General features: G+C 38.7%; 1 protein-coding gene and 3 pseudogenes across 1 annotated transcript; 2 read left to right on the forward strand and 2 right to left on the reverse strand.

Moving 5' to 3' along the window:
- The first annotated feature begins 6,318 nt into the window (after positions 1 to 6,318).
- Positions 6,319 to 41,963, forward strand: LOC128574194 (rho GTPase-activating protein 15-like). Its single transcript, XM_053574845.1, has 3 exons — positions 6,319 to 6,447; positions 17,483 to 17,570; positions 41,811 to 41,963. The coding sequence occupies exons 1-3, from the start codon at positions 6,386 to 6,388 to the stop codon at positions 41,961 to 41,963; spliced, it is 303 nt and encodes a 100-aa protein (XP_053430820.1). The 5' UTR covers positions 6,319 to 6,385.
- On the reverse strand, positions 14,452 to 14,557 carry LOC128574359 (uncharacterized; annotated as a pseudogene).
- LOC128573872 (methionine aminopeptidase 2-like) lies at positions 35,803 to 37,355 on the reverse strand (annotated as a pseudogene).
- A 15,003-nt stretch (positions 41,964 to 56,966) lies between the features above and the next one.
- Positions 56,967 to 72,089, forward strand: part of LOC128574195 (bifunctional methylenetetrahydrofolate dehydrogenase/cyclohydrolase, mitochondrial-like) — a 30,234-nt pseudogene continuing 15,111 nt past the window's right edge.

Raw genomic sequence — 72,089 nt, forward strand, 5'->3', positions numbered from 1 at the left:
AATTATTAATGTTTTACTATACATATTGTATTCTCTCAGAACTGAGGGGAAGGGGAAGGCCCCACTCAAGTGAGGTAACAAACTTGCCATCAAAATTTAAATATAACTGACAATGTTATGGTTAGTCCAAAATTCCTGAGAATTTGAACATAATTTCGTTTCTGTGAACTTAAAAACAAATGCTTATAATTTTTAAAATAATATGTTTGAAAAGAAATTCAACATATCAACATGAATATGTTAGCAAGGCAAACCATCATCCAACTGGTATGTCTGAAAATGTCTGTTTTCTACATTATGTGCATAGTGATTTATCTAGTATTCATGGATGGTGTTTATTTTTGCAGTATGTATTTCTGCAATGTTACCCTTTTCATTTCTGATTCATCTTATTATAAACCATTCTCCCTAGAATTAGGTAATAATCTCCCTGTGGTTTTTATTTGCAACTACCTGATGATTAGAGACAATGAGCCTTTTTTCATGTGTTTCTTGACCATTAACCTATCTTCAATTGAAATCTTTCTGCTCAAGTCTTTTGCCCTTTTTTTTGATGGAGTTGTTTGATTTCTCCCTTGCTTATTTGCTTGAGTTCTTTGTAGATTCTGGTCATCTGCTCTGTATCGGATGAACAGCATGTGCATATTTTTCCTCTTTTGGTAGGTTGTCTATTTATTCCTTGGCTGTGGAGCAATCATTTAATTTGATCTCTATATATCTCAATTTATGCGTCAACTTGAATTTCATGTAACAACAAAACCCATTCTGTATAGAATTAGCAGTTTGTAGTCTTCAAACATCACAGCTTTGAGAACACTCCATTGCTTGATTTATGTTTGTTTTGGTCTTACTGGTATGCAGTTACCACTGCAGAAAAGTATTCATAACTTATTTTGTATAAATAGAAGTCATTTCCTTTGAGTACATACCTACAAGTGGGAATAGTGGATCAAAAAGTAGGTCTAAAATGCTTATGTAGAGGTCTAAAGTATATATAGTATTTCAGCAATCTGAGTCCATTCTGCAAATGATTGGGTTTTATATTCCTATAAAGATATGAACATATACTTAATTACATTAAGTGTTCTGCATAACTTCATAATTTCTATATTCCTTCCCTTCAGGTTTTGTTTTTTCAACAAACAAAGTTTTCATGCTTTCTTAATGCATTTCTTTTTAGTAGGTATGCAGTTGTATTAGGTTAAATGAAAAAGTATTTGGCAGTTCTAGACTGACAGTCACATATTGAAAATGCCTATTACGTAGTATATTATGAAGGTTATGTAGACTTATTATAACAGGAAATGTCCTTATTCTCTCCATTTGCTGCTGTTTAAGTTGACAGCTTCTCATCACGATACAAATTTTATTATACTTCTTCAAAAAAAGAAAGAGATAAGTTAATAAAAGTCCATCACATAACAAGTTAATGAACAGTTATATAATCCTATTGGTTGATGCAGAAAAAAAGCATAAAGAAAATTAAACACTCTTTCACATTAAAGATACCCAGGAAATGGGGGAACATTTCAATTTAATAATGAGAAACAATAAAACACCTACAGCTACCATCATTCTTGTTTGGGGAAAACTGAACACTTTTCCCTTGAGATTGAAGAGTAGACAAGGATACTCACTTTTACCGCTTTTATTCCATGTTGTATGGAGGTGTTAGCTACTGTAGTAATGCTCACAGGTGAGAAAGGGAGAAATAAAAAAATCAAAATAATATAGAAAAACTTCTATAATTAAAAAATGAATTCAGCTAGATTTCAAGATACACGGTCAACTCATAAAAATTCATCACATTTCCATATACTAGCAATAAACATTGGAAACTGAAATTAAAAACATAGTACTATTTACAACCTCTCTAAAGATAAGAAAATTCTTAGGTACACTATTAAACAAAATGTGCAGGGTGTGTGTGCTGACTATTACAAAATGTTGATTAAAAAGGCTCAAGGAATGTGTTTATCCAAACGGAGAGACATATTGTGTTCATGCTTGGGAAGACTCAACATGGAGATGATGTCAGTTCTCCCCATATTTGGAAACAGATTTAGTTGCAATAACTATCTGAATCCCAAGTTTTATTATAATGTAAGCATGGATAGGCTTTTTCTAAAATGTGTATGAAAAAGTATAGGTCCTAGAATAAGTAAAATCATTCTGACAAAATTGAAAGTGGGAGGGATTATTTTACTCGATATTTAGGCTTACAGTATTACAGTCAGTGCTGTATGAGAGGGGGATTGAGGCATAGATCAAAGGAATAGAAGAGAGAACTTAGAAATAGCCCCAAACCATATGGCCAACAGATTTTTGACATCAGTACAAAGCAAATCAGTGAAGGATAGAGAAACTTTAATACAAATGCAGTCAAAGTAATTGGACATCCATAGGCAGCATAATAAAGCCCCACCCAAGTGTCACACTCTATGCAAGAGTTAAATGATAAAATGCTATGGAAGGGGTCATATATTGACACTTCCATTTAAAACACAAAATATAAACCCTTTAAGAGGTTTATAAAAGAAACACTAAGAGAAAATCTTTAGGATCTAGGTCCAATCAAAGAGTTTTTAGTCTGGACAACAAAAGCACAATGAATCAAAAGAAACTTTTTATAAATCAGACCTCATTAAAATTGAAACCTTTTGCTCTATAAAAGTCCTGATATAGATGTGGATATAGGAAGAAACAAACTACCGATATAGGGAGAAAATATTTGCAAACACATACCTAAAAGACTAGTATCCAAAACAGGTAAAGAATCCCTAAGCCTCAACATTAAAACACAAGGACAAAAGCCATAAACAATCCAGTTAAAAATGAAAACATCAAAAGAGTTTTCACTGAAGAGGATATACAGATAGCAAATAAGAATGTAAAAATACAGCCCACGCTATTAGCCTTTAGAAAAATCCAAATTAAAACCAAATGAGATATCACTACATACCCATCCCACCTATCAGAATGGCTAAAATAAAAAAAAAGTGACAACACAAAATGTTGCCAAGAATGCAGAGAAGCAGGGCCACTCCCATATTGTTGGTAAGAATGCAGAATGGTATAGCCGTTCTGTAACAGAAGACAGTTTGTCAGTTTCTTGTACACCAAACATGTAGCCACAGAATGTAACAATTCTCCTCTTGGCATTTATCTTAGAAAAATGAAAACGTATATTTACAAGGAAACCTGGATATTCATAGCAGTTTCCTTTATAATAACCTCAGAGTAAAAGCTTCAGATATCCTCTGTGTGACTGGTTAAAAAGTGTGCGGTATGTGCTAGTTACCAAAGCTTAGCAGTGAGAAGAGAAGAAGTGTTGACACAAATAACTATTTGGATGCTTCTCTCAGGAATTATGCTTAATGAAAAAGGTTAAACCCAAAGGTTGCAAGGTTATACCATATGTGATTTTATCTATATAATATTTTTGGAATGGAAAAAAAGTTTAGAATAAATAACAAGTGAGTGATTCAGGGGTTAGAAATGAGGGAAAGATCAGGAAGGAGGGTGGTGTGGTTGGTTATAAATGAGCAACATGTGGTAGCATCGTGTTTAATGTACTGACTTTGGAGTGGATAGGACACATCTGTACACCTGATAGGAGAAATCAAAGATTGGTGCACTGCATCAAATTCAATAGGCTGAGACATTGCACTATAATCGTGCAAAGTTATCATCATTGAGGGGGACCAGGTGTGACAAGCCGAAAAATGGTCCCCCCAAGTGCCATGTTCTAATCCCTGGAACCTGTGAATATGTTCCCTGGGATGGCAAAAGGGACTTGGCAGATGTGATTAAGTTAAGGATCTTTCAATGGGGAGATTATCCTGCATCATTCAGGTGGGTCCAGTGTAAGCACAAGGTTTTTATAAGGGAAAGAAAGGAGGTAGAAAAGTAAGAGAAATGGATGTGAGGATGAAGTAGAGGCTGGAGTGATCCAGTGACTGGCAGAAACCACAATCCCAGGAATGCGGGTGGCCTTCAAAGCCAGAAAGAGTAAGGACACGGATTTTCCCCTAAAGTCCACAGAAAGAAGGCAATCACACCATCCCTTTAATTTTAGTCTAGCAAAACCCACCTTAGATCAATGTTCTCTGGAAATTTCAGATAATAAATTTCTGATGATTTAAGCCACCAAGTACGTGGTCGTGTATATCAGCAGCAACAGGAGACTAAAATAACCTGTGGCATCTCCCTATATTAGTCCTTACAGTTTCATGTAAATGGATAATTATCTGAGTAATATTTTCAATTAAAAACATTAGGAATCTGATCTCCAGTATGAAGAATGCCAATTCAAGTTGCCGTGAAGCATGAAAGCTAAAGAACAGGGAGGTAAAAAATAAGAAATTTCTCCTGTTCGATAACACTTACAGTAACATCTAATAAACAGAATGATTTACTGCCGGTACTTGTACAGCTTTCTCCAACTTTTCTTACTTCCCTCCTTCTAGTACAGTGCAATGGTGAAATGTTGGCCCTCACATCAAAGTGCTTTGATCCATATTCCAGCATTACTCCTAGGGGCTCTGAAACATTGGATGGTTGTTCCAGAATTGGAAATAATAACAGTAATATTTTCCAAGGGCAGATATAAACAATTATTTAGGGGAATGTGTTTGTAGTATGTTGGTACCTAGATTGTAGTATTTCCCTAAATTCTCCACCCAGACCCCTTAACCAGTCTTCATGCTCTGGGCCTTCATCCTCCAGAATTCACTTTTCCCTGCATTAGACAGCCTTTAACAGTTCCCAGTGATCCCTGCAGTGGACAGCCTTTATGGTTCTCAGTGATCCCTGCAGTCGACAGCCTTTAACAGTTCCCAGTGATCCCTGCAGGAGACAGCTTTAGTGGGTCCCAGTGATCCCTGCAGTGGACAGCCTTTATGGTTCCCAGTGATCCCTGCAGGAGACAGCCTTTAACAGTTCCCAGTGATCCCTGCAGTGGACAGCCTTTATGGTTCTCAGTGATCCCTGCAGTCGACAGCCTTTAACAGTTCCCAGTGATCCCTGCAGGAGACAGCTTTAGTGGGTCCCAGTGATCCCTGCAGTGGACAGCCTTTATGGTTCCCAGTGATCCCTGCAGGAGACAGCCTTTATGGTTGCCAGTGATCCCTGCAGTGGACAGCCTTTGTGGTTCCCAGTGATCCCTGGCTTATTGTACCCTCAATGAATCCCCAACAATAAAAAAATAATAATAATTAAAAAAAAAAGAAAGTTTCATTTGGTGTAGTACATAATATAATCCTTTTTATCTCAATGAAACATGAAGATATACATATGTGTGCGCGTGCATGCGCACACACACACACATATATATAGAGAGAGAGAGCTGGTGTGCGCATAAAGAGTTTACAAAAGGGGGAAAGTAATTGAACACCTAGTTTAGACTTTGCTGGGAATCAACACATTACAATTTGCATCATGTATTTATTTTATTCAGAATGCCACAAACCCCTCTGTGAATTTATAATGAATTATTGAATTTCCGCTAAGAAAGTCGCACTTGTGGCTCAGCACCCATAGCTCACATACACCAAGGCTGGCGGGTTCAAGCCAGGCTCCAACCTGCTAAACAACAATGACAACTGCAACCAAAAAATAGCCGGGTGTGGTGGCGGGCACCTGTAGGCCCTACTCGGAAGGTCGAGGCAAGAGAATCGCTTAAGTCCAAGAGTTAGAGGTTGCTATGAGCTGTGACACCACAGCACTGTACTGAGGGCGACACAGTGAGACTCTGTCTCAAAAAAAAGAAAGAAAGAAAGTTGCAATTGTATTAGCATTGAAAGCCAGTATATTACATACAAATAGGAAAAAGAAGTAATCCCACATCATGGAAGAAGGCAGTTAGGCAGTGCTGCAACAGTGTCTTGAAAACTGCTTGTGACACGTGAATTGTTGTGTTTTAAATGCCCTTCCATGACTCAACTGGCCAAGTTATATGGTCCCATTGAATTTGACCCACACCCGTACACTCAGCCTCAGCAGGTATATGGGGATGTTAAAAAAGGAAGAACTTTTCCAAGAACAATAAGTAAAATTAAGAAGGCATTACATTTGTCTTCGTGTTACCATTTTCAGTCTATTTTTTAACCTACAGCCTTCGATGCCCAGAAAGAAAAGTGAGTAAAGGTGTATTGCTGTCCAACAAATCCTTCACGTTCTTCTTCACAATATGTCTTTGTCTCTTCAATGGCTTGTAATGATTATGATCTTGCAGGCACTTCCCATAAGCTATCTGTGCATTATTAATGAAGTTCTATGACGGGAAACGTCCATCACTGCAATGATTCTTGAAAAGCATAGATTCATTCAAACTAACAATGCATATGAGTTTGTCACAGTTTTAACATATGCATTCTTCTTGCAGATGGTTGAAAAAGAAGGTTATCTTCAAAAAGCTAAAATTGCAGATGGAGGAAAGAAACTAAGGTAATAAAAAGTTCTTTGACTCACTTTTATATAACTATGCTAGTTCCTGTATCCTTAACTTGTATCACTGCTATTGTTTGGGAAGCAAGGCCCTATGGTAACAGACTGGTCCCTTTTGCTACCACTATGATCAACATTATTTTTAATATAATTGTAGTTTTTGAAGAAAGGCACAACAGTACATGTTATTACACAGAGCATACAGATATGAAATGCTTCTTGTCCTTTTAAAGTATAAGTTCTTTAAAAAAAATTAAAGGAAGTAAGGCAATGGATCTTGATTTCTGGGATTAACAGATTTTGGAGTAAAAGGACTTATTTGCATTACATAAAAATTTCCTGGAGGGTGCAGTGAGTGTCTCATGCCTGTAATTCTAGCACTTAAGGATTCAAGGCAGAAGGATTCCTTGAGCTCAGGAGTTTGAGAGCAGCCTGAACAAGAGTGAGACCCTGTATCTACAAAAAAAGAAAAATTAGCTAGTGGTGGTGGTATATGCCTGTAGTGCAAACTACTCTGGAGGCTAAATCAGGACAGTCTCTTGAGCCCAGGAGTTTAAGTCTATAGTGAACTATAATTGGGCCACTAGACTTCAGCTTCAGACTGGGCAGCAGAGCAAGACTCTGTCTAAAAAAGAAAAAAACAAAAAAAAAAATCCCTACAGTAAATTAGGGGAGCAATTGTTTAAAGGATGAAGTAGTTGAACTATATTTTTAGATAAGTAAATCAGGACCCTTTCTTACCTCACCAACAGCATGGATAAAAAAATCCTCATGGTTTAATCTCATTTCCCACGTCAACCCTTCACTGGGGCTTGATGGGAGAAAGGAGGTAACATCATTGGTCAATCCTACTCTCCAGCCTCATGCAAAGAAGATGGGGGGTGGGGGGGTGGGGGGGAGGGATATTACAAGAAACCAAGATGATGCCCTACCATGGGGGTTATGTAAAGTATCCTTGCCGATCCATAGCAAACTTTGTAACATCTCCGAGAAGGCAGGGCCAGGAGGAAGCAAAGGACCAGAATAGGGCCCTTCCCCTAACCCACTCACATGAATATGATTTTTGGTAGTTGTGATCATTGTATACTATTGTGTACTTGCTTTATTTGCTTTTACTTTAATATGTTGTTGTACAATTTGCATGCTGCAGTTTAATTTCATATAAACATTTGCAGGCAGTTTCATTATTTCAATCTATTTGTAAACTATTATGCATTCTTTCAGCTTTTCTCACTTAAAGTTATACAAATTTTAGTTTTTCCTTTTTTTTTTTTCCTTGTGTTATCATTACTCTGGGAATGATGTCTAACTGGTTTTATTTTATTTTTTGTTTCTAATCCTCACTTCCATCCCCTTTAGACCTCCAATTTAATGCATTTAATGTGTGTTCATCAAATCCACTTTCATATATATATGTATGTATCAGAATATCTGTGTCACCTTAAAAGTAGTGTGTAGTTGTGTGTATGTGAATGTGTTGTATTGCATAAGCATTTTTGTGTAGTAAATTACATGGTTCTTACTACTTTCATTCAACGTTAGTGTTTGGACATCTTTCTATGGTGCTAGACAGACCTGTGTTTCTTAACCATGGGGAAAATAAGTCATTAGGTGATTTTGTCATTGTGCAAACTTCATAGAGTGTATTTACACAAACATACATGGTATGGCCTATTACACACCTAGGCTGTCGCTCACTCCCAGGCTACACATTTACCATGTTACTACACTGAGCACTGTAGACAATCTTAACATAATTTGTGTGCGTGTGTATCTAAACGTATCTAAACATGGAAAAGGTAAAACATTGTACAATGATGTTACAATGAACAGGATGTCACTAGATGACGGGGATTTTTCAGCTCCATTGTTGGAATATATAGACCAACATCTATATATGGTCTGTGTTTGACTGAGGCATTGTCATACAGTATATGCATGTATTCAAAGCTAGGTCATTTTTCCCAATTACTGCCCTTTGCACCCTGTGCAAAGACACTGTGGTTAATGATGACCTGCATATATGACGGTGATCTCATAAGATTATAATATTGATTTTTACTGTTCCTTGTCTATGTTTGGGTACAGATCTAAACACACTTACCATTGTCTTACAGTTGTCTACAATATTCAGACTGTACAGGTTTGTAACCCAGAAGCCATAGGCTATAGCACAGCCTAGGTGTGTAGTGGGCTATACCATCTAGGTTTGTATAAGGACAGTCAATGGTTTTCATACAATGATAAAAGTACCTAAGCTTAGACACATTTCTCCAAATGTCATTAAGTGACACATGACTATATACTAAATTTTACTTACCCAGTCCCTCAGGTACAAACCCTAAACTTCCTCTAACTCATTCCATCCAAGACAACATTTCAATGAATCACACATATGTGTCCTTTTAACCCGTTAGGAACTCTCAGGGTAATATAGCCAGGAGCACAGATCACTTGGTGTTAAGTTATGTACATTTGTAAATCCACTGAATACCACTGCCAGACTTTCTCCTGAATGAGTGCCCCTGTTCACATAACTGCTCTGCAGTGCAGAAGGGATCTCATTTCCCATAATCTCATCAGCATACGGCATTATCTTACTCTCTTACTTCACTAAATTGGTGGCCATAGAATGTTACCTCAATGTCACTTTTATTTGTATTCTGCTGACTGGTATTGCAGTTGAACAACTTTGTCTGTTTAGAGTCATTCAGATTCTGCATTCTAAGAATTGCCTATTTATAAACTTTGATTATTTTCTATTGAGGTTTTTCCTTTTTTTTATAAATTGAGGAAACTCTTAATATATTTCTGATAACATTTTGACAAATTTTGATATTGGAAATATCTCCTACAAGTTTATGGTGGTTTTTGTTTGTTTGTTTTTATTGTAAATACTTCACATATTGAATATTGTATGTATAATCAACAAGATAATAACATATGCTATCCTACCGTGTTGATGGTCTATAATATACCGAATCATTTCTACTGTCCTTTAAAATTTGATTTTTAAGTTGAGTTCAGTTTTATGCTAATACTTATAATTACAGTGAACCCTCCTACTGCTTATCAATTATTATTTTATATTTTCTAGAGATCAATGCTAAACTTGGACTACTTGATCAAATTACATGACCGTTTTTTTATGACTCGTATTTTGTATTCCCATACTGCTTTACACTTTCATCACTAACACCAAAAATGTTGTTTACTTATAACTTTAAAAATCATGTTTTGATCACATGATTTAATCTTGTTTTAATCACATTTATAATTTAGCAACTAATAATATACCATACTTGGTATAATTTGTATTTTTATGTAAAATTTCCTTTGATAGGCTTTGTAACATTTCTCAACAATCTTTATATCTTTTTATAAATTTTAATGAGTTAATAGGCAATATTAATAGATGCTTACTCTGTCAAGAACTTGGCTAAATGTTTTACAAGTTTTAAGTAACAATTATTAATACAATGTAAACTCTATTATTACTTAGTATTGTACAAATGGAGAGTCTTGGTCACCTGTATTAACCTCTCCTTTCTCCTATTTTATGCAGACTTAGTATGACAGAATTTAGTCCTGCCTTCTGATTGAAATATGTTTGTTTTTTATCTTTTGCTTTCATCTGTTTGAAGTCAAGGACTAAAAATTATCTTTTTATTTCAGGACATCAACTGACTTCAATTTTCACTTAATAAATATCATTTTATTAATTTCTACAACGTTTTCTGCTCATAAATCCATTCTAGATTATCTGTACTTTGTGCTGTTTTCTTATCTTCCATTTTCCTCCTTCTCGTTTTCTCTTTTATTCGTATTTAATTATTTCTATTTCTATCTAAGGAAATTTTGACTGATCCCTAAGTATGAACAGGAGAGGCTCCAAGGAAGATGAATTCTTTGGCTATATCTTACATTCAAAAAAGATCATACATTTAGGCTTATTTTGGAATGAGGTTGTACACATTTCCTTGGTGACACACTGGTAGATTTAAAAGCAGGATATATTCAAGATTCGGCTCTGCACCCATAGCACAGTGGTTACAATGCCAGTCACATACACCAAGGCTGGCAGGTTCGAACCCAGCCCAGGCCAGCTAAACAACCTTGACAACTGCAACAAAAAATAGCCGGATGCTGTGGTGGGCACCTGTAGTCCCAGTTACTTGGGAGTCTGAGGTAAGAGAATCACTTAAGCCCAAGAGTGTGAGGTCGCTGTGAGCTGTGATGCCACAGCACTCTACCAAGGATGACATAGTGAGACTCTATCTCAAAAAAAAAAAAAAAGGAATATATTCAGAATTCAACTTCAATTTTAATTTTGAACATCAAAAATCTACGTCAGTTTTTCTGATTAAGTTTAGGAATTTATTTAAAGATGTCCATCCCCCAAACTGTGAGTAACCCTGTCCTCTCTAAAATTCTACAAGCCCCTAGTAAAGTTAATTTCAATGCACTATTTCAACATGCTCTGCTAGCCTCTCCCTATGCACCCAGTCAGTCCTTCTCCTTAGCCGGCTCCTTTGTATGTCATACTTCTTATTACATGTAGATTCTTCCTCTGTTCTCTTGCTCAGAGAGAAATACTTGGGAGTGAAGACATGGACATAAATATGGGTATTAAAAAAAATGCAGAACAGGGCAGTGCAGTGGTTATGTCTGCTAGTGCCTGCTTTCATCCTAAACTTTGTTTGCTTGAACAATTGTTATTTAGAATGGACTTCCTGTGATACTAAGGTGCCTGCCTAATGCAAACATATCTTTTCTTTAGTATTTTCTGCTCAGGATCATAATAAATGCTTCATGGCTATATCTGTCTTTCTCTATTTCTTGCAACACTGACAGAAATGTGTGTCCTTTATACTTCACTGTCTCTTTAACACAACTTTTAGCAGTCATAAATCATAAGAAGCTTCGAATGTGAGAGAGAAAATACATTTCTAGACCTACCAGTTTGAGAACAAGTCTGAACATTTAACAGTGTCAGAGTGATTTTGCAGTAAATCAGTCAGAGACACTAGAGTAAATCACTTTCACTTCCATCACTGGTGCAGAATCAAATCAAATCCAGCATGACCAAGTCAGGTAAAAAAGGCAGATGGCCCAAATAGGGGAGGCTAAAATTTGCAAAGTAATCACATGTGTGTTTTCCTCTGGCTTTTTTGGTTTGTCAATGTGTTGTTACCTCAAGAAGGCATAAGAGAAGTGAGTGTAGAATATAAAGCTTTGGTGTTTAGAGCAAGCAAATGTGTTAAACCTAGAGCTGAAGCTAACAGATTCTTAGAATGGCAATGAAAAATTTAAGGGCGGTTTTCCATCAAGCTTTCTTCCAGACGAGCAGTGACAAAGTTGCTGTTATTATGTGCTGCCATCCGGTGTTCATTGTGTAGAATGTCAAGCTGATGTCCACACTGAGTTTTTGGTTATTGTTTTATAGGTGCTTTTTGTGTTTGTTTTCAGTTTAGTTTGGTTTTCTTTTTGGCATTTTGCAACTTCACAACTCAAGATCTGTTTTTAGGAAAGTTTTGTGAAGGGTTTCACTTGGATAAATGCCCCACTGATTGCATAAATTATATATAATTGCCCTAATACAAATTTAGTTCTCCCCCCTTCCTAATTGTAGTCAGTACCTTTCTCCCCTCTGAGATGCGATTTTTTTCTGTGTGTCAAAATATTAATAAAATAAACACCTGAATTTCTTGTCCTGGTATCTGTTTCCTGCCCCGAGTCACTAGGATTAATCCTTTACCTGATTTCCTATAAATCTGTCTGGAGACCGGGGACTGCCTCGCTTATTCATGGGACTTTGGATTTACTAAAATTAGATATTTTTTGAACCGTATGTCTTATTTACCCCTTACATCTATCTCACAGCTTGATTTTTATCTCTTCCTGTGAAAAAATAGAAAAGAATGCTCTCCAAGTTGTGATGAAATGTGTGGACCTGACTGGGTATGGAATGGATGGCAGGCGGGGATAAAGGGTTTGCAGGGCAACACCAGGGGACAATCCAGGTCAAGCTAAGAGTGACTTTGCTCCAAGGGAGAAAGAAGGTCTGGCAATTCTTTGGAAACAGTTCTGTGACTCCCTCTCTTAGCTCCTACGTTGAGGCCCCACACAGGCAAGCTGAGCACAACTGAAGGGTGGCTGCATGCCACCTTCTCTGGGGAGGCTGGAATGAGCAGGGGCCTCAGGGTCTAGGAGGCTTGGTGGTTGAACCCCATCTTTATGACTTATTTGCCCTTGGTGAGAATGCAACATCCCTATGCTTCAGTTTTCTCATCCATAATATGAGGTTAAGCCCACCTACTGAAATTATTTGGAGGATTATTTCTTTCCATGATTATTTCCCATCTTTCTATAGTTAGAGGTAAAGTTTTTTATGTATCTCTTATTTTCCTTAATATTTTAAGCCCTGAGAATTGTGTTTAGCATGTTGTAAATGTTTAGCAGGTACTTATGACTGGTTTAGTGATTAAATTACATGATTCATATAGAATACCAGGCGCCATGTGTGGCACACCATGGGGCCCAAAGCAAGCTCATAATATTTGTGTAGGTATGAGACATAGGAAGACCCTTGGAAGAAGCTCAGGGATCAGCCACTAGAATTATATATTGGAAAAATAGCCTAAATGTTCAGGGTTAAATAATTTAGGGAAAAAAGGAATGCTAGCAGTGCTGTATTAAAATAGTAAAGGACAAAGAAGGGAAATTTAACTTTTTTTCTCTTTTTTTCTTTGTCTTTGTTGGTAAACAATAGTCAACACAGAGCAGGAAAAATCTTGATGCATGACCCTTTGAAATTTGAAAATCCATATATACCTGTACTTTTACTCAAAAAACCTTTAATGATCAACTACTGAAGGTCAGATACTGTGCCCCATCCTGGAAAGGACCTAAAAGACCAGAGATGGTGTCTCTCTTTGTGGGTGCAGGGAGACTGGGGGATTAGACGAACTTTTATTATTCTAAAAACAACTTCATTTTAGAAAGGTTTATTTGAAAATTTTTATCCAAAACTGCTAGACTCACCTGTCCTGGCTAAGTCCTTTAAGCTTACAGAAGTTACTAACTTTCTGAGGTGTCACCCAATACACTGAATAGCAGTCACCTATAGTTACTTGGTTGCATATGGAAAATATTAAAGGTTTCACTTGGAGCAAAATCTTGCCAACTGATTCTTCCCATGTTCTCTCCAGGGATGACAATGTCTCACTGTGTTAAGTAACTGAGTGAAAAGGCCATTCCACTGAGATCCTAAGAACTATTCCATCACAATTAGTCAAACATATCAGAATGAGGAATGGACTGAACAGATATTGTACGGACAATGATCAAGCTGCTAGAGTATTTTGTTCAGAGAGGAAGGGTCAGACTTGAGTCATAGGTTAAAAGTTGTTCCCATCAGATGAAGTCTCAGCTACTCCTAGACTACAGGCTCTTGACTCCCTTTCTGGTTTTATGATCCTTACCGAATACAGATGATTTGTTCCTTACTGAGACCAGAATAATCCCTTGTAGGAAAGAGACAGGTTCCACCCAGTTAGGAACATACACCTACTTCTGATTTCTTACGAGGAATAAAACGGTACGTGATCCTACTCCTTGAAACAGTGCAAATTCTAAGGGAAGAGAGCTTGGGAGTGGTGAGTCTTTCCCCTAATTTTCTAATAAGAATAAGGTAAATTAGCTAATGACAGAATTCAGATGGCTGATATTTTGTCACAGGCTGTGCACACTAACTTTTATGATTTAATGATTTCAACCCAAACTATGTTGAAATTTGACATTGACAATATCCTTAACTAAGGTAGTACTGCTTCACCCTTTAAAAAAGTAATGAACAGATTATAAGTTTTGGAGTCAGAAAGACTGGGTTTAACTATAAATATAAAGGTATGACCTTAAGTACATCACCTAAACTCTCTGATCCTCATTTTCATCCATTAGTAAATAAGGACATTATTCGTACCTTATCATTTTTTTTTTTTCCCATGTCACTAACCTGGTGACTGACTGTGCCATTAGGGTCACAGCCAGCGAATAAGGTCAGCAGTTACTCTTCGAGGACTCTAGCACACTAACGTACCTTATCATTTTTTGATTGCGAAGTTAAACCTATGCTAAATGATCAAATTTACAGTAGGAACTCAAAATAACTTATGCTAGTTATTATTTTAAAAGAAATCATGGGGGGAAATGAAATGAAAGAAGGACATCTAAAAGGTTGTCAGCAGCATTTTATTCTTCATTTTGAAATGAACATTCTTTCCAAGCAATAGATTTAAATGCTTTCACTTTTATTCTAATATGATAAAGATAATGTTTACAGTTTACGAACACAAAAAGAAATAGCACTGTATTTAAGGTGTCAAAGCAATTTATATTACTAAAGTTCCAAGACCTGTGGTTCCTACCCTCTCCAGCTCATTCTTCTGTTCACGTAATAAGAACACAGTTCACAGCAGTTCAAAGTCCTAATCAAGAACAATGAGATAATTGAATTTCATGCAACGTTAGTTCTAACCAGTTCCAGTTCCAACTTTAAGGAAGGAGAAGTTTTGCCAGAAAGTTTATAAACGATCAACATCTGAAACAGATTCAAATCAAAACCATTTAACCAGGACTTAACTATAGATAGGACGCAAATAAGGTATAGTATCTCCTTGCCAAAAGATAAAAAATATAGTGGGAAATGTAACAGGCAGGTTAAATATGGATTCGTCATGTGTGAGGGTGTTCCATACTCTCTCATCACATATGGTTAAAATAATAAAATAAGGATGCTCACAGAAGATGCCCAGACTAGACCAGCAGTCTTTCTAACGTTTCTCTTTCTGCTATTTGGGGCCATGTAATATTACAACCTGTAGCATATGAAAGCTATGGCTCCTTCAGTTCACCTTGCAGCTACCGGTACCTAAAAGGAGAAATGAGCAGTAGGGCAGAAGAAAACACCTATATGATTTTCTTCCTGCGTTACTTCTTTACATCTTTTCATTATTTAATTGAAAAATTGACTCTTCATTTAAAGACAAGAGGATCCAAGAACGTGATGTTTGTATTTCTATGTTGGAAAATACACATTGTGTTTCTTGTGTGTCTGTTTATCCTGTTCTTTTTTATAATAACACAATGACGCGTCGTTAAAAAAGCGTCAGACGTGTAAGAGCAACCTAATTCTTGCAAACACTAACCTTGCTGAATCAAAGCTGTCTTTTCATCAAGATCCTAGATTCTAAGAGACAAATGGAAATAAATGACACAAAGTTGTTGAATGGTCATTTAAAAAATATGTTTGTGGGGTTTTCTATTGACCCGAATGAAATCTTTCTGTAAATATTTTAAAAGTTGAATTCAACTATTTTAAAGTTAATATTAAGCCAAAGCAAGCTGCAGCAATATGATATAATGGATAGAAACTTATGTATATTAATCTCCTTAATGCTTTGTCATCTAAAAAGAATACTTTTCACAACACAAACACACACATAGTCTAACTGTACAAATAATGTATGCTTAATGTAGAAAAGTTGGTAAACACCAAAAAATATAAAGGAAAAGAAAAAGCCATGATTTTACTACCTGATTTAAGTATTATCATAGTCAGACTTTTTTCCATGCCAAAGTGCACTCACCAATTCAATAAATATATATTGTGTTTCTATTCTGTCCAAGGCAGTATGCTAGGAACTGCGGATACCTCTATAAAGATGAAATTGTTTTTACCATTTGGGAACTTATTTTTTTAATGGGATAAGAGAGAATGAAATTTTAAAAATATTTTAAAATTTATTATAAGTAATATACAAGGAAGTCATGGAGGCACATTTGAAAAAGCAATATCTTGTCTTTTAATGAATGGAATTAATGATCAGAAGGGGCCTCTTTGCCTACTTTCCCTAGTAATGGAGGCCTGTTCATGTCCATGGTGAATGTATCCCACTTTATAAACTTTCTTACTCTGTAAGCCTACCTTTCTCATCCTCAAAAAACTGTTTCCTGCTTCCTTAAAAATGATAATAATAATCAGAAAGGTTTCAGATGGGTGACGAAGACAGCACAGCATGGAGTTTTGGAGTATAGATTGCATTATGGTTTGCATTAAAATCTTCCCATGTCAGTATTCTTCTGAAGTGTAGGGTTCATTATTTCATTATATGAATCTACCATATGCAATTTACTTAACTAATCTCTTATTTTTTGATATTTTTGGTACAGAATTAACAAATAATGATGTACATTTGTTTCTAAACATACAGCCTTAACAATGAGTGAGATATTTTTCTTTAGAATAAATTTAAATTAATAGTAATGAACACATAAAGGCAAAAGATATGCATATTTTTAAAGATTGTTTTAAAAATATATTGTCAATGGCACTCCAGAAAGGACATACCAGTTTATACTCCCACCTATCGGGTATGAGAGAACCCATTTCCTATACTCTCATTAACCCTAGATGTTATCATTCCTTTTAATCCTGGACAAATTGATGGGCAAAGAGGGAAAAAGTATGCCTCTGTGTTTGTTTGCATTTCTTTGATTTCCAGTGAGATTCAACATTATGAAAATATTTTAAATTAAGCAATGACATATGAGCTGGTTAGTTTTTCATCCTCTGAAATATACTAAACCAATGAAGAGAAGACAAAATGAAGGAAGGGATTCTGATTTCTATTTTTACTTTGCTATTTTTGGCTTGATGTAGAAATATAGACTTTTTATGAGAGCAAGGCACATGGTTACATAAAAATAGGAATTTTAGTAGTTGGAAAAGATTTCAGGAAGATTTATAAATTGAAAAACTTTTACTATAAAGACCATGCTTTTCAGTAATTACAGAATGTCTTTATTGTCACCTAAATTTCATGGCACCTATAGATTTTAATAAAGAGAATACTTCCAGGAAGACTACTTAAAAATAACGATGGTATTTACTCATTCCAAATGTTGCTCATACTGTATCTATAAATGATTTCTTCAACTGATAATGCTTTTTTCCTCTTTGTTTTTTCCTAAGGAAAAACTGGTCTACTTCCTGGATTGTTCTTTCTAGTAGAAAAATTGAATTTTACAAAGAATCCAAACAACAGGCTCTGTCCAATACGGTAAATAATTCTCTATTTCTACTGTTAATCATCTTTTCAGAAATATCGTTGTACTAAAAGTTTGGTTTTGTCAGAAATCACACTAAAACTTCCAAGCTACCAACATCTGAAATCAGATGGAGAAAATGACTCAATAAACTTTTAATCAGATGAAGGGAAATAGAACTTAGTGTCTATTTTATTAAGTGGTGCATTTGGAGAATAATCACAAAATGAGATGAATGGTGAGCAGCTATATAGTAATGTGAAGGTAACACTTCAAATTAAGGTGCCATTTATAAATATGTTATTCTTATTTATGAAATGATCACTAAATGTAGCTACTTGCTCAAATAATGTATTATAAAGAATGTTATAAAATGCATTAGTAATAAATGCTTAACGGATGATACCAAGGGAAGCTGTTTTAAAGAATAAGACATAAATTGTATTAAACCATGTATGTGCATCTTTAACACATGAATTTAAGTTGTTATCTAGCATGCTATAAAGTACTTCAGACATTAATAAATAATAATAAACTATTCATAAATGGCACCTTAATGTAGGGTGTTACCAATGAGGAAACACTCTACGTTAACAAAGTGATTTTTTTCCTTAGTCTAACTGTGACATTCACTATATAAAGCTAACCTTTCTCCACATTTCTGTGATTCCATCTAATGGAGCAAATATAATTTCTGTATCCTGTAGTTATTACAAAGTGAAATTAGTAGGGTTTCTTCATTATACCTGGAGGAGGGCCTCATACATGCCTGCAGAGATTTCACAGTGATAGCTAGCAAGTGGAGGCAATTTGTTGGGGCCAATTCAAGCTCACAACCTTGCTACCCGAGCCAAGAGACACTGTAAGATGTAGAAGACAGTGGACAGGGAACATAACTGACAGCCTCCTGTTTAGGAAGGACTTCATAGCCCACTGGCCTGATGGACAAGGAGAGGGGTCGCCTGGCAGGAGTAAACCACAATAAACTAATTTATATTTGGCAGGTAATAAAACGATGGTAAATTCTTTGCTCTCCAGCCACTGTTGTGTTTGCTATGTAATCCTCTTTAAATAGGAAATAGAAAATCATTTGCTAGAAGATTTTTTTTTTTTAAAGAAGATTTTAGCAAGAACAAAAGGTAGCTTTTGGCTTGCTTCTGATAATTGCAATAGCCCTTATCCCCAGGTGGTGTGCTGATTTTGGAGTCTCAGTGTGGGCCAATCTGTAAACTAATTATGAATAAATTAAAAATATATCTCGGTTCTTTGTATTTTTAATTCAAACTGCCTGAGAAATTTGTTTTAGTATTTTGTTTTGTTTTTATTTTTGGCTACAGGAAGGTTGACATAATCTTTTTAAGAAAAATAAAGTATAGCCAGGCGTTGTGGCGGGCACCTGTAGTCCCAGCTACTTGAGAGGCTGAGGCAAGAGAATCACTGAAGCCCAGGAGTTGGAGGTTGCTGTGAGCTGTGTGAGGCCACGACACTCTACCGAGGGCCATAAAGTAAGACTCTGTCTCTACAAAAAAAAAAAAAAAACTAAAATTTTAAAAAAAGAAAAATAAAGTACCCCTAAGGGCCAGGCACAAAACAACTCCCATCCACTTGCAGGTCCTTTGTCTTCCCTTTGAATAAGTTCTAAAGAGGAAGTCAGGAAGGAAGGAAAGTGGCTGGCCTTGCTGAGTTAGGCTGCTGAGAAGATGATCTTCATCCTGCTGAGTGAAAAGAATTCCACTGGGAGGAGAGTTTATGTGAATGTGTGGGATAATGGGAGAGATTAGATTCCATAGTAAAGCATTGGTTTATTTTTATTTTATTATTTTAATCTCTTCCTAACAGGAGATATAATTACCAGCTGTTTAATTTTATACAGGTGAAAGAAAACTCCTTTTTAGATTGGAGGCAAACCCTGCAAGTTAGTTTACTAATTGCATCCCTCTAGTTCAACCTTCAGAATTATTGTAAATTGACAATAGACTTGACTTATAGAGGAAATTGGTTAACGTTTTTTTGGCAGTCCATATTTATTACTTTTGGCCCTGTTTTCAATGCTTTGTACAGTTTCTCCAAAGCATTCATTGTCTTCAAAGTGAATTCAGGGCAGGAACTAACTGTTTTGTGGTAATGAGGAAGAGAATTACAGATTCGATTCATGTTTGTACTGCTGGAATTGTCTTGCTAGTCAACTTCTTGGATTCGTTTCTAACCAAGTATTAAAGGCCTAGTGGGATAGCCCACATTACCAGTTCTAGTCTCAGAGAAATGATAATGATGACTGCCAGGCCTTGATTAAAGATGCTGTGGTTTTATTTTGGATGGGATTTATGCCCAGGTTTCTGAATTTCTCTTGCAACCCTTTATGCATGTCCTGGTGTTGTTAATTGTGCTTCTGGGAAAGTCTGTCCTTTCCTCCAAGGGATTGATAGAAGTTGCCTGAGTGAGTTAGGAAGGTGATTTAAAAGAGTAAGTGGCATTTTAATCTTTATACAAATGATCTTTGAATGTTAATGCTGTGGTGAAACAAAGCAGCAAAGTAGCTAGAGCAGAGTTTTGAAGTTGGACCTCAGGGATGTAATTCTAGTAGCTGACAAAGTTGCTCACTTCTTTGAACTTAAGACTCCTCACCTGTAAAATGAGAATGGTGACATTTGACAACAGAAAAAATAAGAGATGAAATTAATTAATAAAAATAAAAATACATAATGACTATAAAATAATTATGCTCTATTAATCATAATGTGGAAACAGCCTAAATGCCCACCAACCCAGGAATGGATTAACAAGCTGTGGTATATGTATACCAAGGAATACTATTCAGCCATTTAAAATAAAATGGAGACTTTATAGTCTTTGTATTAACCTGGATGGAAGTGGAACACATTATTCTTAGTAAAGCATCACAGAATGGAGAAGCATGAATCCTATGTACTCAATTTTGATGTGAGGACAATTAATGACAATTAAGGACACGGTAGGGGTGGGGGAAGGGGAGAGCAGAGTGAGAAAGAAGGAGGGAGGGGTGGGGAAAGGAAGAGGAGAGAGAGGGAAGAAGGGAGGGGGTGGGGCCTTGGTGCATTCCACACCTTTTAGGGGCAAGACAGGATTGTAAGAGGGACTTTGCCTAACAAATGCAATCAGTGTAACCTGGTTTCTTATACCCTCAATGAATCCCCAATAATAAAATAATAATAATAATAATAAATGAATAAATAAATAAATATGTTGGCTGGGCTGGTGGCTCACACCTGTAATCCCAGCACTCTGGAAGCCTGAGCTCAGGAGTTCCAAACCAGCCTGAACCAGCAAGAGCTCATCTTTAAAAATAGCTAGGTGTTGTGGCAGGCATCTGTAGTCTTAGCTACTTGAGAGGCTGAGGCAAGAGAATCTCTTGAGCCCAAGAGTTTGAGGTTGCTTTGAGCTATGACGCCACAGCACTCTACTGAGGATGACAAAGTGAAACTCTGTCTCAAAAAAAAAAAAAAATACGTAAGTAAATATATTCTATGGTACATGATATAGTATAATTAGAACATATTATTACCCTATATTAATTTTGCATTTGAACTGATTCAGATATTTATACAAGAGACATATTTAATTATGGAGACTACATAACGCACAGCCTCCAGAAATGAAAATGTATATCCATAAGCAGCATAAAATGTCATATGCGAGCACTAATACAGAAAATGAAGCCATCTATCCATCTGGGGCCCTAGATATAACTTCCTGCATGTCTATATGAAGTTTCCCAGAGCCCTTATTTTCTTCCCTTGGCTCTTACCCTTACTGTTTTCACATTTAATATAGCATATTACAAAATGATCCCACATTCCATGTTTGGCTCCCTTCTTTCTGAATGAAGTTCTTTTAGTTCATATCTGTCTTATTCTCTTAGAGCTTCTATAACAGAATACCAGCAACCAACTGGTTGTTTTAAATAGCAGACATTTATTTCTCATAGTACAGGCACCTAGCAAATCAGGTGTCTGATGAGGGACTGCTTCCTGGTTTCCATTTAGCCATCTTCTCACTGTATCCTCACTCTACAGTAGAAAGTGAGAGAGAAAACTTTTACGTCTGTTAATATTAGGTCACTAGTTTGATTCTTGAGGTCTTTATTTTTATGACCTAAGTATCTCCTAATGGGCTTACTTTTCAATGTTATCAAATTGGGGTTTAGAATTTCAACATATGAATTTTAGGGGAACACAAACATTCACTCTACAATACCCAAGTCACATTTTTATCCAAAGCAGCTTTCCCCTGAAATAACCACAGAATCACTTCACTGGTATGTGTAGATTAGAGAATTATAGGCTCTTATTCCTCAGTGGTCTATTAAAAGAGCTAGCAGACGACCTCTTCTGGTTTTGTTTTTTTAGTAAGGACACTACATAGTAACCTGCCACCTACTATCATCACCATTTTATAACAGAAAGGACATTATAAAATACTCAATCCAAAATCTAGGAAGGATAAAAATCTCAGAATAAACACATCTCTTTCAAGACATGAAACTATACATCTATATACATAGTTTTATTTTGCCCACTTTATCTCAAATTAGGACAAACTTTATTCAGAGTTTGACTAGCCCTCCAGTGAGGAGGACTGCCAGTGTCCCTAGATATAGTTTTCCTGGATTATGAAGGAAAGGATAGTTTTCACATTCTCATAGATTTTCTTTTGTACATATACACATATACATATTCTGATCCATAACTTACTAAATTTTTTAAACAAATATAAAATAATGTAGAAATAATTTTTAGTAAAATGTATAAAATTCCTATGTAAATATAAACAGTTAATACTCAGTTACCTACATCAGCACCACCCACAACAAGATATAAACCCTCTCAACCTTCTAGAAGCCCCATTTCTATCATTGTCCCTTTGCCGTCATTACCACCTCTTCTTTTTCTCTGGAGTTAGGAAGATTATTTGCATTTTATTCCTTATTTTATTGTTTTTTTTAATATTTCTCCACCTATATCTATATCTCTTGAAATATTAATATAGTCTGTTTTTTAATTTATATAGATATAATTATAGTATTTATTTCTTCTTTTGCCATGTATGTCTGTCTTGCTTTTTCTGCCCTTTAATACTCCATCATTCCATGTTTTTCTCTGCTAGTTTGGGAGGGACATACTTTTTTCTCTTCTGTTAGTAGTTAGCCTAGGATTACAACACTGGTTCATATCAAAGACTAAAGTCAGTCAAATCCTTTACTTTCTTCCAAGATATTACTTCAGAATATTTTTAATTCATTTATCTCCCTCCTAATGTATTGCTGCCTAGCATTTTAATTTAACACCACTAGACATTATTCTCTTTTATACAGTAAAGGTAGCTTTATATTTGCTCAATGTTTACAGCATTCTTTGTTATTTATTTCTTCCTGAATCTTAATCTTGCATTTTAGAATTATTTTTCCTTCTGCTTGAAGTGTATTCTAAGAAATTCTTATATTTAGAGTCTTATGTTAGAAATGTATCTTAATGTCTGCTTATTTGAAAAAAATCTCTATTTTTCCCTCATTTGGGAAATATATATTTTCTCTGGGTATAGAATTTTGAGTTGGCAGTCACTTCTTTCAGCTCATCAAAAAATATCATTCTACTGTTATCTGTCATCCATTATTGCAATCAAGAAGTCATCTGTTAACATAACTGCTATTCTCTCATTGCTCATAATATTTTTCTCATTATCTTTATTTTTCCACAGTTTTAGGATGATGCCTAGAGACGTCAATATCTTTTTACTTTTTTCTGCCTAGATTGTTATGCTTTCTGAAATTGTTTATTGATGTCATTAATATATTTTAGAAAATTTTCAAGCATTGTTTTTTCAAATGTATCCCCTTTTACATTCTCTTATTTCCTTCTAAGCTTCAAATTAAACCTACATTAAATGTTTCTTCAAATTTTTTATACCCTTCCTTGTCATATCTTTTTTCTTTCTTTTTTTTTTTTTTTTCAGGTTTCTGGTGAATTTAATGCATGTGTCAAAAAAAATCAAAGGCAGGGGAAGGGTAAATAAAATTATAGTGAGGTCAGGGGAGGATGGCCATGGAGACACACAAAGAGGGGTGATAAATGGCAGAGTGGGGAGCTGGAACAAATGGATTGCTTGGGTGTCACATCAATCCAATCCATAGTCCTCTTCTGGGAAATTTTTGTCTTTTTGAGCTGTATTGCAAGTAATTTATCTTTATTTATCTTCCAGGTCATTATATCAGTCTCTTTTTGTGATATGCAGTATGGATTTGATTTTAATTCTTGCGATGTTTACTTTTAGACATTTGTTTCTTTGTTTGAACTTAGTATGTGATTGTTAATTGCTTCCTGCAAGCATTTTGAAGACTTTATTTTGTTAAAACTTGGAGACATAGTTGTTTTATAATTGATGTCTTGTGATACTAACATCTGAAATCTGTTTCAGTTGATTTTTGCTGGTTCTTACTAATGAGGCTTTGTTTCTTTTATGTCTGGTTATCTTTGACTGTGTGCTGATCATTTTTATTCAACTATTATCATAGGAATTTCCCTGAGAAAGTATCCTTCTACAGAGTATTTTGCATTTTTTCTTAAGAAGCCTAGGACATTACCAGTAACTGATTACTTCAATCTAAGTTAATAGAATAAAATTTGTGGGTTATACCTACATAATAAGAAGGCTAGAGCTGTGCTACAACTTCTCAGGGACCATGTTGTTTTTCACTTCTATCCTTCTTTTTTTTTCTTTCTTCCTAAACACTGTACTTCTACCAAGAAAGTCTTCTTTATATTCTTTGTATTCACTTGGGATTGGAGAAAGAGAAAAGCTTAATGTTTGGTGTCCATTTTTTTTAATGAAATCTCAGGCAGAACCTTGTTCCCTTATTCTGTTAGGTTGATTGATCAAAGATAAAATGTGTAATATAAACAAATGACTATAGGAAAATGCACTTACGTTGCTTTGATGTTTGGTTTCTCTCACTGCATTCAGATTCCCATCCCCCACAAATATTTCCCCTAGCAGTTCCAACTATCTTTATATACTTTCAATTCTTTTAAGACAATTTTAAAAAGAAATATTTTATCCAGCATTTTTTTTTATTGTTTCCAGTGGGAGAGTTGATCCAGAAACATAGCTTCTCATTACAATCTACCTCACTTTAATTTAAGTATACATTTGGTTAATCAAGTTTGTGCTATTTATATAAGCCTTGGTGGGAAAAGACTTCATAAGAATATGTATTGAAATCCTACAATGAACAGCCTGCTCGTTAGGGCTACATATAAGGCATAGAGATATAGTCAAGATACAGTCTTTGCCTTATAAAATCTCTGCCAAAAAATAGGGTGAGATGAAATAAGAAACATAGTAGAGTTTTTCTTTCTTTCTTTCTTTCTTTTCTTTTTTTTTTTTTTTTAGTGAGCACTCACATGTGAAAGATTTGAACTGGGACTTAGAGGATGGTTATAATTTCAATACATAAACATTTGTGGGCAAGGAATACAGGGCAAATTAAAAACATGAACAATGGCATAAGACGAAGAACCAGCAGAGTCTGTCCACTAAAAAAGAGAAAAGAATCCAGTAGAAACTCTGTAAGATGACCACCCAAGGGACTATAACAAACTGGTCAACATATTAAGGTGGTCAATATAAGGGACTAGACCTACCGAACTGATACGTATATATGTTGCATGCCTAGTCTATGAAAATTAGGTCAACTTGAGGTGGTCAGTGTAGGGACTTGGTCAACTATGGAGTTTCCACTTATTTTGTGTCATTGGAAGATAGGATAAGTGAAAAGGATTGAGAAGAGTGCTGTAGATTGTGATTTGCTACCTGGGACAATTCTGTGATAAGGTATGTCAGTATTCTCCAGATAACTTCTTCTTAGAATAATCTATCATGACTATTCTTTTAATAAACATGTATTGAACAGCTGTACAAGCCAGTGTTATGAGTCTTAAAAGAGCCAGACCTATAAGCTGGATCAAAGCAAGAGAGGAAACTGGTTAATTTCAGATCATAAAAGCTTCATCTCATTTAGTATAGGAGCAAAAAATTTTGCCTCAAAAACACCTAGATTATTATTTGTTTCATCTGGTAGTAGAGAAACACTAGAGGAACAGGAGTTGTCAGTTTAATTTATCTTCTCAGTCCTTGTATAATACACCTTGTATCTTTCAGATACACTTACCTATTTTAGTATCAGTGAAGCATTTCAATTGGCCCCAACACTTCTGATTCAACTTACCTTCTCAGTATTTTATATACTTCATGATTTTAGAACTTCTGCTTGATACGCAAGGGAGGCAACTGTAATGTGCATGGTATATGGAAAAGTTGTGTTCCTGGTTTAACAAAATCTATTGATGAAATGCCTCATGGAGAAGAAGCTCTGTAATTTATAGCATCCATTCATTTATTTATTCTAACAACAATTAACTCCTACCAGGTGTGATATAATGCTTTTTCCCCCTAGAGGCAATAAAGATTCCAGATGAATGACAAAGGATTCCTGTTCTCAAAATGCTTATAATATGGTAAAGGAGACAGAATTTTATATATATGTGTATAATTATATATGTATGTATATGTGTGTGTATATATGTTATATACATATGTATGTATATGTTATGTACCTATGTATATGTATATGTGTATATATATGTAGGTATTTTTTTATAATAAGCCATGACAAAAGTGATACAAAATTTCAGACAATATTTCATAAAACCATAGATTTAGCTATAGGTAGTCCTAATAATGGTTAGTCTATGTATCTTTCCATTTGTTCAAATATTATATCAAATATTACTGACATCTTCTATGTTTAAGTTACTATGCCAGATGTTCTGAAAGATACAAAAATGAATCAGAATGAAGCCCTATCCTTGACAGTCTAGAAACAAATAGAAAGTATGCTCATAAACTGAATAATTCTAGTGAAAAAATGAACATTGTAGTTGTTGTAAAATGACATGAACAGAGGCATGCGTTAGTTTTATGGTAACTGAGATGGGAGTGATTGCTTCCATCTGGAAAGGTTTTTAATTATATTCATAGAGAGAATGACATTTTAGGATGACTAGGATTTTGATGCAGTGATAGGAGAAAAAAGCTTTATGTAAAAATAAGTATTAGTAAACAGGGAAAATTATGTCCTTAATTTATGTTTACTTTACAGATATGTACCAATCTCTCGCCTTCCCCTCATTGCACTGTGTGCTAGTTACTGCTCTTGAAAACATTTTAGTAGAGCTTCTCTGATGTCTGGAGTGAATATTCCCCAGTATAGACTACTTTGTTTATCTTTTGCTAGATGCCTGGGAACAGTGTCAGTGAGCGATAGCTTCAAAACAAAGTTGAGCAACAGCACTGTAAAACAGTAAGTAGTCTAATTTTGCTAGAAAGTTTGTGTGGGACTGGTTTATGAAGAACCTTGATTGAGAGAAGAGATGATTGAATTCTCTAAGAAATATAGAGCTTTTTGTAGCTAATATGAAATCTCCTCATGTTAGGAGTGACTCAGTTTTCAGGGACATGTTTGGGAAATTAAGGTGTATTTTTTTCTATTTTTAATAAGAAACACATATAGAACTTGTTAAATTATCTGAGAGGCATGTTCTAAAATTTTATGCAGATTGACAAAAGCAATAAGGCCTGAGCTCTTATTGATAAAGAAAAGGGCAAAATGGCTAAGTTTATCATAATTTTGGTTTAATGCATTTAGTAAATCACAAAGTATCTTTTCACTGACAAAATATTTTTATTGTCTTATATGTCTTTGACCTTCATGGTCATTTCTAAAAAAGTTCTAGGCCATAGAGAATAAGCAGGGCAATTCATGCAAGGAGAATTGAAAATATCCGGTCCCAAGAACACAGGTATGTCACCTGTAAAGCAAACCTGGAAGCAGTTTTCTGTGACTCCAGAATATTTTTTCAGGGTTACACCCCACTATTACAGAATAAATCCATCTTGTAAAGTCTTTGCAGTTTGAGAATTTTTTCTTGTATCCACTGCCACCATCCATGGGACGAACTCAGTCTCATTGTTAGGTGGATGAGATCCACTGTTTCCACTATGTTCAATATTGCTCAGAAAACTTAGTATCACTTTTGACATACACTCAAAAGCATTAAACATGTTTTAGGGAATATTTTTTCTCTAAAATTATGTGGTTATAAAGTCAGTATATTAAAAAATTGTTTTTCATTTTACATTGCATTAATATGTACTTTTTACCAAAGGAAACAGCTGGCAAAGTTTCTTCTTTTTAAATTGCATATGTATGGAGTATAATGGGATGCTTTGATAAATGTATATATTGAGGAATAATTAAATCAAGGTAATTAACATATCCACCATTAACTTACCATTTTTTTGTGATGAGAACATTTAAAAATCTATTCTCTTAGCAAGTTTCAAGTATATGATATACTATTTTTAAGTATAGTTAGCACACTGTATGATAGATCTCCAGAACTTAATTCCTCTTATTTAATTGAAATTTTGTACACTTTGATCAAAATTTTCTCACACCCTTCCATCCCCAGATGCTAGAAACCACAATTTCACTCTCTACTCCTTCTATGAATTTGACTTTTTATGCTTCAGACTATACTATAAATCTATAGGGATCAAAACAGCATGGTACTGGCACAAAAAATAGAGAGGTAGATGTATGGAAAAGAATTGAGAACCAAAATATGAACCCAGACACTTATTGTCATTTGATCTTTGATAAGCCTATCAAAAATATAATTTGGGGGAAAGATTTCCTATTTAACAAATGGTGCTGGGTAAATTGGCTGGCGACTTGTAGAACACTGAAACTGGACCCACACCTTTCACCTCTAACAAAAACTGACTCTCACTGGATAAAAGACTTAAACTTAAGACATGAAACTATAAAGATTCTCGGAGTGAGTGCAGGGGAAACACTTCAAGAAATTGGCCTGGGAGAATACTTTATGAAGAAAACCCCTGGGGCAACTGAAGCAACACCAAAAAATACACCACTGGGATCCGATCAAACTAAAAAAGCTTCTGCACTGCCAAGAACACGGTAACTAAAGCAAACAGACAGCCCTCAGAATGGGAAAAGATATTTTCAGGTTACGTTTCTGACAAAGATTTAATAACCAGAATCCCCAGAGAATTCAAACTTATTAATAAGAAAAGAACAAATGATCCCATTTCATTGTGGACAAGAGACTTAAATAGAAGCTTCTCTGAAGAAGACAGGCACATGGTCTACAGACACATGAAAAAATGCTACTCATCTTTAATCATCAGAGAAAAGCAAATCAAAACAACTTTGAGACATCATCTAAGTCCAGTAAGAGTAGCCCACATAACAAAATCCCAAAATTACAGATATTGGTGTGGATTTGGAGAAAAGGGAATACTTCTTCACTGCTGGTGGAATGAAACCTAATACGTTCCTTTCAGAAGAAGTTTGGAGAACACTCAAGGATCTAAAAGTAGACCTGCCATTTGATCCCACAATTCCTCTATTAGGATATATTCCTCTATATATCCAAAAGACCAAAAATCACTTTGCAACAAAGATATTTGCACCAAATTATTCATTGCAGCTCAATTCATAATTGCCAAGTCATGGAAGAGGCCCAAGTACACATTAACCCATGAATGGATTAATAAATTGTGGTATATGTGGTATACCATGGAATACTATGCAGCCTTAAAAAAGGATGGAGACTTTACCTCTTTTATGTTTACATGTATGGAGCTGGAACATATCTTTCTTAGTAAAGTATCTCAAGAATAGAAGAAAAGGTATCCAATGTACTCAGTACCTTTATTAAACCAATTTATAATTAGTCACACTTCCTTATGAAAGATAAATCACAACTATAGCCCTGGATGAAAGAGGGAAGAGGAAAAAGATGGGAGGAGATGGGAGAGGTTTGATAGAGGGTGGGTAAATGGGGGGAACACACCTATGAAGTGTATCGCAAGGGAACAAGTCAAATCTATCAAGTATAGAACACAAATGTCTTAACACAATAATTAAGTAAATGAGGTGAAAGCTATATTAGTTTGATGTAAGCATTCCAAATTATATAAAAAATGAACACATTGTACCCCAGAAATGCATAAATGTTTTCATGATGTATGTGTATATGTCTTAATAAAAAGAAAAATAAAGAAAGAAAAGAATTTCACTTTTTAAAAATTTTATTTCTAATGACAGAAATCTTTACGAAGGCTTTGAATAAACGGTTAACTTGTTCAAACCACTCATTCAGCCATAACCTCAAAAGCAAAAAAGGTGTAGTATAAAAAGCCTCATTAAAATAATCTGTTTGCTTTTTTAATATTGTTTACTTCCCGTGTGAATAACGAACATAAGCATTAATTAAATAATGCAATGCATACAATACTCATCCACTGTAGTATAACTTTAACAACAAAACAAACTTATATATGGAAGTAAAATGATGTGATTTAGCAAAAAGATGAAAATAGTTTCAATCAGAAAACTATTCATGAATTATTGAGTATTCTTCCGTGCAAAATGAATATAGAATGATTTTATCTTTGTAGAGTGAGTACTGAGCCTTATTCAGACCCCCGCTCAAGAATCTCATGAAAAATGGAGAAAAACAAGAGAGCTACCAAGTTTAGCCTAATGAAGGCATTTAAAATCTCTGTTTATATTTTAATTTTTATAATGGTAGTCCTCTTGCAAAGTGAGCATGGTTATCATTGGTGCAGCTTATTAGTATAGCCATATGTATTGCATCATCATATGGCCTCATCAAACATTTAATAATTAGGAAAACAGGTTACAGTCCAAAATCTAGAGAGTAGTGGATAGAGATGGAAATAAAGAAAGAAACAAAAGAAATTAAATTCTAGTGTTTTATTAATGTAAGCTTTGGAAAGAAAAAAAAGGAGATCAAGTGATCAATATTACTATAAATGAAGCCAGGTTCTCTAGTTATAATTTTCTCAAGATTTGGCCATTAACCATAATAAATTCTATATCTTATATAATTTTTAATAACCACAAAAATCCATGAAATTGATAGAATGTTTTATAAATGGATAATAGTTTACTGCCCCTCAATAAACCTCACCTTAGGCTCTCTCAGAAAACTATTTTAATTATAAAGCTTGCCTCTCTGTGGTTTATCTTTTTGGTCAGTGTAATGCATCTGTTTTGGAGCTTACATTTTTCTAAGATAAAATAAACTTTAATCCCAGAGTGTATTTCTTAATTTATGGACTATATGTACTTAGTCTTCCTTAAAAATTCCCTACTGAATTGAACTGCTCTGGGAAGCAGCATATCATATTAGGTAGGAACAGAGGCTTTCAAGTCAGACCACCTAGGCTAGGAATCCCAGGTTCACATATTTGCAGCTGTAATCTTGGTTGTCTCATTTGCAATATGAGGGTTAAAAGAGTACCTATCTCCTCGAGCTACTTGTGAGAAAATTGGAGTAATGTGCCTAGCACCTAGAAAACACAATAAATCGTAATTATATTTATTATTGCAGTTATTACTACATGAAGCAATGGAGTGTGGTGGGTAAGAGCAGAGGCAGATGAGAGAAGGGGAAAGAGAACCTGGGAAAAAGCCTAATGACCTTTAAAAGGCTTAAGCTAAGAGGTGTCCTATTGTTTCTGCTCAGATGCCAGTGGTGGGACTAAGTAATTGGTCACATTTTGTTGCAAAAGGAGATAGTGAAGAAATGGAATCTCCAGCTGGTTTGCTGCTTGCAGTGACAGCTCTAGACCCCTGAAGAGAGAGCACAGCACACATTTTGGTGGAGAACTATCCGTCTCTGCAACAAGAGCAAAACTAGCTGTCTCAACCCTATTTTTTTTTTTTTTTTGAAAACAATCACATAAACAAAGCTTTATGGGAGAGGTACTTGTACAAATCAAGGACACAGAGAATGAACTCAGAAAGAAATGAGGCTGGAAATGACAGGAAATAGTTCCTGGGATGTGTTTCCAGGACGGTGTCCACTCTGGCTGCTACTGTGCAGGGAGCCTCAGCAGACAGGTGTGCTGCTCAGCTGGAAAGGGAGCTGCAAAGGGACTGTGTAGGAAAAGCTTAAAACAATTTGTAGGCTGGGCGGCGCCTGTGGCTCAGTGAGTAGAGCGCCAGCCCCATATGCCAAGGGTGGCGGGTTCAAACCCGGCCCCGGCCAAACTGCAACAAAAAGAAAAAATAGCTGGGCGTTGTGGCGGGTGCCTGTAGTCCCAGCTACTCGGGAGGCTGAGGCAAGAGAATCGCGTAAGCCCAAGAGTTAGAGGTTGCTGTGAGCCGTGAGATGCCACGGCACTCTACCCAAGGGCGGTACAGTGAGACTCTGTCTCTACAAAAAAAAAAAAAAAACAATTTGTAGGAGGGAGGGAGCAGAAGGAGTGACAGAATTTATCTTCCACATTTCTTCCGATTTCTTCACCAACCAGAGTCTTCACTTGCCTGCTTCTTAAGGGCCCTGGCCTCACCCTCACCCAATGAGGGGCATCTGAGGTGGGTTCAGTGAACAACAGGAGAGACTCTGAGGAGGCACCTGAGACATCAGAAATATACCCAAGATAGTCACCTTGAGGAAATAAATTAGCCTTTTTGTGTAATGTAAATGTAAAACTGTATCAGCTTATAACAAAAATAGACTGAGTAGAAGCTATTATATTTATTATAACAAGATTTTAATTCAGAAATAAATGCTCATTTCTTGAAAAAGAGAGAATACTTTCTCTTCAAAAATAAACAAAAACACCCAACATTCTAGTACCCCAAATCACTAGCAAAGTTTAATTTTTCTGAAAATCTGGTTTGATTTGGGCATGTAATATACTCAGAAATTTCATTGAAGAAGCAGTTCCAGTTATTATTGACATCATTTATATTCATATACATAAAACTCACATCTTATAATCAAAGTATCATCTTCTATGGTGACAGGGGCCATACTTTAGACATTAATAAAATCAAGTATCCATTCAGCACTCTTTACTAAATCATTTGGCCCAAATGAGAATTTATAAGTGAGTTTTATCCTCCTCCATGAACAATTTTCCAGAATCAAAACCAGTTATGTGATAAAACTTAATCCCTCTAATCAGATTTTATATTTCACGTGTAAGAATGATAAGGACCATTTGAGTCTATATTCTGGAATAGCAATTAATCCAAAATAAAAAGATGGCAGCTAATAACCTGTTGCATAAACTCTGAGCTTTGTCCATTATTTTAAGCCACATCTAATAATAAGGGTGGAGGATGAATGACCAGAGGATTGTTGCCTACATACATGCCCAGTCTTCATCGTGGAAACTACCACCAAGCAAAATCTGACCTTTGATATTTTATTAGTACACATTAAAAGACAATGGACCCCAAATATCCCATGAAAAATGGAAAACTTAATCTGAATCAGAGACAAAAAATATTAGAGAGAAAATACTCAATCAGTTATTATTGGGAAATGATGAAGATGGACTAAGAGCATAATAAACATCAGAAGTGGATAAGACCTAGGATCAATTTTTAATAACTTCATATCACTCCAACAAAGAGGCTTTTATATTGTCCAAAAAGCAGTCACTCTTACATAATTCTATTTCAGTATTTTAAAAATCAGTCATTTCTATTTTAAGTTTACCCCCAGAAGAAATATATGTGCATTCTTCAATTTTTAAATTCATATTTAGTCAGTTTTTTAAAAGTTTATTTTTATAATGATGTACAATATGATCCATTGGCATCATGCAGTTTATTAACAGACTTTTTTCTTATGTTTTATAGCTGTAGAATCAGAAATACGTTTTCTATTAAAGGAGTCTTTAATTTCAGGCTTCTTGAATAAAATCTTGATCATCTTCCAAATAAATTCTACAACTTTTCTGAACTACTTATTCCAGTGCTTAACACTGAAATGCTGAAAATTTTCCCTTCTAATAATTCCTAGGCCTTTCTGCTGTAGCTTTGTGAATATGAACTACTGATCAGTACAATTTTTACACAGTCCTCTCTCTACTTGTCTCAATTTTCTCCTCTGAGGTTAAATGTATTTGTTGGTTTTAATCTTACTCAAATAAATTTACATTTATCTTTGATACTTATGAATCCACACCAAATCTTTATTTGCTTCAGTTCTTGCCTACAATCAGTATAAATGGAAACATTGTGCTTTAACTTCCTATGCATTTCCCACTTTGTAAATCTCATTCTGAGATGTATTATTTGTTTTTGTTAACATATTGGACTAACCCAGATATTTTTCATTATAATTCTCCATGCAGTTCATCAATTGTTTCAATAGTATCTGTTGAACACTTACTGTAGGCCACTTGGCTAGATTTTGAAAAAATAAATGTAAGACAAACCCAGTTATCTGACTGCATAGCTGGAGGGAAGAGTCAGCCCCCCAAATGGTTACAATGTGTGAATAACAGAGTGTTGCAAACGAGTATGTTTTGAAGTAGGAGAAAGGGAAAGGAGTGACTTGCCCAACAATAAGGAGAACCTGTGGAGACCTTCTTGGAGTTGCATTGTGAAAATGAGCAGGCGAGCAGGCTGGGTTGAAGAGGGAGATAAATGTATTCTGGGTGAAAAGAATGAATGCATGTTCACATCCCAAAAGTATATAATTGTGGAAATGTGTTGTATTTGGTTGCTGCCATGGCTATAGCTAATGTGGACTAATGAGGAGAATAATTGGAAAAGGAATGAAAACAAGAAGGATGGGGAGGAGAGGATACAAAGCAGCCTGTATGTACCTCACTGATAGATTTGAACATTATCCTGTCAATAATATGCTTTCCAGGAAAATAATGTGAGGTTTGTAATTTAGGGGGGGAAAAAAGTCAAAAAAGTGAAGAATGAACTGAAAAGATTTTTATTGGTCACAAAGGCAAGAGCTAGAATAATTTAGGTGGGAGAAAATAAAAACTCAATTGAGGTTATGATCATGAGATGGAGAAGATGAAGCTAATTCTGGAATTGGGGCTCCTGTGCCTTTTGATTTTGGATGGCAAGAGAAAGGGGGAAGGGTTAAAAAATTTTCAGGTGAAATTATTAGTGATTATTTTTGAAGACAAGCCATAAAGAAAAGGGGCCAAGTCTGTGAACACAATGATTCCACTGAAGAGTCTGTGCTATCCTCTAGTGACAAAAGGCCTGAGAGAGGGACGGAGGGAGGAGGGTGGGGCCTTGGTGTGTGCCACACATTCTGGGGGCAAGACATGATTGCAAGAGGGACTTTACCTAACAAATTCAATCAGTGTAATCTGGCTTATTGTATCCTCAATGAATCCCCAACAATAAAAAAGAAAGAAAAAACAGTTCTGGCATGTGGAATAAGCTGTGGGCCAGAGTAACCCCCCGAGGAGTCAGCAAATGACAGGTGATGGTACAGGACTGGGAACATGACTGACACCCCCTGGAAGCAGTGAGCTGGGAGAGATAACAAGGGCCTAGAAGAATATGCCAGGGCTCACCAACAATTAGGAAGTGGGGAAAGGAAGAGAAGTCAGTGAAAGAAAAGAGAAGGAAGAGTATAAAAGGAGAAAGAATTTGGTCTCAAACTCATCAGCTCAGGTGATTCACCCGCCTCAGCCTCCCTGAGTGCTAGGATTACAGGCATGAGCCACCATGCCCTGCCCAAAGAGACATAAAAAGTGAAAGAATTTGGAAAGAAAATATCGTATTTTTACAGCTCAGGAACAAGAGGGTTTTAAGGAAAAAGGTCAACAGAAGCTAACGATATAGAGTTCAGAATACAGAGTTCAGGTAAGATGCTGATGGGAAAGAAGGGCACCAGATTGTTTTTTTGTTTGTTTGTTTGTTTTGTCAGATCTGAAAATGTCTTTATTTTTTTTAGAAAATGGATTCCAGGAAGGTTAAAAAGCAATACCAGAGAGTATAGATGCAGAATTGGATGTAGTCATTCAAAGCATTCAAGTAAGAATATGGCAATATAAACATCCAAAAAGCATCCCTTAGATGTTCAAAACAAAATGTTTAAGTCATTCCTAACTAATTTAAGCTTTATAGCATTTCCTAGACAGGAGAAACTAAAACAGTTAACATTTGAAAAGTCCTGAAAGCTTTTTCCTTGGTTAATTAGACCGTTTGCCTTTGATCAAATTCCTTCTTTTTTAACATGAATAAAAAGTATTACAAAGGTCCACGGTTAAAACAGACAACATGTTGCAAATTAATTCTAGTATAATGTATTCCAACAAAGCTTAGAAAATAAAGATGTTGAGGTGGCTTTGGACTAAGTTTAATAGTCATCTCCTCTGCTGACAACTTCTTTGCATGTTGGACGCAACGGTATGGTATGTTCAAACTGTGCTGTACATGATCCTTTAATGTCACATAATGGTGGATATGGATCTACAATGCCCGAGTCACACAGATTCTTCAGAGCCATTAAATATTTACTTTCTCCTAAGCGATCAAGCCATCTGCGGCAGAAGGCAAGGGTGCCGAAGCCTTATCGGCACATGTCCAACATCAAAATTTTTCACATAATGTGAACGTTCCATGTCATCATGAACAACACCTTTTCCTGTACTACCAAAGGGTTCAATTGCATACACTTCTCCTTCTTCCATTCTTGTTGCCTCTCCTTTCACCATGGGCACTGTTTTCCCAGCATGTATTCTATACTGCCCAATTGAATGTCCATTCAGATTACGGATTGGTTTCACTTGTTATGTCTTCCCATCTATTTCAATTTCATAGGATTCCATAACTTCTTAGATGGCCTCCCCAACGTCTATGATGTTCACATAGACGAACATCAATTCCAACACACTTTATTCCAGTATTACTAGCATCCTTTACAGTTTTTAATAATGTATCATATTTGGGATTAAAAGTGACAGTAAAAGCACAGTCAATAATCCTACCACTTATGCATGTTCCAAAATCTATCTTACAGATGTCATTATACTGTAATACTGTTGTGTCACCAGCATTGGGAGTATAATGGGCAGCACAATTATTGAGAGAACACCCAGTAGGAAATGCCAGGCCTGCATTTAATCCATTCTCTTTTATCAATTTGCATAAACAGTCTTCTAACTTTTCACAGATTTCTATCATTGTCATCCCAGGCTGGATCCAGCTCACAACATATTTTCTAACTTGTCAATGTGCTTCTGCAGCTTCTCGAAAATCATTCCAAATCTCTTCACTGGCCTGATCTAAGGCTTTCTTTTCTTCACTTGTAGTTCTCCAAGCAGCTGTTTGCCCATCTTGTGTGGGTGGATATTCTCACTCTTGTCCTTTGGGAAATACACCATTGGGATACAGGTCACATATTGGAACTGAGGAAGGGTCTGTTTGAACTTTTGATCTCTTCTTCTTCCTTCTTCCTTCCTTCCTTCCTTCCTTCCTTCCTTCCTTCCTTCCTTCCTTCCTTCCTTCCTTCCTTCCTTGCTTTTCTTCTTCTTCTTCCTCTTCCTCTTCCTCTTCTTCTTCTTTTCTTCTTCTTTCCAGTTGCTCCATCCCCATCACCATCTCCATCTTCATCATCATCATCTCTTTCTTGTTTTCTTCCAATGCTTGTTTTTCTAATTTCTTGCTACCTCATCCACTGAGGCTCCTGATTCTTTATCAGGTTCTTGTTGCCCTACTGCAGCAGCCCCTTTACTCTTCTTCTTCTTCCATCTTTTTTTCTTGGCTGCTTCTTCAGCCATAGAGGCAGCTTCCTCCTCCCTGTCATCTGCATCCAAGTCACCATTCAGGTGGCTCCCAAGGCCGCTGCCTCCTCCACACCCGCCATGTTGCCTGAGAGAGTGTGAGGGAATGAGAGCGGCACCAGATTGTGTTGATCTGAATAGTCAAGACCTTTTAGAAAAGTCAGATGTCAGTGGTTAGGAGAGAATGGAACATGATCAGACAGAATGTGAATGCAAAACAAGGAAGAATCTGGCAATAATGAAAGGGAAATAGGTAAGACCAAGAAAAAGTCAGGTTGTGGAGCTGATGCTTGCTTTTCCTTTTTTTTTTTTTTTTTTTTTTGTACAAAGAATTGAGTTGAGCATAGTTACAAGCTAAATGATATAATCCATTTGAGAGTAGGAGAAAGGGACAGCTCAGAAAATAAGACACAAGATTGGATAAAATTAGGAACTAGAGAGGTATAAGCTTTGAGCTCCCTTTGGGGCAAGACAGGGCATGCCTTGTGGGTCATTTATGGACCATGTGGCACTGATGGGCCAGGTAATGTTGATACTGGTAGCAGCAACTTGTCATATCCAGGCAAGCAAGTTCATTAGGTAAGAGTCATAGATCCAGGCCTGGAATTTGGAAGCCAGAGGGAAAGTGAGAAATGTTGACACTTATAGAGAAAAAGTAAAATATGTGAATACTTGTTCTTGGACCTAAAAAAGGCATTGATTTTTAGGTAAATAAACTAGTAGGAGGAAGATAGAGGTGTGGTGGGGAGGCCATGTATTCTGTTGTGATCAAGGACTTGGAACTTGGAGTCAGATAAAAGTGAGTTCATATCTCAGGTGGGGCACATCCTGAGTGTGTGATCTTACATAAGGCACCTGGTCACTACCTGTTTGAGATTGTTCATGTGTAAGTTGAAGGCAATAGTAATATTTTTATCAGATTGTTTTAAGGGATAAATGAGATATCAATATAAAGTGTTCATAGAGCAAGATAGGAAGCTGTCATTAAAGTTTATATATTTTTTTATTTTAATTATACAAACTAAATATGAAAAGTGTGAAAATTTGCAAATTTTCCAGCACAAAAACTCCATGATGTCTGTGAAGTAGGAGTAAATCACTGGATGGGGCAGACTAATGAGGCCCAAAGCTTTGGAAAAGAGGTGTCATGAGGAAGAAGAGAAAGGGACCAGAAACACATCAAAAGTTTACCCAGCAAAGTCAAAGACCCAGCCGAAGGAGGTCTTGTTAGTCCAGTATTCGGTGGCATGAGAAAGATCACAGAGGGACAAGCAGATGACAAGGGTATCAGTGGAGGGAGTTGCTGACTGTTGAATCAGGGACCACTGCTGGTCACAAAAGAAGTGAACTCAAGAGGGGCTTGAGAGGCTGGGAGACTGCACAAAAGTGGACGATTTCAATAACTTCAGAATCACACATGACAACAGAGTGGCAGTGAGGAAAGCTCTGGAAGTGGGATTTTGGAGTGAGAAGCAGCACGAAGACTTCTGAAGTGGAGAGGAGGTGAAGGGATGAGATCAGGAGGAATGGAAGAGACAGGGCGATGTGGAGAAGGTGCTCAGGTGGATGATACCATGAGATTATTGAGAGAGTTCCAAGGGCAAGAAACCTGAGCCAGCTGCCATGTGATTTAGTCCATGATGCTGACAAGAACATTTTCGAGATTGACATCACTAGAGTATGATAAGACTGTGGAAAGCTTAGAATGCTTTTTACCCACAGGTTTCCTCTGTATCCTATGGAGTCTATAGGTAATATTACAGATACTGAGGCTAATATGGGATCCATAAAGAAGAGCCAATATTTTCCTTTAACCTGGAGGCCCAGTGCCCAGCAAAGTGACTCCCACATTGATACACAGCAGGTGTACAATAATTGCTCAGTGAATGATCCGTGACATCCCACATTCTATCTAAATATGAGTCCATTAAACCATTTGTCACTTCTAAATCGCAAACCAAAGACTTCATACCCATTGGGAAAAAAATACAAATCTTAATTTTTGTAAAATTGGAATTTTAAGATACCCAAGTCTCCCTTCCAAATCACAAATGATAGTTGCATTTTGGTATTTTTCCTTCATTCATTAATTCAGCAAATACTCATTGAACAACAACTATGGGCCAGGCAATCTTCCACACATCGTGAAAAACAGTGGAGGGAAAGGCAAACAAGGCCCGAGCTCAGGGAGCTTAATTTAAATGGAGGGGGGGTAGGACACAGATGGTCAGCATATAAAAATATATATGTTAATTTCTGTCGGGAGGAGGGCTGCAGCGAAATTAAAATAAGTAATGAGCCAGAGAGTAACCAGGAGCGCTGAAGCACAACTCTTTATACAAGACAATCAGAAAACACCTCTAACAAGGTGACATTTAACTGGGACCTAATGGATAAGAGGGAACTGGCCATGTGAAGATCAGGAAATATTCTAGGCAAAAAGGTAGGGCAAAGGACCTACTGCGAGATCAAGTTTAACAGAAAAGGACAAAAGCAAGATCACTATGCCTGTCCTAGAGTCTAGTGTGCAAGCCATAACTTTCCCCAAATTCAGACATGTTTAAGCATGAGTCTGAGCACAGCGTATAGGCAAATTTCAAGCCCTGCGTAGTGGTGAAGAATAAGCTCTGAGCGACACTGCCGGCATCTAAATCCTGGCCCCTCAATTTCTAGCTCTGTTATCTTGAGGAAATTTAACGAATCATTTGACACACTTTCTTACCTGAAATATGGTAATAATAAGAATACCTACTTTATAAAGCTGCTGTAAGATTTAAATGTATTATTAATAATAGTTGTAAAGAACTTAAGGAAGGGTTTGACCCATAAAAAGTGCTTGTTATATAAAATATATTATATATATAATACTACATATAAGACTGTATTATATAGAAAAGATAATCCCTTTGTTATTATTAGTGATTATTTTTGTTGGTTCTGAGTATCACCTAATTTAATTAACTCTATAGGAAGGATGTCGTTTTTAATTTTCCTGCATCACAAATCACCTAACAATGAACACCATAATCATACTTTGAGATTTTCCACAATAGTAATCGCCTGGCTAGCAAAGTGTGGGTAAATCATTAAACACTTTCATGGATCAAAATATGAGGTATTTAAAGGTGATGGCAAATCTTGAGGAATTTCTTATGAAGTCACTATTAAATAAAAAGGGAAAGGCAGGTATATTATAACTTTTATCCTGTCAACTGAATTTATCCTGCAGGAAACTTATGCTTGGCTTGTACAATGTTTTGAACAAAAATTATACAGTTGTCCCCCCCAAAAGCCCTCACAACTTATTTTTTAAAATTCCAGAGATGTGGCTTCTGACAAATAGTATTTCTATTAAGCTGACAGAATTAGACAAAATAGTTATGAGGCAACATATGTGACAGATAATATCTTTCAATATTTTTACCATTATATTATTATTTTATGTATTATGCTCATGTTCATGTTGAAAACATTGCCCAAAAAACTATTATAGGCTATGTATATTAAAACTGATAAAGTAATGGTTTTTCTTTAATAAATTTTAGTTACTAAAAATGTTTAATAATTGGAGTTATGAAAATTTAAAATTATATGTGTGACTCACTTGTATCAAATGAAAATAAGAAGCAGCAAATATAAATGATATTCCTATAAATTTATTATTATGAATTATCAAAATAAAAACAAATTTTAACTAACATCTACACTGTAACTGGGTAATGATAAAGAAACTATACATTATAATCTATTTAGTATATATTACATTTATTAAATAAAATTATACATATACTTACACGTATAATCTTAATATCTAAATTGTGAATTTCCAGAAGGCATAGTTGGTACAATAAATACAGTATTTACTGAGTTTGTTAATATAGGAAACACAAACCTAAAAGGAGTCTTTGAGATTAATTAATCTGCCTGCTCACTTCTCAGATGATGTATGTAACAAGGCTCTAAATAACGTTTCTAAAGTCACAAAACTAAAAATTAACAATTTTTCGCATTATAGTATGATTTATTAAATTTTCTTTTCCTTTAAAGTCTAATAATTTGTGACTTACAATGGTTTTATGTTATCAATTGAATAGCAATATTCCACATTATTGAGTAGCAGATTTTAAACTTTTTTTAATAATTACTAAAAACACTATTTCAAAATGTCAACATTTTAAATATTAATTTTTTCTATTATCTATAATGAGTGATATAATTTAAAAAATAGACTTCTAATTTTATATGGTAAAAATTATAAAGTCTCAAGCAGCGCCTGTGGCTCAAAGGAGTAGGGCGCCGGCCCCATATACCAGAGGTGGTGAGTTCAAACCCAGCCCTGGCCACAAAAACGGCAAAAAAAAAAAAAAAAAAATTATAAAGTCTCAAATGAAAAATTCCTTCAAATTAGGTTTCCAGGAGATTGGAGCAAGGCTTTATATTATAACTATGTATAGCTACTAACTCAATAAAACCTATTTTCTTTGAAATGTATCTACAATGTTATATGCTTTTTAATCTTATTTCATTTTGGTTTACAGAAAACTGGGCACAAAGCAGAAAGTGTGGATTTGTATGGGGCACATATAGAATGGGCCAAGGAAAAATCAAGCAGAAAGAATGTCTTTCAGGTAAGAATGCTACATATATTCAGTTTATTCCTGTTTCCTCTAAATCAGAGCTTTCTTGAGTAATCAAAGTAAGATTACCTTCTTGTGATGTGTTCATGTGCAAGAACTAGTTTTCTGAAGGTTATTACGAAAAATTGACTTGTTGAATCTTGTGTTTGGTTTGTTGTTTTCCCCTGATGATTAGTTGCTATCTGAACACAAAATATCTGTCATGCATGAATTAGTTTTACACACAGATCATTGAATTTTGTGCTATCTTTTATGGTTTGGGGTTTAATTGTGTTGGAGTTTGAAAATGCTTAACAAATACTTTTAATATAGAATTTTCAGATACACAGAAACTAAGAGTCACTAATGATAAGCTACTGTTGTTCATAGACACTCCTGCCTTTTAGTTCTGCTCCGGCTGCGAGGAGGCCCCGGCTCGCGGGGGGCGGGGGGGGGGGGCGGCGGCGGGAGCCGCGGTTCACGCACAGCTGCGGCAGCGGGAGCGGCCCGGCACGCACGGCGCCGGCGGCGCCGGGAGCGCGAGCGGAGCCGGCCACGCACGGCGGCTGTGGCGGCGGTGGATGGACCAGAGCTGATCTATGCGGCGCTTGGAGGGGTTGTGTCTGCGGCGGCGGCGCGGGGCCCTGCCGGAGAGCGGAGCGGGGACAAGATGAAGTACCAGAAATACCTGACGGTGCTGCAGACGGCCATTGGCGTCACCCCCTCCAACCGCGGCAGCCTCCTGCCGCTCAAGAGGAAGCTGTGGTGAGGGCGGGCACCGCCGCGGGACGCGCGCGGTCGGGTCGCGGGGGCCGCGGGGTGGGGTGGGGCGGGCCGGGGGGGCGCCGGCCGGGGTCGCGGGGGCTCCGGGGCGGGGCGGGACAGGGGCACGCCGGCCGGGGTCGCTGGGGCTACAGGGTGGGGGCCAGGACGGGGTCGTAGCCGGGGCGGGAGCCGCTGGGGGGCGTGGGCCGGACCTGGACCTGGCCCGATCGTGCAGGCGGGAGGCCGTGGCCTGGCCCGACGGCGTGCGGCGCAGCAGCCATTTCCGAGCCCCTCGGCGGGCGCCGGCGCGTGTGGATCCCGAGGCAGGTGACACCGAGAGCGGCCGGAGGCTCCGGGCGGTCGCACCCGGACACCGGCCTCCGCACAGTTGTCCTTTAAGCTTCATTCCAGCGAGCTCTGGTTCAGAATTTCCAGCCAGGCGGCCTTGCAGACAGCGAACAGTTTATCATCGCTGGATGCGTTTTCTATTATTTCTAGAAAGTCATTTGCTGCTGCTGATGTTGAGTACGTAGTCAAGATTGGGCTGTTCCAAGGGCAAAGGGAGTAAGTTGCAAGATTACAATTGCATTGTCAGAGACTGTGTTTTATTTGCACGCGTTTTGGTTCCTGCTACCTGGAAGCTGTTAATGAGGTAATGGGAAGAGAACATCCTTAAAGAAAAACGCTGGAAGTTATTAGTGTACATTGCTGATTATCTATAGGCGTATATATTGCATGCCATTAGCATTTATATATGCCATCTGGAATCCCAGTGGCCACCCAGGCATTCCACTGGCTTGATTTAGGCTTAAGACTCTTTCAAAAAAATAAGTAAAGGAAAGCTGACTTCAGAAAAAAAGGTGTCAGTAATCAGGATAGTAGGTGATGATTTTAATTTTAAAATCAGTAGTCAGTGTGTAGCTCATGAAGGTTTTATTGAATTTAATTGAACGTGGGCTAGTGTAAAACTAGGGTTGTAGAGCAAAGAGGTGCATTTCTTTTCTTTTTTCTTTTTTTTTTTTTTTTGAGACAGAGTCTCACTTTCTTGCCCCCAGTAGAGTGCTGTGGCATCGTAAGTTCACAGCAACCTCAAACTCTTCGGCTCAAGTGATGTTCTTGACTCAGCCTCCAGAATAGCTGGGACTGCAGGTATCTGGCACAGCACCTGGCTGGTTTTTAGATATGGGGTCTCTCACTTGCTCAGGCTCATCTCAAACTCTTGAGCTCCCAAGCAGTCCACCCACCTCAGCCTCCTAGAGTGCTGGGATTATAGGCATGAGCTACTGCACCTGGCCTGCCACATGCTTCTTATCATTTGACCTCTTAGCTTCATTTCAGAGACCTGGTCAAAACTTTAAAATTGCCTAAATGACTTTGTGGGAGCTCAGTGGGTAGCATTAGAAAAAACATAGATCATAGCCTGGTTAAATTCTTAAGACAAGGTACTCTTGCAGAGTCTGTGTGCAGGGTGAGTCCAGAGCTGATACCCCCCTGGTGTGTATCAGTATGACTCTGCTGGTGACCAAATGTTTTTATGATGATCCTGGTGAGGAGGGCTGGGTTCATTCTTCTAGTTATATTTGTGATCTTTTTTTCTGTTTTATTTTGTCTTTGGATTTGGTATTACGTTGAATTAACTCTAACCAATTTCTTTGCTGTCAGACATTTATAAAATTTGGTGGATACAAATTCCTACTGTCTTTCTCACTTGAGGCAGGAGGATCATGTGAGCCCAAGAGTTCAAGACCAGCCTGGGAGCTTTTAAATTTGGAAAAAAGAGAAAATAGCAGTGCATTTTTAAGTCAGGTGAGAGAAAAAGTTATGAAAAATACAAGATAGATTTATTTATCAAAAAAATTATGTTTGCAGTAACTTCCTAAAATTTGGTTACACCTACCAGCACTTCGAAATAAAGTGAGAGAGAAGAAATAAGGAGAAAAGTTGACTCATATATTGTTATGACTGTATTTTTCCTTCTCCTGTGCCCTCTTTTGAATAAAGTTCATTGTTTTCAGGGAAGCTTTTGCCCTGCAGGGGCACCCAGGTAGGCATTCGTATACACTGTTGATGAAGGTACAGATTTGTACAGCCTTTTTGAAAGGCAGTAATATTTAGAAAGCGCCTCCCTCTGACCCTGCATTTCTACTTCTAGGAATCTTTCCTAAGTAAATATTACATTTGTGCCCAAAGATGTCAAGGATGTTTGTTGCTTTGTGGTCTTATAGCAAACATTTGAAAATGAACTAAATGTCCCTCAGTGGGGGAAAGGTTAAGTAACTTGTGTTACATCTACTGTATATTATGGAGTACTATTTAGCCATTAAACAGAGTGAGATAGTTCTGTAGGGGTTATTATGCAAAGAGCTTCAAAGTCTATTATTAAGTGAAAAAAATAAGGTGTAGAAAACATGAACAGTGTGGTCACCTTACTACAGAAATTTAAAAGGAAATAAATACAGGCATAGGTAAGAATAGGCATCTGTCTGGGAGGTTGTGCAGGACGACCTGTCAGTAGTGGTTGATTTTGGAAAAGGGAGGGAGGTTTGAGATGAGGGAGAAGGTGGCAGCTTTAACTTTCCATTTCTGTATCTTTCTATACTCTTCAAATGTTTTAACTTGTGGAAGTTTTACTTTTATTCTAAACTGTAACCACACCTAAACTAGTCTGTTTTATGGTATTTATTCTGTCTTATTAATGTAGAAATCATTTATTTTGTTACCAGTCCATTTTGTGTGTCTTTTTAAGCCATTAGAGACCTCTGTTATACCTTTCAGACAACATTTTATTTCTTTTTTATTTTTTTTATTGTTGGGGATTCATTGAGGATACAAGAAACCAGGTTGCACTGATTGCATTTGTTAGGTAAAGTCCCTCTTACAATCCTGTCTTGCCCCCAAGAGGTGTGGCACACACCAAGACCCCACCCCCTCCCTCCTTCCCTCTTTCTGCTCTTCCTTTCCCCACCACTCCCCCCTTCTCTCTCTCCTCTGCCCTTCCCCCACCCCCACCGTGTCATTAATTGTCATTAATTGTCCTCATATCAAAATTGAGTACATAGGATTCATACTTCTCTATTCTTGTGATGCTTTACTAAGAATAATGTGTTCCACTTCCATCCAGGTTACTATAAAGGATGTAAAGTCTCCATCTTTTTAAATGGCTGAATAGTATTCCATGGTGTACATATACCAGAGCTTGTTAATCCATTCCTGGGTTGGGGGAATTTAGGCTGTTTCTACATTTTGGTGATTGTAAATTGAGCTGCAATAAACAGTCTAGTGCAAGTGTCTTTATGATAAAAGGATTTTTTTCCTTCTGGGTAGATGCCCAGTAATGGGATTGCAGGATCATATGGGAGGTCTAGGTTGAGTGCTTTGAGGTTTCTCCATACGTCCTTCCAAAAAGGTTGTATTAGTTTGCAGTCCCACCAGCAGGGTAAAAGTGTTCCCTTCTCTCCACATCCACGCCAGCATCAGCAGTTTTGAGATTTTGTGATGTGGACCATTCTTGCTGGGGTTAGATGATATCTCAGGGTGGTTTTTATTTGCATTTCTCTAATATATAGGGATGATGAACAGTTTTTCATATGTTAGCCATTCGTCTGTCTTCTTTAGAGAAGGTTCTATGTTTGTCTCTTTCCCATTGATACATGGTATTGTTGGCTTTTTTCATGTGGATTAATTTGAGTTCTCTATAGATCCTAGTTATCAAGCTTTTGTCTGATTCAAAATATGCAAATATCCTTTCCTATTGTGTAGGTTGTCTATTTGCTTTGCTTGTTGTCTCCTTAGCTGTACAGAAGCTTTTCAGTTTAATTAAGTCCCATTGTTCATTTTTGTTGTTGTTGCAGTTGCCACAGAAGTCTTCTTCATGAAGTCTTTCCCCAGGCCCGTATCTTCCAGTGTTTTTCTTATGCTTTCTTTGAGGATTTTTATCATTTCATGCCTTAAATTTAAGTCTTTTATCCATCTTGAATCAATTTTTGTGAATAGAGAAAGGTACGGATCCAGTTTCAGTTTTTACATGTGGATATCCAGTTCTCCCAGCATCATTTATTGAATAGGGAGTCTTTCCCCCAAGGTATGTTCTTATTTGGGTTATCTAAGATTAGGTAGTTATAAGATGTTAGTTTCATTTCCTGATTTTCTATTTGATTCCAAATGTCTATGTCTCTATTTTTGTGCCAGTACCATGCTGTCTTGACCACTATGGCTTTGTAGTACCGCCTAAAATTTGGTATGGTGATGCCCCTGGCTTTGTTTTTATTACTAAGAACTGCCTTAGCTATATGGGAATTTTTCTGGTTCCATACAAAACACAGAATCCTGTTTTCCAAGTCTTGAAAGTATGATGTTGGTACTTTAATAGGGATGGTGTTGAATCGGTAGATTGCTTTGGGAAGTATAGACATTTTAACCATGTTGCTTCTTCCCAGCCATGAGCATGGTATGTTCTTCCATTCGTTAATATCCTCTGCTATTTCCTTTCTTAGGGTTTCATAATTTTCTTTATAGAGGTCCTTCACCTCCTTTATTAGGTATATTCCTAGGTATTTCATTTTTCTTTGAACAGACAACATTTTAAATATAAAAAATTAGGTAAGTCACCAAAGTTGATCAATATTTGAACATAGATTGACAAAGAGGAAACATAAAATAAGGAAACTGACTTTCATAAACCACAGAAATTACTGTTATTACTTTAGAAACTTTATCATTTCTTTTTTTTTTGCAGTTTTTTTTGGCCAGGGTCGGGTTTGAACCCGCCACCTCTGGCATATGGGACCAGCGACCTACTCCTTTGAGCCACAGGCACCGCCCCAACTTTATTATTTCTAAGACAGTAGCTGTTATCCTGCAGGTACTCAGGGCATCCTCTTGCTAGCTAGTTTACTCTTAAGGCTGCCGCCAGACTGACTTAGAAATGAGCACAGGCTGGTCTTGAGTGTGTGTCTGCGCTCATGTGCATGTATCCCAGTGTGTGCTCTACAAATGACTAATAGCTTATTTGTTGTTTCTTCTTACCTGTGTTTTCTTGATTTCATAATTATTCTGAATTGTTTTGTTTTGTTTCATTTTCTTTTTTTGGAGACAGGGTCTCATTCATTTGCCCTGGGGTTGAGTGTCATGGTATCACAGCTCTCAGCAACCTCATACTTCAGGGCTCAAGCCATCCCTCTGCCTCAGCCTCCTGAGTAGCTGGGACTACGGATGCCCACCACAACTTCTGGCTAGTCTTTTTATTTTCAGTAAAGACAGTCTCACTCTTGCTCAGGCTGATCTTGAACTTCTGAGCTCAAGCAATCCACCCACCTCGGCCTCCCAGAGTGCTGGAATTATAGGCATGAACCACCATACCCAGCCTAGTGTTGACTGTTACCTTCAAATTTGTAAGAGTTATTTTCGTGCTTAACAAAAGCAAGCTGAACAGTATCAGGGATGTACACCATAATTAAGCTGACTAGTGCCGGGTGCCAGGCTCCAGACTGAGTGCTGGGAAAGTAACCGCCCGGGGGAAGCAGACGCCCCTAAGTTACTTGGAAACTTCAGCCTCCTCTTAATTGCTGCTTTGATGGTTGCAGAGTTGACTTTTAATGAATGTTACTGTTGGAGTATTTGAAGTCTGTTAAGATTTCTAAACTAGACAGCTGCTAAGAAATACTTAGTAAGGGTGTCTGGTAGAATTAGCTCTATTGTAGTTCTTCACCTTTTGGTTGAAAAAAAGGAGCGTGACATTTTCAAAGCTATCCTCAAGTAAATGTTCGCCTATAATCCTCCCTTCTTAAGAATTTTTTCCCTTTCTTGCAGGGTAACACCATCCTCTGAAAATCCTAATGGTGCTACTTCTAGTGTCAGCCAAGGAAAACCCTCTTTAAGACGAATTAAGGGAAGACTACACAGAAGCAAAAGTCTGGATAGCTTCGATTTCTGTGAGCTCACTGTAAGTGGACTGGCTGATGCTTTCCTCATTTTTCAGATAGTATGAAAATTTTTATTTTACCTTTCTATTTTCATAAAAACGTAACGAGCTTATTTTGTGGTAAGCATTTTTTGTTTTAAAAATTGTTTATTCAACAGGTTACCGACCAGAATGTTTTCTTAACTAGTATGAGTGTGTTACATTTATAATACATGGTTCATAATGATGATTCTGATGCAAAGATGAAGATAGGGAAATGCTCTGAACTCTACAAGAAAAACTGAACTGAGTTCTACAAAGTATTAATAATATAAATTTCTTAGAAAGTCTCAAATCCACATGTTAATATAAGTGGGTACTTAAGGATCTGATTAACTCCAAACATCCAACTTCCTGGTAGTGCCAGATGATAATTACTCTAATTAGGACAGATCCCAGTTCAGTCAACAATGGTGCTTTCTTTCTATTCTAAGTGATTAACATTTATGGTCGTATTTTTTTCATGCCAAGTTACAGGTTTTCATATGGGTATATGGTAAATTTGTGCATGTTTTTAGAATAACACACTTTCAGGCCTTACTTGAATAAAAAAGCTATTGTAATGCCATAAAGGAAGTACTAGAATTTCCTTTTCTGTGAAAAAGTTTTATTTGGGCCGGGTGCAGTGGCTTACGCCTGTAATCCTAGCACTCTGGGAGGCCAAAGCAGGTGGATTGCCTGAGCTCCCAGGTTCGACACCAGCCTGAGCCACAGTGAGACCACTGTCTCTAAAAATAGCCAGGTGTTTTGGCTATAGTCCCAGCTCTTGGGAGGCTGAGGTAAGAGAATCGCTTGAGCCCAAGAGTTTGAGGTTGCTGTGAGCTATGGCTCCACGACACTCCACCAAGGGCAACAAAGTGAAACTCTGTCTCAAAAAAAGAAAAAGTTTTATTCAAATTTATGTATCATAGGGTTCAATGGCAGATTAACGAATGTTTAGGATGCCTGGTAGACTAGATGTGTGTCTTTCTTCCCTTTGAGTTCTGAAAAATTCTCAATTATAAACTTACCACTGACCATTGTTGTTTTAAAAAATGGTATTGAAGTATGAAACAAAATCCTGTCATTTACATCTCTTACCTATAATTAATGAAAATAAAAGCTCAGCAAATGGAAATGCTCTATATTTTTTACATTTTACTTTAATATTTTCATGTTTACTGAAGTAATTTAGTTCAGTAAAAATGATCCTGAACATTTTTTGTGACCCAAGACACAAGAAGGTAAAATGAGTTATCAGAAGACATTTAATCAACAACTGAGAAAAGGAGTAAAAAGACTGTCATTTCTTGCTGTGTAGACCTAACAGTTAACATGCCCAAAGAAAATATAAATGTTTTAAAATTAAGTGAATTGCTTTTCAGAAGTCAAACATTGAGTTCATGAGAAACAAATTTTAATTATTTGTTGGAATATAAAAATATATTTGGGCGGCGCCTGTGGCTGAGTGAGTAGGGCGCCGGCCCCATATGCCGAGGGTGGCGGGTTCAAACCCAACCCCGGCCAAATTGCAACAAAAAAATAGCCGGGCGTTGTGGTAGGCGCCTGTAGTCCCAGCTGCTCTGGAGGCTGAGGCAAGAGAATCGCGTAAGCCCAAGAGTTAGAGGTTGCTGTGAGCTGTGTGATGCCACGGCACTCTACCTGAGGGTGGTATGTGAGACTCTGTCTCTACAAAAAAAAAAAAAAAAAATATATATATATATATATATTTATATTCCAACAAATGTTTGGAAATGTTACCTGGTAACAAACCAGGTTTTCTTCTGTCATGTTAAATATTGTCATTACTGAGGCATAATCAAATATTTGATTAATTTGACTTGTCATAAAATATGTTTACTTGCTTAAACAGCATCATTCAGATTGGGGAAGATAAAATTTCTCTAGAATATGATAGTAAAAAAAGCTTTACTTCATGTAAGGTTGAGTTCAGTTTCTCACAAATAGAAATGGATTATTTCCACTATGGAGAAAAGTTGGCATATACAGTTATCTTTTTATCATGATAAAAAATATATTTAAAAATTTGATAGTTTCATCACTTCTTGACCTTTTGGCTAAGATCAAGTGTAAAAATTTGTTAGTTTATTCCCTGCCTCATTCCATGTAAGAGTTGATCTGACTGAAGTTGGTACATAGTCCAAGCAAGGAAAAAAATAACACTACCCAGGTGCAGAATTAATTTGTTTTCTTTTTTCTGGTCTTTTCTATTTGACTTTATCTCAAAAGTGAAATGTCTTAGCATTCTTGAAAGGAGGGCATTTTGACTTTGAGATTAAAGAGAGGAAAAATTTAAGTTCACAGAAGGCCAATTCCAGGGAGGGGCTGTGCGCTCTGGCTTACTGGGATTCAAACACTAAGTTGTTTTTGATTTTGGTTTTCTACTTCTAAAGAATGCATTGAGAGGTTATGGACTTTCATCTCCCTCTCAGTAACGAGAATGTGTTGATAAATTCTAATTACTTCAATTTGAGTTTTTTGCAATTTGCGTTCATTTTTGTGGTTTTCATGGTTATGGTTGGTGGGCAGCAATTTATATTTATTTTACTCTTTCAATATTTTTAGAGTGTTAAAATTTTTACAATGAACATGTTCCATTTTTAGAAAAACAATAATCTGATTTTCCAAATAATAAAATATAAAAAGAACAGCTTAACAGCATGGCTAGTCCCATTTTCTACTTTATGATATGGCAATTAATACTATAATATCCAAAATACATCAAGGTACAGAGCATCTTTGGCATGGTGATAAAAATATTTTTTTCCCTATACTTTAAAAATTCTATCCTCTTTTTTAAAAAGAGGAAGTACTATACTTCTGGAAAAAATGTGGAATAGAAAAGGGTTTCATAGGAGGTGGAGGGTGTTCAGAATTAGTTCTCTAGGGGCGGCGCCTGTGGCTCAGTCGGTAGGGCGCCGGCCCCATATACCGAGGGTGGCGGGTTCAAACCCGGCCCCGGCCAAACTGCAACCAAAAAATAGCCGGGCGTTGTGGCAGCCGCCTGTAGTCCCAGCTACTCGGGAGGCTGAGGCAAGAGAATCGCTTAAGCCCAGGAGTTGGAGGTTGCTGTGAGCTGTGTGAGGCCACGGCACTCTACCGAGGGCCATAAAGTGAGACTCTGTCTCTACAAAAAAAAAAAAAAAAAAAAAAAAAAAGAATTAGTTCTCTAGGAAGTTGACTTTGGAATATAATCACGGAGACCCAAGTTGTGAAAGCTTTATCCCCAAATATCTGAAAAGAAGATACTTAGTAAGGGACCTGTAATGACTTTCAATTACATAGGAATAGATGATGCTATTCCCTTTAGGAAATACTACAGCTTAGCCATCCGTAGATAACTCTTCATAGATGTTCCAGTTCAAAAAAGATTGTCAATTTTGTCATATTGCACACTTTTTAAAATTTATGAAATTTCTGATTAAACATAGGGCTTCCTGTGATGCTGAAGTAAATGAGGAACCTTAAAATACAAAGATTTAGACTTAGTTAATAATCTCCTGCCATAGTCACATATCAAATTTATATGAACAACAGAACATTTATAGTGTTATTTTACTTTTACATACTACTTTTAACTTTCTTTTTTTTTTTTGCACTTTTTGGCCAGGGCTTGGTTTGAATATGCTACCTCGACATATGGGGCCAGTGCCCTACTCCTTTGAGCCACAGGTGCCACCCTACTTTTAACTTTTCCAAATTAATTTAAGAAAAAATACAGTTTTCATTGCTTTCTGGAAAAGATAGTAAGCAGAACAAGAGGACCACTTAGGGCAGTTTCTGAGAAGCCTCAGGTTCCAGCTGAGACATTGGCCTTGGTCCCGGGCACCCTCCAAGTCATTTCACTCCTGGGGAGAAGCGATTGTTTCAGCTTTCTGTATCGGGATTAAGTGGGATGAGCCTTCTATCTCATTTTGTAAACCCTGCAGCATAATTGATTGCCATCCTAGTCGCTGAGGAGGACTGGAATCCAGCCAGTCTCAGTGTCCCAGGGATGCTTGGTGAAACTGCCCTAGCACAGCCTGTACTGGACATGGTTAGCCTGCAGATGTATTTTGCCCTGGAAACCTGAGCTTTCCTTCCATGTTTGAATGGGTGAAATGCTATAGAAACAAGGTGACAAGTGGTTTTTTTCCTCTTGGGGGGATGAAAGGACATAGTGATGATCAATAAATATAAAGAAGAAAAGTGACTGTCTTTAGGTTTAGTGAATGATGTTTAGATCCTTAGGTATTCACTTCACCCTGGTGTCCGTCATTGCTTGTTTGGAGTGAACAGATTACATTTTCTTTTTTTTTATTAAATCATAGCTGTGTAATTAACGTGATCATGGGGCACCATACACTGGTTTTATAGACTGTTTGACACATTTTCATCACACTGGTTAACATAGCCTTCCTGACTTTTTCTTATTGTGTTAAGACCTTTATATTCTACATTTACTGTCACATGTACCCTTGTAAGATGCACCACAGGTGTAATCCCACCAATCACCCTCCCTCCACCCATCCTCCCGCTCCCTCCCCTTCTTCTCCCCCTTCCCCATATTCTTAGGTTATAACTTGGTTATAGCTTTCATATGAAAGCCATAAATTATGGTCATAGTAGCGCTGAGTACATTGGATAATTTTTCTTCCATTCTTGAGATACTTTACTAAGAAGAATATGTTCCAGCTCCATCCATGTAAACGTGAAAGAGGTAAAGTCTCCATCTTTCTTTAAGGCTGCATAATATTCCATGGTGTACATATACCACAATTAATCCATTCGTGGATCGATGGGCACTTGGGCTTTTTCCATGACTTAGCAATTATGAATAGGGCTGCAATAAACATTCTGGTACAAATATCTTTGTTATAATGTGATTTTTGGTCTTCTGGGTATATACCTAGTAGAGGAATTATAAGATTGAATGGCAGATCTATTTTTAGATCTCTAAGTGTTCTTCAAACATCTTTCCAAAAGCAATGTATTAATTTGCATTCCTACCAGCAGTGCAGAAGTGTTCCCTTTTCTCCACATCCATGCCAACATCTTTGGTCTTGGGATTTTGTGATATGGGCTAATCTTAGTGGAGTTAGATGATATCTCAAAGTAGTTTTGATTTGCATTTCTCTGATGATTAAGGATGATGAGCATTTTTTCATATGTCTGTAGGCTGTGCGCCTGTCTTCTTCAGAGAAGTTTCTCTTCAAGTCCCTTGCCCAGCCTGCGATGGGATCCCTTGTTCTTTTCTTCTTCTTTTTTTTTTTTTTTTTTTGTAGAGACAGAGTCTCACTTTATGGCCCTCGGTAGAGTGCGGTGGCCTCACACAGCTCACAGCAACCTCCAACTCCTGGGCTTAAGCGATTCTCTTGCCTCAGCCTCCCGAGTTGCCTTGTTCTTTTCTTGCTTATAAGTTTGAGTTCTCTGTGGATTCTGGTTATAAAACCTTTGTCGGAGACATAACCTGCAAATATCTTCTCCCATTCTGAGGGCTGTCTGCTTGCTTTACTTACTGTATTTTTGGCTGTGCAGAAGCTTTTTAGTTTGATCAGGTCCCAATAGTGTATTTTTGAAGCTGCTTCAATTGCCCGGGGGGTCGTCCTCGTAAAATACTCGCCTAGACTGATTTCTTCAAGAGTTTTTCCTGCACTCTCTTCTAGTATTTTTATAGTTTCATGTCTTAGGTTTAAATCTTTAATCCAGTGAGAGTCTATCTTAGTTAATGGTGAAAGGTGTGGGTCCAGTTTCAGTCTTCTACAGATTGCCAGCCAGTTCACCCAGCATCATTTGTTAAATAGGGAATCTTTTCCCCACTGAATGTTTTTAATTGGCTTGTCAAAGATCAAATAACGGTAAGTAGCTGGATTAATCTCTTGGTTCTCTATGCTATTCCAGACATCTACCTCTCTGTTTTTTGTGACAGTACCATGCTGTTTTGATAACTATCAATTTATAGTATAGTTTGAGGTCCGGTAGCGTGATTTCTCCTGCTTTGTTTTTATTTCTGAGTAATGTCTTGGCTATTTGAGGTTTTTTCTGATTCCATATAAAACGAAGTATTTTTTTCAAGATCTTTAAAGTATGACAGTGGCGCTTTAATAGGGATTGCATTGAAATTTTTGGGTAGTATGGACATTTTAACAATGTTGATTTTTCCCAGCCATGAGCATGGTATGTTTTTCCATTTGTTAACATTTTCAGCTATTTCTTTTCTTAGAGTTTCATGGTTCTCTTTATGGAGATCTTTCGCGTCCTTTGTTAGGTAAACTCCCAAATATTTCATCTTCTTTGGCACTATTGTGAATGGAATAGAGTCCTTAACTGTTTTTTCAGCTTGACTATTGTTGGTATATATAAAGGCTACCGATTTATGAATGTTGATTTTGTAACCTGAGATACTGCTGTATTCCTTGATCACTTCTAAGAGTTTTGTAGTAGAATCCCTGGTGTTTTCCAGATATACAATCATATCATCGTTGAAGAGTGAAAGTTTGATCTCTTCTGACCCTATAAGATTACATTTTCACTTCTTTCCCTTCCTCCCTTTCAGGTTCTAAGTGTGTAGGCCAAGAGGTGGGAGCAATAATGTAAAATGCCACAAGATTGCTTGAAATTTTATAGCTTGTCTTGATCAACCCTCCCTCCTAAAATAGGGAGATGGACCCAGTTCATTCAGTTTAAAGGGAAGCTTTTCTAGAACGTAAACTTAAGGAATTTATTTTCTGCTTTGTGGATATAAGCCTAGATTGCTACTTATCTATCTGCCAGTAGAAAAATACTACAAAAAGTTTTGCACACAACAGATAGAAACAGTGATCTGATTAATAATTTATGCTAGTGTTGCCTTAATTTGGGGTGAAAGGAAGATTCTTCTTTATAAGAATCTCTGTAGAAACTTATAGGAAATGTATGTAACTCTATGAAGATATCAATGATGAACTTTCTCCCTCTTCATCTCTTTCTCAAAATTGTCTACTATGAACTCTGTGGGCACCTGGAGGCCCCAGAAGCCTGTTTTGAAACTAAATTCCCCTTCGGCTTTGAACACATACTAGATTTATTTCCCCTTTGGCATGAGTTGGGCACCTGGCTGGTAAAGAGGGGCTGGGCAGTGAGTGGTGAGAACACAGTGGCAGGGACCCAGCCTGTGAAGGGACAGAAGACACCATCTTATCGGCTCCCCAGGGTGCCTTTCTCACTTCCACTCCAATCACCACTGCTCACGGCACCAGTGTGAGAGCCAGGAGGAGGCAGCAGTGGTGAGCCACATGCCCTGGGGACGTGGCTGCTCCCCTCACCCCGGACTCTAGTGTATCTTTGGGTATCTTTGTGTTCACTCTTATATCTCTCCAGTGTCAGTGGAGGTGCTGGTCCCAAGGCCACTATCACATCTCCTCACTATACCCATGTCCTTTGTATTCCCCCAAATATCAAACATGACAGATATTATCCTCATTAAATCTATGTTTGATTTTTTTTTTGACTGATTGCTTCATGAACTATGGCCATTGAGTAAAGGAAAGCGTAGAGACAAATATTAAAATAATGGGCGTCATGGGCTGAGTGTGGTGGCTCATGCCTGTAATTGCAGCACTCTGTGAGGCTGAGGCAGGTGGATTGACTGAGCTCAGGAGTTTGAGACCAGCCTGAGCTAGAGTGACACCACATCTCTGAAAATAGCTGGGTGTTGTGGTGGGCACCTGTAGTCCCAGCTACTTGGGAGGCTGAGGCAAGAGGATCACTTGATCCCAGGTGTTTATGGTTGCTGTGAGATATGAGGCCATGGAACTCTGCTGAGGACAACAACGTTGAGACTCTGTCTCAAAAAAAAAAAAAAAAAAGGAGGATCCGCCAGGTGCAGTGACTTATGCCTATAGTCCTAGCAGTCTAGGAGGCCGAGACAGGTGGATTTCTTGAGCTCAGGAGTTTAAGACTAGCCTGAGCAAGAGCAAGACCCCTTCTCTAAAACTAGTGGGTATGGTGGTAGGCACCTGTAGTCCCAGCTACTTGGGAGACTGAGGCAAGAGGATCCTTTGAGCCCAGGAGTTTGAGGTTGCTGTGAGCTATGACATCATAGCAATCTACTGAGGGCAACTGTGAAATTCTGTCTCAAAAAATAAAAAAAAGTAGGTATCAAAAAAGCAAGAAGACATACAAGTTAATAAAAACACATTTGACATATGGCAGATAAAATACCCAATTAACTTTGTGGACTTCTCTTATGGGCAGCAGACCTAAGCACTAGGAAATGAGGAGGATATTTGTTGGACAGGCAAAGTAAATGGGGTGGTGGAGTAGAGAGGTTGGTGGTGGAGGTAAAGGTGATGTTGCAGGTGGTGTGATGAGGGAGGAGATGGTGGCTAAGGTAGATGGAGGTGCTGGGGGTTGTGGCAGTGGAGGAAGTAGTGGTGATGTTGGGGTTGGTGGAGGTGATGATGATGGTATGGATGGTGGTAGAGAAAATGGCGGCAGAGGCGACAATGGAGTTGAAGATGAAAGTGGAGCGGGTGATGGTGCTTGTGGTGAAGGTGAAGATGTTGGTCATGGAGGTGGGGGAAATTGGAGGTGAAATTTTTATCCCTAGGGTCCTGTGCTACCACACTCCCAGTTTTTCATTCTTCCCTAGCACAGGAAATGGCAACCTGACGTAGTTCTTGCCAAGGAGATGCAAGAAGAAAGACATCTCCGGGGAGGGCATCTCCTCTGACACAGAAGAGAAAGCTTTGTGCTCCTTTATTCTGCCCCCTTCTTTTTGGCTGGAAGTGTAAGAAGTGAGGGCACTCCTGGAGTTGGAAGTGCTGGTGGTGGCGGGTGGAGGTGGAGGGCTATTGTTAGTGGGTGTGGTGGTGGAGTGGACTGCACCAGCTTCTGTTCTCTCAGTGGACTACGCCTTTCACTTTTTAGGCAGTTGGAATGTTCCTGTTGGCAGGTAGCAGAACACTGACTCAAACTGGCATAAATAGTGAAATCATGTATTAGCTCATATACTAGAAGTTCAGTGGTCGGATGATCTTCAGGACTAATTGAATCCTGTGGTCCCAGTTCCATTTCTTGGGACACTTCTACTTTCCTCTGCGTAGACTTCGTGAGTGGGCTTGCACCACGATGGGGGCAGCAGTTCAGGCCTCACATCCACATGAGCAAGGCAGGGAGGGCCAGTGTCTCCTGTCCATGGGTCTCTTTTTTAAGCATGGAAAACCTCCATTCAAGCTCTTTCTCCCACTTTCCATCCCAGTAAATGCCATGCATTGATTTGCTTAATAGCATTCTTTGACCAGAAGAAAAGTCTGAAAATCTCTAAGTAATAGCTATAAGAATGTAAGGTAATTCTTACATAAAAGGCATGGTAAAACAAGACTGTTTAGAGTCCTCAAAAATTGGTGCCTTTTGCTGATCAAATAATACTCATTTAAGGTAAACAGGAGCTTTTTTCTTACGTGGCAAGGCATCTGAGGTAGGCCGTCCAGGGTTGGTGACCCTGCTCTAGAACGTTCCCAGGAACCCACTTTTTCCGCCTTCCCAGGCTCCCCTCTTTCTGTGGGCCTCAGCCCGCGTTGGTCTCTCCATGGCTGCTGTGTGTCTGCCCTCACTTCTTTCACTTCCAGCCAAAAAGAAGGGGGCAGAGTAAAGGAGCAGAAAGCTTTCTCCAAGGGAAACTTTGCCTCTCTGTGTCAGAGGAGATGCCCCCCCCAGAGATGTCTTTCTTCTTGCATCTCCTTGGCAAGAACTACGTCAGGTTGCCATTTCCAATGCTAGGGAAGAATGGGATTCTGCCAGGAAGGAGGAGGAGGAAACAGATACTTTGTAGGTGGCCAGTAAAGATTTTAATTTAATTTTCAGTTAAGATTTTCCTAAGTGTGTCCCTGTTAATATTTACTTGGTCTGGTATGCTTCTTAAGAGTCAGCTGAAAATTTTGACGCACAGTTTGAAAGAAGAATGAAAACTTGGGAGTTTGGTAGCACTGGCTGCTGGGGATTAAAATGGGATTCTGCAAGGAAGGAAGAAGGAGGAAACATACTTTGTAGGTGGCCAGCAGGGTCTTCTCCACCTACATACCCCGGCAGGTCTTGATCTCACCACTGTAGAGACCAGAAAATTAATCTGCAGTCAAAGCCAAGTTATCAGTAGCTTAACTTCTGATTGATACCCTGGTATGTTGTGAGAGATGGAGATCTGATATATATATGATATATCTGTGCATCTGTAGATACAGATCTGAGACCTCTGCATAATTCAACAGTCATATAATTGTGAGACTAATTTTCCCATAGGACTCACAAACTATGGTGACTTATTTCTGTTTTCCAGATACAGTGATTTGCCGTGGGCCAGTAGCATAGACACAGGTTATAGTCCTGTCAGCCTGCCAGTTTGACATTGTGTAATTCTCAATGCTTGTTATTAATTTGGAGCTTTTACATAATTTCAGATATGTTCATGAAATGAGACTTTAACTCTTTTAAATAATCATTTTTATGTTGCATTATTTAGGTTTGTACAACCAAACTTGTCATAAAACCTGACCAAATCATATTCAGTTTAAGAAGGCAGAAAAGTATGTAATATCTTTCTTCCCTCCCCTCCCCTTCCCTCTCCTCTCCTCAAGACAGGGTCTCCATCTGTTGCCCAGAGTAGAGTGTAGAGTGCAGTAGTATCGTCACGGCTCACTGCCACCTCGAGCTCCTGGGTTAAAATAATCCACCTCAGCCTCCTGAGTAGCTGAGACTAAAGAGGGAAGTGGCTGATTTTCCTGCAGTTTTTGGGGGGATGGGGGTCTTACTAGTATTGCTCATGTTGATTTTGAACTCCTGGCCTCAAGTAATCCTTGGCTTGCCAAAGCATGAGAATTATAGACATGCACTGCTGTATCCAACATACATAATACGTTTTAGAAAAAAAATGCAGGGCAGCACCTGTAGCTCAGGGGGTAGAGCACTGGCCACATACACTGAAGCTACTGGGGTCGAACCCAGCCCAGGTCACCTAAAACAACAATGACAACTGCAACAAAAAACAGCCGGGTATTGTGGCAGGCACCTATAGTCCCAGCTACTTGGGAGGCTGAGGCAAGAGGATCACTTAAGCCCAAGAGGTTGCTGTGAGCTGTGATGCTACAGCACTCTACCCAGGGTGATAGCTTGAGACTTTTTTCAAAAAAAAAGAAAAGAAAAGAAATGCAGCCAAATGGTTCAAATACAAAAAGGTTGAGTACCTGAATTAGAATATTTTAGCTAGTTCTATGAAATCTTGTGTATTCAGGGATAAGTGTTCCGCAAGTTTTCCCTAATTCTAGAAGTGTTTTAATGTAAAACCTTATAAGGTCTCTTATGTTATAATTTATGTGTCCATGTTGCCTCCCCAATTTCAAAGACAGGTTATGTGTAAAGAACTAGATTGTTTTATAATACCTGACATAATGTTGAGTGCTTGATAGAACTCAGTATAAATATTTGCTAAATGAATAAAGAGATGTGACTAAGTAAATACAAGGTCTGACAATTAAGTTTGGAAACTTGTCCTAAAAAAGTGCTCCATACCTCACTGCTAAAAATCACTACTGTCGGCTTAGAACCTGTGGCTCAAGCTGCTAAGGCACCAACCACATACACCTGAGCTGGTGAGTTCAAATCCAGCTGGGCCCACCAAACAACAATGATGACTACAACCAAAAAATAGCCAGGCATTGTGGCGGGCACCTGTAGTCTCAGCTACTTGGGAGGTGGAGGCAGGAGAATCTCTTGAGCCCAGGAGTTGGAGGTTGCTGTGACCTGTGATGCCAGGGCACTCTATCCAGGGTGACAGCTTAAGGCTCTGTCTCAAAAAAAAAAAAAAATCACTACTGTCCCCTTCTCAGTACTCCCCTGGGGAAGCTGTGCCCCTTACAGATAGTGCTATGGGAGCTGGTGCATTGTAGTGATGCAAGAGCCACACCTTTCTTGTACCAAGATTTTCAGTTAAGATTTTCCTAAGTGTTTCTCTGTAAATATTTACTTGGTCTGCTATGCTTCTTAAGAATCAGCTGAAAAATTTTTTTTTTTTTTTGTACAGACAGAGTCTCACTTTATGGCCCTCAGTAGAGTGCCGTGGCCTCACACAGCTCACAGCAACCTCCAACTCCTGGGCTTAAGCGATTCTCTTGCCTCAGCCTCCCGAGTAGCTGGGACTACAGGTGCCCACCACAACGCCCGGCTATTTTTTGGTTGCAGTTTGGCCAGGGCCGGGTTTGAACCCGCCACCCTCGGTATATGGGGCCGGTGCCTTACCGACTGGGCCACAGGCGCTGCCCGAATCAGCTGAAATTTTTAACGCACAGTTTGGCACATTTTTGCCGTGTTTTCATCAGTTCTGCTCTAACTGCCCACCCTGACCTCTCTTAATCCATGACGCTTTCTCGCCCCTTTGAAAATCATTTAATCCATGTCTACACCGCCGTTTTTTTCATGGCGTTATCCCCATAAACTTGGACTGACATGTCCCTGATTTCACTTGTACTCTGCCAAGTTTAACAAGAAATTTAATGTTTGTTCATTGCTCTAATTCAAGCTCTGACATTCTCACGGTAACACACAGAAACACCTAACAATAATGAACACCACTCAGCAAGACTCTCCCACATGTCGAAATAAAGATGGCTCTGAGACACTGATACACCAAGGTTGTGAAACCTTAGTGAGCTGTTTGCATTTGGTGCCAGCATAAGCTCACAGTGGCAAGTTCAATAACTTAATTAATTGTCAGACCTTGTAAATGACCTTGATGGTGGCTAGACTGTGAGGGGACCACTGAAGATGGAAATAAATCAGCCTTTCCCTGTCCTTCATGGCCTTAGCAAGTTTAAAGAATCCTCAACCTGGGTCTGTTCAGTATTTTTTTCTTTTGTTTTTTTTTTTTTTTTTTTTTGTAGAGACAGAGTCTCACTGTACTGCCCTCGGGTACAGTATTTTTTTCATGATGAGGTTCAGGGTGTGTTTTCTTGGCAGAAGTACCACTGAGATGCTTCTTTTTTCTCTCAGCGCGTCTGGTCAGGGAGCAGACGAAGTTGGACTGCCCCACCATGGTGGTGTTAACCTTGCTACCCTAGTCACAGTGTGTCTGCCACGTTTCTTCAAGCTTAATTCATCACTCTTCCTCTCAGTAACTGATCATGATTTGGTGGGTGAGATAGTCCATTGTTACAGCGATGTTTCTTTTTTTTTTTTTTTTTTTTTGGTAGAGACAGAGCCTCACTTTATGGCCCTCGGTAGAGTGCCGTGGCCTCACACAGCTCACAACAACCTCCAACTCCTGGGCTTAAGTGATTCTCTTGCCTCAGCCTCCCGAGCAGCTGGGACTACAGGCGCCTGCCACAACGCCCAGCTATTTTTTGGTTGCAGTTTGGCCGGGGCCGGGTTTGAAGCCACCACCCTCCGTATATGGGGCCGGCACCCTACCGACTGAGCCACAGGTGCCGCCCACAGCGATATTTCTTATTAAACTTTCATCCACTATCCTTAGCCTCCCCAGATGACTCCAGCCCAAACCAGCCACCTCTGTGATAGTTGGTTGCCAAGTAGTGATTTTTCTGTCCTTTTCATTCACTTGATTAATAGTTATAAGTTGACATTCTGTTGTAGAGAAAAGCTTTTCCTTATCCATTTATTTGTATTTTCATTCATCTTTTGGTATCAGTGTGGACTCACAGATTCCGTTTCATTCACTGGATTGTAAACTGCTGCTATCTTTATTGTGATGTTCAAATTATCCAAGACTTGGACAATGTGAGCTCCCTAGACCGGCTCCTCTGTTGTTTTGACATGTGCCTATCAATTTTTGGACACTTCCTTGTTTTCTGAATAATATGTTCCAGACTTAGTTTGTATGTTTGTTGCCCCAGTCCTGGAACAAGCTGTTGTTCAGGGACTCCAGTTCCTTCAATGTGGGATGGTGTTTAGAAACCAAGACTGGGGGTGGATCACGGTGCACCTCTCAGCAGGAGATGGGTGTGAGTGAACACACACAGTCCTCTGTAACTGTTCTGTGTGTGTGTCTTTAGTAACTTAAGTTCTCACCAATATTACGCTTCTACTTGCTCACTTCAGTGTTCTTTCTGGCTTTCCTCCCCTCTGTGTTCCAGCCGTCCAGGTATAGATGTCCACGCTGTCCACATATTCATTGCACAGTTTGCTCTTTTTGCTCTGTGTGACCAGTCTACCAACCACACTGCTCCTCCTCTCCCTCTGGTGCCCAGCGACCAGGGCAGTGGGTTTCATGCTGCCCATGTGGCTTAGTGAAGTTTATATGTAGAGAAGAAGTAGGGGAAACTCATCTCTCTCAAGCACAATGCTTTGAGTTGTAGAGCAGTTCTGTCTTGCTTTGCCTTCAGGCTTAGTGTGTGTTGAAATTTCACTAACTGGCTTGGTCATGCCTTTGTCTTAGGAAGTGAGTAAAAAGAACAGCTGATGAACAGCTGATGATTCTTAGAATTAAAGTTCTTACCTTTTAGGAACATACACACGTTGTCTCACTGGACGTTGAGCTCCAGTGTTAGGACCTGGACCTTTTGGTCCTGGGGCATTTTTACCTTGCCCTTGACTCCTTGATCACATACATGGGACCTTAGAGGGGAATTACTTGACAGTGAGAAAAGTTAGTACGTGCCCTCCTCACCACCTCTACGTGCAGATCAAGGGGCCAGCTTCACAGCCAGGGCACTGCAGAGCCTCATTATAGGGTCCCCTGGGCCTCCCTCCCCATCGCACACAAGTACACACACGCACACACACACACATACACATACCCCATCATCATCTGCTCTGCCTTAACAACAGTCACAGTGCAGTAGATCAGGCAGAAACATGAACAAAGGCATGGAACAGTACAGTACAGGCAGTGCAAGGTACCTCACAGGATAAGGGGGTGACCAAAGCTGCCTGGTGCCGAATGGATTACAAAGAAGGTATCTGGAAAGATACTTCGGACTTAGCTGGAGCAAAAAGAGGGGAAGTGGGCATCAGCTTGAAGGACCAGAGAAGGGGTGGGAGATGGAGCTGAGTGCACCATCTGGTTCCAAACCCGGTAGTTCTGCCGAGATACCCCAGGCAGGGTGGGTCAGGCGATGTGGTGGGGGCTTCAACCCCCAGCCTCTCCTGGGGGCAGCTCTGCTTTATCTGTTCTCCTTGTGGGTGAGTGGCACAGGCCATCTTATTTGGAAAAAAACGGGGGAGATTCTGCTTCTGTGATAGTTTTGTGACAGGCAGTCACACCAGTAAGAGAAATTTATGCGTAGAGGTTGAAGAGGCTGAGGAGGGGATTTTCCAGAAGGCAGTGCCTGATACACAGAGACACAAGTGGCCTCAAGCCAATTGGGGGGGAGGTGCAAAGGCAACCTGCACCTGCCAGAAGTCAGAGAAGGTCCTTTGAGGAGGTAGAATCACTGGTTTACCTTGAGAGAGGAGGGATGACATGATTTTGCTCATATAGTCATGGAATAGAGAGAGTCATCAGTACTTTTCAGAACCTACAGAACTGATGTCATGTATTTTGACAGGTTTCTTAGATCCCTGACAGTGACAGCTGCCCCCAGCCCCCAGTCTATGAAGGGGGCTGCTGCCATGGATCTTACCCTCCGGTACTGGGCTTTGTGGGGACCAGATGTGGGAGCAGCAAGGGTGGGGAACATCGGGAAGTGGTTGGTGACATTGATCAAGGGCAGTGGGGTAGCTGGCAGGCGCAGGGGAGCTTTAAAAATATAGAAATATAAAGATAGAATGTTTTCACGTAAAATGAGTTCACTTACGAAAATAATTTTTTTTAATCTAATACAGATCGGCTCTTTTCAGAAATGACCTTAAATTATTTCATTACTTTTCACTCTATGAACTGAATCATTCGATTTCCACCTTTGTTAACAAGTCAATCATCTCTGAGGAATGTAAGCAGTAATGCGCACGCACGTAATGGTGAGCTCAGCTCTGTCTCCCACCCCTCCTCTGCTCCCTTCAGGTTTATATAGAAAACTGGTTATATTTGTCTTTGAAATGAATATTTTGTTCCCATTAGTCTCAATGAAAGCAATTTAATTCACCTGGTAATTTTGTGATTTTGAGCCTAAGAATGAAAAATGGAAATTTTAGAATGTCTTGTTTCTTCCCACATTTTATAGCGGCTAGTATTTTGTGAGGCTGACTGCACTCCTGGTGAAGAGGGTGAGGGCCATCACGGTGTAAGCACCTGCTCTATACCCTGGCTTGCGGGGGGGCGCCTAAGAAACCAACAGGAGAGGGGCTACTCTGTCACTTCAGTGCTTTACTCCTAACTTTCCTGTGAGGACAAGCGAGGAATGAATGTTACAGTTAAGTTCTCTTCGGTTTCGACTCTGTAGGTTACAGGAAGGCTCACTCCTCAGAGCCTGATTTTGGTGCTGTCACAAGCCCTGCCCAGATAGCTCCAGAATAACTTATGCCCTATTTGTTCTGTAAGTTCTACTCTGAGGGTCACTAATGGGCTTGGGCCACAGCCACATTTGTAGACGTTGTTCAAATGCATGGTGTCTTAACCCTTTCCGGCTTCTGTCACATATGATATGGTATAACTGAGTGGCTTGTAAACAACCGAAATTTTTTTCTCACAGTTCCAGAGTTGGGAATGGCCAGGATCAAGGCACAGTAGACAATATCTGGTAAAGACCTGCGTCCTCATGGACAGACACTGTTTTGCTGTGTCCTTATGGGAGGTGAGGCAGCAGGGGGCAAACAAGTTCCCTTGGGCCTCTTTCGTAAGAGCACTGATCTTACTCATGAGCCCTCTACCCACAGGAGCCCTCAACCCTCATGACATAAGCACCTCCAAAGGCCCCACATCCTAATACCATTACTTAGGGGTTACCAAGTACCCCCTATTCATTACCAAATGAATAGGGGGCATGCAGACATTCAGAGCACAGTACCTAGTGTCTAGCTGGAATGGTGTTTTCCCTTTGCCTTCTCTTATCACTCACCAGCACTGCAGCCAGCTTTCACTTACCCTCAGGGTTGCAGATTGGGAGGGCAGAGTACAGGCTGGGAAACAGCTGTCGGTGGGTAGAGCCCAGTGGTTGTAGGCTGTGTTTGGGACGTGCATGGGATACACCTCACAGAGAGTTCAGGCGTGTGCAGAGAGAGTCTGGGCAGCTGGGGCTGAGAGAGAGGTCCCAGACTGCAGGGTGGATGCCAGCAGAGAGGGAATGCTAAAAGGCCGAAGTGCCACGATGCCGCCTTTGCCTTAGTAGTGGCGAAAGCACGTGACCTTTAATAGAATGGCAACTAGAAGGTCATATGTAGTCAAGGGTTACTAGCAAAATGCAGTTGTGAACAGGAAGGATGGCATTTAAATAGGGCCTCAGCATCATCTCAGGACCTGCATGTTCCCTGTTTGGTGCAGTCATGGGAGGGAACCTCATACAACACAACGTCCAGATGCAAACTCTTTCACATCCAGCAGGTGTTGGTTGAGTATCCACATTGTCCAAGACCCTGAGGCTGAGAAAGGTATTCTTTCTGCTTGGTAGACTTTATCGTGAATCAGTGAGAGGTGGGCATTTAACAGGGTAACATGGACATGGATGTTCTCCCTCTGCCCCAGGGCGGGTTGGCCCGCAGTCTGGGCAGTGCCGCTGGCCACATGGGGGCAGTCTGACAGCTTGGGCAAGGCCGTCCAGTAAAAAAAAAAAAAAAAAACCTTTACTTCATTCTTCTTCTTGCCCATTATAACTGTACTTAAATTATTGATGAATGGGCTTTAATGCGGAAATGAAATGGCAAAATCTTTTCAATTTGAAGTCATTTTGGTTGTTCAAATTGCTGGAAGTGATTGATATTTAGAGTGGTGCTACTTTAGGGCAGAGTGGAAATTTGAGCCACCTTGTTAGAAGGAGATTGATATGCCAAGAACTGTGATCATCGCAGGGTAATAGTAGAGGGACCCAGCGACTTTTTTTATTGTTTGGGTGAAAATGAAAGTGCTTCCCCCTTGTTCAAAGACTTCTGTGCTGTCAGAATAGTCAGGCTTTTTGCTGTTAATTTTTTTTTTTCAAATAAATTTGGGCAAAATTTAAAATTAGTTCTACTATGTATACTGTACTCCAAATATGATTTTGGGGTTTTGACCTTTTAAAAATCATGCTTTGATACTCACTTTTATGTTTTTGTTTTTTTTTTGCAGTTTTTGGTCCAGGCTGGGTTTGAACCCGCCACCTCCAGCATATGGGGCCAGTGCCCTACTCCTTTGAGCCATAGGAGTCACCCTCATTTTTGTGTTTTTATATACCACAAGCCTTTCTTGGCTTTGTTTCTCCATTCTCTATTGTGTACTGATTTGAACAATTTATTGTAGAGAATGAAAACCATAAACTAGCTTTCAAAATACTTTCTCAGTTTGCTCATTCTAACTATATACCTTTGAGTTACTGCATTTTATCCAAATGACTCATAATCACTGACCTTTCCATATCATTTTGGCATGAAAATTTATTTTCAGTATTTTGGGAGTTATATATAATTCAGTACATTCTTGTTACTGCTGTTTACATGTTAAAAGCCTTAGGCTTCCATACAAAGGTGATTCTTTTTATATAAAACAAGCACACTGTATGGCCCATGCTCCCAGCAGAATGTTAAAGCTAGACTGTTTAATCTCACGTTCCTCAGGGTCATTCCTCTTGAACATGTCTGTAAGAGCCATTGAAACTGGAAAGACTTGTTACTGCTTTGAGGCACAGACACATTTTAATTCATCTAAATTTCTTTTAGTGTAATAGAGATTTAGCATGTGAGAATTAGACTTCTTTTCAGTAAGTGGGAAATGTTTTCCTTTGTACCTAGGTATATTTTGAACCAGGGCAAAATAACAGCCTAACTGGAGTTACCAGGTGTTCACGTAGGGGTTGGAGAGTGGTGTGGCCGCCCTTCTTAACTTATTCTCCACGTGGCTGTGTTATGTGTGTCCCTGCATGTCATGCGATAATCTTTGACTGGGTCGTGGCTGTCAGTTTTAGGGTGTATGCTTGTTATGTCCTTTGCATCTCGTGTTCAGATGGACATGTAATAACTGCGTCCCACGCTGTCGAGTCCTGCTGTGCTGTGTTCATGAGATTACTTTGTGGTGGGGGTTGGTGAGCTCCCACTTAATGGGCACAGTGTCGGGGTTCGGGGCACACTTCTTGGGTGCAGGACACAACTACAAGAGAGACTCTACCTGACAAATGCAAACATCATAACCTAGTTGTTTGTACCCTCACGTTAATCTGAAATTTTAAAAATAAAATTTTTTACACAGGGCAGCGCCTGTGGCTCAGTGAGTAGGCTGGCCCCATATACCGAGGGTGGTGGGTTCAAACCCAGCCCCCGCCAAACTACAACAAAAAAATAGCCGGGCATTGTAGCAGGCACCTGTTGTCCCAGTTACGTGGGAGGCTGAGGCAAGAGAATTCCTACGCCCAAGAGCTGGAGGTTGCTGTGAGCTGTGATGCCACAGTACTCTACCAAGGGCGACAAAGTGAGACTCTGGTCTCTAAAAAAAATAAAATAAGGGCGGCGCCTGTGGCTCAGTCGGTAAGGCGCCGGCCCCATATACCGAGGGTGGCGGGTTCAAACCCGGCCCCGGCCAAACTGCAACCAAAAAATAGCCGGGTGATGTGGCAGGCGCCTGTAGTCCCAGCTACTTGGGAGGCTAAGGCAAGAGAATCGCTTAAGCCCATGAGTTGGAGGTTGCTATGAGCTGTGTGAGGCCATGGCACTCTACCGAGGGCCATAAAGTGAGACTGTCTCTACAAAAAATAAATAAATAAATAAATGAATAAAATAAAAAGTAATTACTTCAGAATCATTTATTATTTTAGCATGCTTTGTTTTCTCCTCAGTTTTCGTATCAGAAGATGCAGTATCTAAGTTTTTTGATATTTTTTCCTCTCAGTGTTTTCTCAGATTTGTTTTAGATCATGGTTTTTAATTAACAACATAATTTTCAATTCCTTTGGGTGTTATAAAAATGACAAATAGAAAACAATACATTTATAAACTTGTGGGGGTCCCCTAATTTTTGTTGAAGGTGTGGTTTTTCAGTATATTTTTACCTGATATTATTTTTTCAGTATATTTTTACCTGATATTATTTTTTCTCTGTTTTTGCCTTATTGAACAGTTTTACAAATATGGTTCTTGGGGCAAATTCTTAAAACAGCAATCTTCTCTGAGCATAAATCCTATAGTACTAATGTTATATATAACATAATTATGAAATATTATGATAGTATTGTTTGCTAGCACTAATAAAGAGTTGTGTAAACTCCAGAACTCTGTTATAGCACTTACTATAACTTACAATAAGTAGCAAATGAAATGAGCCATTTGTTATAAAGTGGATATTTGTGCATAAATATCGTTGGAAATTGGTTGGTGATCAGAAGAAAATTAGAGGAAGCAAGGGATCCGAGGGTCAAAGTGACCAGCTGTGTAACCTGGCTGGGTCACCAGTGTTCAGAATATAGTTTCTAAGGGAAGTTAATAAACCCAAGATAGAAAAAAAAGTAACCAAACAGTCCAAGGTGGATCTTATCAACCCAGTAGAACGGTCTGTAGGCTATGGTAATGTTTTTATTCTTCTGGTAAATGGTAGTGATGTGATTTGAGGGGCAGGAGGACCCCTAATAAGGTGTGGGATTGAGATGAAGATAAGACCGCCAAGGAAAAAGAGCTGGTCTCTTTTTAGGGCATTGGCTGGACATGAGGTCAGTAAGTTAGGGCTCAGGGTCCAGCTGTAGTCCTGGCAGATACCTGGAGAACAAATCTGAAACTGAGTCAAGAAGTGAGCAGTCAGAGTTGGTGGTGTGAGGAAGGAAGCTGGCAGCTGGCCCTGATCTAGAGGGGAGTTAGGGGAGATCAGGGGATGGAGACTGGGCAGGCCACTGCAGTCAGTACTTAGTGCAGTGTTACACATTCTTGGTAGAAATATTTAGATTTTAATACATGCCATCTTTTTAAAAATAGGGAGAGTATTGGGCATCTTTAGGTGCCTAGGGAGAGTATTTGATGATTCCAAAGGGAGGGAGACATGGAGGGCCCAGTGCTGCAGGGGCAGGGCGGATGAATGCCTTCCAAAGCACAGAGTAGGGCAGCCACCCCTAGGAGGAAGAAGGGGACAGCGCCACACGTAGAGGTGAGTTTGTGCTTGGAAGGTGCTTTCCCTTTCTAAATGGACACTGAGATTGCCGCTTGAGGAAGAGAGGAATGATGGGAACTCTGACAAGGCTGGTGGTGTGGGACTGCTGCTGACAGACAGGAGGGGAGGGAGGTGCCTGGGAACGTGAAGAGGAGCTGCCTGGTGTGACTGAGGACTGCACCAGGGCCAGTCCGTGTGACTCTCCAGCCGAGCACCTAAGCCCTAGGGTAGCAATGGAGAACTGGTGCAGGTAGGATGGAAGACAAGAGGAGGAGAGAGTGAGCTCAGAGGTGTGAGAGTGATTGAAGTGATGGCTCTATGGGACCAGATCAAGGATGCAGTGAGGTGCAGTCAGCAGGGATGGGGAGACAGGGGACTTCTGTGCAGAACACAGAGCTTTGGCCTGAGTGCTTAAGATGTTGGTAGGGGAACAGTGGGGACAGAGACCAGGTGTGGCTTTGGGAGTCAAGGTCATTCTAGGACTAGGAAAGCCAGGAATTTTGAAGTCATTGGGAATGACCATGGGTGACATTAGAGTCCTCAGCAATTCCTGACTCTCCTGTCCTAGTCATGATCAGTTTAATTCTTCTCCAGAGATTCTTCTAAAGCTACGAGCACCTCAGGGAAGATGCAAGAATTTTTTTAAAAATGCCGAATGGGCCTGTAATCCTAGTATGCTGGGAGGCCAAGGCAGGTGGATCGCTTGAGCTCAGGAGTTAGACCCCAGCCTGAGCAAGAGCGAGACCTTGTCTCTAAAACAACTAGCTGGGCATTGTGGCAGGCATTTGTAGTCCAAGCTGCTTGGGAGGCCAGGAGTTTGAGGTTTCTGTGAGCTATGACACCACATCACTCTACCCAGGGCAACTGTGTGAGTGAGACTTTGTCTCAAAAAAAATAAAAAAAAAAGAAAAAAAAAGCCTAATGATAATTACTGAAGGAGTTTGGGGCTTAGAGAGTCCTAACTGATCAAAGGAAAAGAGGAGGTAAGTAAAAAGTTCAGATAATAGTAAATGTAAAGAATTTACATTTAGCAGGGTGTGGCAGCCTCAACTACTTGGGAGGCTGACACAGGATGATCCCTTGAGGTCTGGAGTTTGAGGTCAGCCCTTCAGGTAACATAGTAAAACCTCCATCCTCCAGAGTTGGAGGTTGCTGTGAGCTGTGATGTCACGTACTCTACCAAGGGCAACATAGTGAGACTCTGTCTCTATAAAAATAAACAAAAAAAAAATTTAAAGGAAATGAATAAGATTAATTTTTTTAAAAAAATGTAAACTTGATTGAAATTCAAGAAGCAATTTGAGAATAAGAAACTTTTGGAAGAAGAAAAAGAGATGGTTTGTGGAAGCAAACTAATTAGAGAGTTAAATGCTAAATGTTAAAATGACCTAAGAGATGTACAAATATTGCTGGTAGGTATATACAAAGAGAGAAGGGTTCCTATAAGCAAGTAGGAGTAACATCTGTAAAATGTGGAGTAATATGAGTGTAGTAATTCCTTTGTGACTTCATTTCTTTTCTTTTTTCTTTTTTTTTTTTTAAAGACAGTCTCACTATGTCACCCTCAGCATAGTGCTGTGTTATCACAGCTCACAGCAACCTCCAACTCCTGGGCTTAAGCCATTCTCTTGCCTCAGCCTCCCAAGTAGCTGTGACTACAGGCGCCCACCACAACGCCCAGCTATTTTTTTGTTGCAGTTATCATTATTGTTTAGCTGGCCTGGGCTAGGTTTGTACCTGCCAGCCTTGGTGTTGTGACTGATGCCGTAACCACCGTGCTATGGGTACGGAGCCTGTGACTTCATTTCTGATAGTCACTTTCTAGATATTTCTAAGGGAATAATAATTCTCAGTTTCCATCTGATGACATTACTTTGATTTTGCCTCAAAGACCTACAGTTAACTCACTGATTTATTTTTTTTTTATTTTTTTTATTTATTTATTTTTTTTTGTAGAGACAGAGTCTCACTTTATGGCCCTCGGTAGAGTGCCATGGCATCACACAGCTCACAGCAACCTCCAACTCCTGGGCTTAAGCGATTCTCTTGCCTCAGCCTCCCGAGTAGCTGGGACTACAGGCGCCCGCCACAACGCCCAGCTATTTTTTGGTTGCAGTTCAGCCAGGGCCGGGTTTGAACCCGCCACCCTCGGTATATGGGGCCGGCGCCTTACCGACTGAGCCACAGGCGCCGCCCTCACTGATTTATTTTAACCTACAGGGAGATCACAGTTATTTCAGAAAACTCAAATTGTTAAATATTTTGAAAATCGTACAATCAAATGAAAATCTTTGCAAGCTTTACTTCCTTACATCACATT

This window comes from Nycticebus coucang, chromosome 21, assembly GCF_027406575.1.
Source record: "Nycticebus coucang isolate mNycCou1 chromosome 21, mNycCou1.pri, whole genome shotgun sequence".
NCBI classification, from domain to species: domain Eukaryota; kingdom Metazoa; phylum Chordata; class Mammalia; order Primates; family Lorisidae; genus Nycticebus; species Nycticebus coucang.

What these genes read in the sequence shown, in the direction of transcription:
- LOC128574194 (XM_053574845.1), top strand. Translation starts at nt 6,386, where the DNA reads ATGGTTGAAAAAGAAGGTTATCTTCAAAAAGCTAAAATTGCAGATGGA. An exon ending in GATGGAGGAAAGAAACTAAG is followed by an intron (nt 6,448 to 17,482) that starts GTAATAAAAAGT and finishes TTTTTTCCTAAG; the next exon opens with GAAAAACTGGTCTACTTCCT. An exon ending in AACAGGCTCTGTCCAATACG is followed by an intron (nt 17,571 to 41,810) that starts GTAAATAATTCT and finishes TTTGGTTTACAG; the next exon opens with AAAACTGGGCACAAAGCAGA.